The sequence below is a fragment of the Pantherophis guttatus genome, chromosome 1 (genome assembly GCF_059756535.1).
Source record: "Pantherophis guttatus breed Tessera chromosome 1, ASM5975653v1, whole genome shotgun sequence".
NCBI classification, from domain to species: domain Eukaryota; kingdom Metazoa; phylum Chordata; class Lepidosauria; order Squamata; family Colubridae; genus Pantherophis; species Pantherophis guttatus.
Genome location: NC_142063.1, coordinates 129,497,807 through 129,569,895, shown reverse-complemented (window position 1 = coordinate 129,569,895; position 72,089 = coordinate 129,497,807). Strand labels below are relative to the sequence as shown.

At 40.1% G+C, this 72,089-nt stretch overlaps 1 protein-coding gene across 2 annotated transcripts; it reads right to left on the bottom strand.

Moving 5' to 3' along the window:
* Positions 1–49,980: 49,980 nt before the first annotated feature.
* C1QL2 (complement C1q like 2) lies at positions 49,981–62,692 on the bottom strand. Of its 2 annotated transcripts, none has more exons than XM_034423678.3 (3): positions 62,574–62,692; positions 60,055–60,876; positions 49,981–51,059 (listed from the first exon to the last, which is right to left on the bottom strand). In XM_034423678.3, exons 2-3 carry the CDS (start codon positions 60,751–60,753, stop codon positions 50,880–50,882), a joined length of 879 nt encoding a protein of 292 aa, XP_034279569.1. In that variant the 5' UTR covers positions 60,754–60,876; positions 62,574–62,692; the 3' UTR covers positions 49,981–50,879. The 2 variants fall into 2 exon arrangements, with proteins under 2 accessions (XP_034279569.1, XP_034279561.1); XM_034423670.3 differs by lacking the exon at positions 62,574–62,692 and adding an exon at positions 61,327–61,455.
* Positions 62,693–72,089: the final 9,397 nt, after the last annotated feature.

Here is a 72,089-nt window from a genome sequence, read left to right as displayed (position 1 = left end):
TTAAAATAGATTTATTCTCTTGCTATAAATTGGTGAAAACATTTCTGCTTCGCTGACATGGGGATTTTTGGAGTGACTTCAGAGGCTGTACAGAGGGAAATCCAAGTTTACCACAGTTACACTCAAGAAGTCGCTGCCCATCCCTGAGAATTGAACATTTTAGAGGGGTGTGTGTGGGTGTGTGGGTGGGTGTGGGTGTGGGTGTGTGTAAAAACAGATAAGCAACTGCCTCAGCTGTTTGTGCTTCCCTTTCTTCCAGTTCTCTTCATGTGAGAAAATCATGATCTACGTTTTCCAAGAATGTCTACGGAAGCTATAACAGAAGAGTGTGTGTGTGTGTGTGTATTTGTGTGTCAGAGGTGGGTTTCAGCAGCTTCTGACCAGTTCTGGAAAACCGGTAGTGGAAATTTTGAGTAGTTCGGAGAACCGGTAGTAAAAATTCTGACTGGCCCCACCCCCATCTATTCTCTGCCTCCCGAGTCCCAGCTGATCAGGAGGAAATGGGGATTTTGCAGTAACCTTCTCCTGGAGTGGGGTGGGAATGGAGATTTTAAATATCCTTCCCTTGCCACGCCCACCAAGCCACGCCACCAAGCCATGCCACGCTCACCAAGCTACACCCACAGAACCCGTAGTAAAAAAATTTGAAACCCACCACTGGTGTGTGAATGTGAATCACTTACACTTCACCCCTCTTCAATTCTTTGTCACATTTAAGCATAAGTTTGACATGTCAGCATATTAGAGCACAGTTTGTGCAATCACCTGAACCTATTATATTGTTGGATCAGTTCTGAAAAGCAACTTCTTATATATTGAATTGAACCCGACCACTTCTCTTTTTGCTGGTTGATTCATTGAAAGATTGAAGTCAGTTTGTTTAACCACCTTATGGACAGTGGACAAACAAGTGGGGAAATTTACATGAAGTAAATTACATGAAGTAATTTACAAAAGAGAGTGGAGGAGCAGATCACATAAACGTGGGACATAACTCTACAAAGTGAAGGCAGGATCCCATTTTAAAATAAATGTCTTGTTCTTAAAAAGAAGTCTATGGAGCTTATCTTTTCTGCATTCAAATAAGACTTGGGACCAAAATTTTCATTAGCAGTACAGTCATAGCTCTTAATTAGAATTCCAGAAGCATATTAAATGGTATTTGGTTTCTACTTCAATGCATCATTTTTCTGTTAAATAATTGATCACAGCATGGAGATTATGTTTGTGGAATTTAAGAAAGTGATTAGGCCAAAAAACGTTTTGGAAAGGGGGAGGAAAGAGAATTGCATCAAGTATTCTCACCCAACACAAGTATTATGTCAGCATGAGTCAGTGATGAGTGTTTCCACTGGATCTCAAGGATTACCAAAAAGACCAGAAAGGCTGATCCCTCAGGGCTTATTTCTAACATTGTCTCAATATCTCTGAACACTTCTTGAGTAAAAATCAGAACAAATTTAAGATTCACAACCAACTATGGTATGTGAAAGGACAAAGATAAAGGTAAGTGGATTGTCCGTTGAGGGAATGACACTTACAAATCCATAGCAGTTAGACACATTTCAGGACACACAATATCCAGATGCCACTCTTATTGGGGTGACTTTCCTGAATTTGCTATCAAGTGAAAATCAGATCTTCTCCATAGTTCCTAACCATCATGAGCCTTGGGCTCATGAAAGCTGAACACACTGTCTTTTATGGAGAAGATTGTTTCTTGTTTCTTTTCTTTTTTTAATTACCCTGTATAACATTTTAGCCAATTGCTTAAAGAATCAGATTCCAAAATTGGAATCTGACCCAGGGGTAAAATCCAGCAGGTTCTGACAGGTTCTGGAGAACCGGTAGCAGAAATTTTGAGCAGTTCGAAGAACCGGCAGCGGAAATTTTGAGTAGTTCAGAGAACCGGCAAATACCACCTCTGGCTGGCCCCAGAGTGGGGTAGCAATGGAGATTTTGCAGTATCCTTCCCCTGCCACACCCACCAAGCCACGCCCACCAAGCCACACCCACAAAACCAGTAGTAAACAATCTGACCCCTAATTTATTATCATTAGAATTAATAAAGATTTTTCTCTCCCTGCTTATTATGTAATGCACGAAAAGATGGTTGTATTCTAGAATACTTTTAATTCACTCTAATGTTTTGTCACCCTTCTTGTTTAATTTTAGTGCTGTTTTCATTCTGTATTTAATCAATTCTCTCTCTCTCACACACACACACACACACATATCACACTGGTATTATGATAATTGATTTACTCTATATTGTCAGAAGAGAACACAGCCCACGTATTAATTCCATAAACTTTCATACATAAAAAAATAAATATATCCTCAGCCTTCGACTTGAGTCGAAGTATTGTGTGAATAATGCACACAATACTTAATCAGGAGAATATACTGGCTAGGAATTGTTGGAGTTCAGCCCCAAACGAAGGATTTCAGTACTGTACACCAGTCAAGACACATGCTTGCTAACTGACAGAATTGCTTATCAGCTCACCTTTACTTATAATTCATTATGCATTGTGAAGTGAAGGTTTTCTCTGATTAATAAGTACCATGTCTTCCAAATTTTGTAGTGATTTAGGCATTAAGTAAAGATCCCACACTCAGCTGACATTTAACATTTTGATTTGTTTATATTTTAAGTTAATAATGTGCTGTTATGTTTAAAGACAGCATTTAAAATCTTACCATACAGAATCCAGTTCTATGAATACTTATTTAAATAGCTGTGGGCATATCAAACTCAATGTGTTCCCACCTATTACATATGCAGAACCTCCATGGAAAAAGTGAGAACTAAACTTTGAACAGTTTTCAAATTGCACGTACAGTTTACTAGTACTGCATGTTTTAGATAATTTTATAAACTAAAATCTTAAATGCAATATTAAATATCGGTTTGTGCATGACACTCAACCTTCATTAAAAACTTCGGATTTTACTCAAATGTATATTTGTGGGGTGGATGGATGGATTCTGCTCCTCAGAAAAAATATAGTATGGTGTTATTTAGATCAGAATGTCACAATTGTTCATTCTGAACATGAGCCATCAGGCACCACCCTTGCTTGGAAGCATATTGGCAGCTTGACAATTGTAAGCTGTTGCATTTATTTATTTATTTATTTATTTATTTATTTATTTATTTATCTATTTATTTATTTATTTATTTATTTATTTATTTATTTATTTATTTATTTGGCAGCTTGACAATGATATTGCATTTATTTATTTATTTATTTATTTATTTATTTATTTATTTATTTATTTGGCAGCTTGACAATGGTAAGCTGTTGCATTTGTTTGTTTGTTTGTTTGTTTGTTTGTTTGTTTATTTATTTGGCAGCCTGGCAATGGTATTGCATTTAATTAATTAATTAATTAATTAATTAATTAATTAATTTTCAGTTTGTACAGCCACCCATCTCAAACCAGTGATTCTGGATAGCAAACAATCATAAACCTAGGTGAAGTGTGCAGCACACAAATCGAATGAATGAATGAATGAATGAATGAATGAATGAATGAATGAATGATATCACTGATCTGTCATTTCTTAGTTTTCGTACAGTACAGCCAGGACATTCTGTAGTAAATATCACCCTCCCACTTATTCCGTGGACAGGACTATAAAAATGTTGACTTTGGTTTCTTTGGGAAGAAATAATTCCTTCCTTTCCCAGTTTTGGGTTTACCATCATCACAGCCAGGAACGCCTCAGTCACAGACTATTGCAAAAAGTAAACATTGCACAACTGTGCATTTCCAAAATCCAGCCCCACTAACCCTTTGCTGGATGGATCCATTGATGGCATAGATCTTCTCTGTGGGTAGCAATCCTGCATTACGCCTCCCCTTTTATAAGGAATTCAACAATCTTCTTGAGGCAGAGTGGAAGATCCAGGACAGTTGTATATTGTGCATCTTTCCTTAGTCTGGCCCAGTGGTGAAATCCAAATTTTTTTACTACCAGTTCTGTGGGCATGGCTTGGTGGGCGTGGTGTGGTGTGGCTTGGTGGGCGTGGCAGAGGACGGATACTGCAAAATCTCCATTCCCACCCCACTCCAGGGGAAGGATACTGCAAAATCCCTATTCCCTCCACACTTCTGGGGGAAGGATATTGCAAAATCTCCATTCTCACCCCACTCTGCGGCCAGCCAGAGGTAGTATTTACCAGTTCTCCAAAGTACTCAAAATTTCTGCTACCGGTTCTCCAGAACCTGTCAAAACCTGCTGGATTTCACCCCTGGTCTGGCCTAAACGTTTCAGAATCTCCTTGGTGAATGTCCCCATGGCAGCACCGGTTCTGAGGACAATAATAAATAAAATGAGTATAAAAATAATAAACAAAAATGAAAGACATGAAAATGGAGGGTTTGCAACAGAGAATGCATGGGATTACCAACAAGGGACCTCCCAGATTGCTTCAGTCTTTGTCAGAATTTCTATCCTATGAGCTAAATTTGCCTCATCCATCTGGAACATAGAGAATTCAAAGGTTATGAAAAACATGGCCGAGGTTTGGTGCCTTCAAGGCAGAGTTCTGACAGTGTCCACTTCTCAGCCAGAGGCATAGCAGCTTATGTGATCATAAGAGACAACCATGACATACCTGCTCTATTATCCTGTTAGGAAATACTAGTCAAAAGGTAATTCTATAAAGGAAATTGAGCTAATAAAATAAGAGTCTGATTCTATTCATGTGTAGCTCACATATAACTAAGATTTTTGAGGTTTTAGAAAATGATTATTAATTACAACTTTAGCTCCGTCCTCTAGATTAACTCACTGTTCCTTTTTTTCTGTCACAGAGATATTTTACTTCCCTACTTTTAAATCTGAATTTACACCCAGAAATAGTTTTTCAGCACCACCTAGTTGCCAGATATGATATTTTGATGGTGGTTCAATCTCTCTCTCTCTCCCTCCCTCCCTCCCTCCCTCCCTCTCTCTCTCTCTCTCTTTAACTAACAATGACTGAAGATCTAGCCCAGGGGTGTCAAAAGTGATTTCATTGAGCTCGGGGGGGGGGGGGTAGGGGCTGTGTGGCCAGGAGGGGCGTGGCCAGCTCAACATCATTCCTGTTGGGGACACCTGTGGTGGCCCGAGTGCTCTACCAGCGAAAACAGGCTCCTGAGCTCCATTTTTTGTTGCGATGGCTTCCTGCAACCCTCTGCCAGCAAAAACTGAGCTGGGGAGGGCCACTTGTGCTCCATTTTTTGCTGGCAGAGGCACCACAGGCCAGTCCTTTGCTGTTTCTAGGGCAGCCCTGCAGGCCAGATCTAAACACCACGCAGGCCAGATCCGGCCCCTGGGCCTTGAGTTTGACACCCCTGATTTAGCCTGTGTAAAATATGCATTTAATTTTATTTTTATTTTTTTAATTTTGATTTATATGCCGCCCTTCTCCGGGGACTCAGGGCGGCTTACAGTGCGTTAAGCAATAGCCTTCATACTTTTGTATATTTATACAAAGTCAGCTTATTGCCCCCACAAACTGGGTCCTCAATTTACCTACCTTAGAAAGGGTGGAAGGCTGAGTCAACCTTAAGCCTGGTGAGATTCGAACTTACAGTAATTGCAGACAGTTGGTGTTAATCACAATGCTATCACTCTGCTGAGCCACCAGGCATTTTCTTTCTTCTGGCATGGGAGGAAAGAGTCGATCTAGATGCTGTTTCAAAGAACATCTAAGGGATGGCAAATCTTCAGAAAGAAGGACCTGGAAAAAAAAATAGATATTGAAATGTTTTTTTTAAAACAATCACTATCATTGACCTTTTGCATGTATTCTGATGCAAGTTGTTGTCCTGAATTCTGGTAATCTTAATTGAAAGATTTTACTTTTTATTTTTAATGGGAAAATAACTTATTTTAAAGAAAATAAAATATAATAACATAGAGGAAACAGGAAGTTCTTTTAAAGACAAGCATTTGCTAGTAGTAGAAGACTGAACTTTTATGGTCAATGTCTATGGAGATTCTCAGTCATCCAGGTCGTAGTTGTCCCAAAGGTGCTTTTTCAAGAGGCAGCTGGAAAGTCCAGTTGCCTCTTGAAAAAGCACCTTTGGGACAACCATGAGCTGAAGAAGCTTCTTGGATGAGAAGCGAAACATCTTCAAAGAAAAACCAGAAAGTCCAGTTGCCTCTTGAAAAAAGCACCTTTAATCATGATCATGTGAAAATTCAGACGCTTCACAACTCGCTCATGTTTATGACAGTTGCAGTGTCCCATAATCATGTGATCACCTTTTGTGACCTTCTGACAGGCACAGTCAATAGGGAAGTCAGATTCTCTTAACAACCATGTTAACAACTGCCATGATTCACTTAACAACGGTGGCAGGAAAGGTCCTAAAATGGGGCAAAGCTCACTTAACAACTGTCTCACTTAGCAACAGAAATGTTGGGCTCCATTGTGGTCATAAGTAGAGGACTACCTGTGTATGTATTCCTCTTTCCTAGAGGTAAAACCATCTCCTCCTACCTGGTGAGTAACCCACATGGCCCAGCCATCTGAAGTTTCACACTCTCCATGATAAAACACAGAATCACTGTCTTTTCCAATTAGTGTAAAGATCTTTTTCGAAGAGTTCTGATTTTAGCTGGACTATTTATACTTTATTAGTTGCATAATATCTTTGCTTTTAAAAAAAATATATGTTGTTCCTGTTATTTCTATCATCATTTGTGTGATGGCGCTAATTATTTTGAAAGCATCATAGGGACTGTCACTCTGCTCTTGTTGACAGTGAAAGTGAAAAATTAATTTGAACAGAGCAGCTGACGATAACAACTTCAGCCGACTTATGCTGCATTGCCTGATCAAACCGGGCCACTTCCCTGTCATGTCAATGAAGTACCAAAGATCTATATGGTAGATTGTACTTCCTCCTCCCGGTTTCCTGTTTTTTTAAAGATTATTTGACTGAAATAAATGGTTCCATTGTAACCCACTCACAGCCGTCCACGTTTGCAATTCCACAAAAGCAACACATAGAAAATTACAGTAAGAAAATAGTTGCATTTTTTTTTTAAAAAATGAATAAGCAGTCACACTGACAATATAATGTTCCAAAGTAAGCTTTCTCCTATTGTGTGCTCTATTTCTTGTTTAAAAAAATTCCTATTCTAATCTAATGGCTTTTATTGAGAGAGCAGATATAATAATCAGCCATACCAAATTTCAGCTCCTCGCTGTTCCTTCAGCATCACGGTTTTCTAAGATGTATAAGTTCATTGCATCTCAGCCTTTTCAGTCTGGACTTCAACTCCCAGCATTTCTCATCCAGCTTGGGAGAATTTGGGGAGTTGAAGTCCAGATATCATAAAATTGTCAAAGTTGAGAAACACAGGCATAGCCTACAAATGTACATTTGCGGTTACAATCCTTCCTTCCTTCCTTCCTTCCTTCCTTCCTTCCTTCCTTCCTTCCTTCCTTCCTTCCTTCTTTCCCTCCCTCCCTCCCTCCCTCCCTCCAATCCACATTGGTAAGATTACTAAAATCATGCCACAAATGGAGTGTGACAGCATACAAATATTTCTTTATCTAGTCATTGTAGTAACATAGACTCTGGTTAAATTTTGGGCTGAATTGCATCGAGGACCACCTGCAGGCTCATGTCTCCTGATGAATCCTGATTCTCAGTAAGAAGAACGAAGCGTCTGTTCTTCAGCTGATGATCCGTCGGGAAGAGGAATGCCCTGCATGATGCCAGTGACATAATTATTCTACTGTACTGTTTTAAACCGAAGCTTGTTTTTCTTTCCTCATTGCCCCCTAATTCATCTGTGGAGCCTGTTTTGATGCAAGGTTAAACAAATTATCTGAATTCCTGACAGTCCTCTTTCCTGCCATTTCCCCATTAGGCACTTCTGCCAGCGTAGAGGCTGTTTAGTAACAACCATCAAAACTCATTATTGTTGCATTCCGATCTCGCAGCCAAGCTGGCAAAGGCACTGTTTGACTCCCCATAGACTGGCCTGCTCCTGCTGCTGCCACGAGTAGTAATCAAGACAGTAATAATAACTCCAGTCGGCATTTATAACCCGGCCTGTGGGAACTGTGTTTTGCCCCCACTCCACCCTCTTGTCTCCATGGGCAAGGACAGCATGCTTCCAGTACTACCACTGTCTCTTCGCCTGATCCAAGTGTCAGCTAAGCTGGCATTCGGCTTGATTAAAGAATAAGTAGACGCAGCTCTCTTGCCTTTATTAGAAGGAGTCACTTAAACTGATTATTGGGAGCTCCATTTCAAGAGAGACAATAGGGACCGGGGCATGTCTTTTATCCTGTTGATGTTCTGCACTTTCCCAATCAAGCACGTCCATGGTTATAAATCAGCCCATGTGAGATAACTAGATGGCCATCAGCCATTACCTTTTGCACACAACTGTTTTCTGATGACATTGAAATAAGCTAATTTGTTTTGGGGAGAGGGAGGAGGCAGGGGCGACCCAGGAAGGTTTGACGGATTCAAACCCAGAATGGCTCTCCGTCATAATTTGAGCATATCTAGTGATCCTGTGTAATCTGCATCTGAGTCCTAACCCTCATTTTGGGTAAAACATCAAGAAAATGTCTCAACGAGTGATGCATTTTATGATTGTCATTGATGGGTTAAAAAATATGCATTGGGATCTCATCCAAAGACTTCCCTGAATAGAGGAATCTTCTTTTTTTAAAAAAATCAAGTTTTATTGATTTTTTTCTTTCACACACACACATATTTTACAAACAGAATATTGACCATATCGTATCTTATACAACTTATCATATCCAATTTCATTTTACATAGTTACCATTTTTGCCAAAATATTCTTTTTCTATACTTTTTATCTTATCTTAATACTTCTATACTTATTAGATAAACAGCATCACCATCCGCCCTCAAATCCTAGTTTCTTAACATTATTTCAATTAGTTATCTTATCTTATCCATTGTTAATCATATATATTCCCTTTTAACTTTCATATTAATTCGTTCTTCATCCTAATAAATTTGCACATTTTCGGGGTTGCCTTTCTACCATCATCTCCCTTGTTTTACAACAATTCTTCTTCTCCTCTCCTCTCTTTCTCTTCCCTCCCTTCTTCTATCCCTTTCTACTTTCCTCTTTCCTCCTCTCCTACTCCTTCTCTACTTCCCCTTCCTTCCCCCCTCCTCTATTCCTTCCTCCCTTTCTAACCTTCTCTCCTACTCTTATTTCTCCTCCCTTTCTTCCTCTCCTTTTCCCTTTCTTCTATTCCTCTCTTTCCTTCTTCCCAATAGAGGAATCTTCTGATTCCTAGCATTATTCCTGTGCTATATCAAGGTCCACTTGTTGGCAAAGCTGTCTCCATTTGGCTCGATCCAGGGCATGTTCAGGGGTGACAGTCATGCATTTCATGTCTTCCTTGATGCGATCCATCCACTGTTTCCTGGTCCCTGAATAGAGGAAACATTTGGTGGTAAATGTCTCTGGAAATTCTCAGTCTGCTTCTTTATTGCTGCCTGCCTGTTTACAAGAATCTTACCAGACTGACTACAGTCTCTTCGAATGTCTATGGAGATTCTCAGTCATCCAGGTTGTGGTTGTCCCAAAGGTGTTTTTTCAAGAGGCAACTGGACTTTCTGGTTTTCCTTTGAAGACATTTCGCTTCTCATCCAAGAAGCTTCTTCAGAAGAAGTTTCTCAGATGAGAAGCGAAACGTCTTCAAAGAAAAACCAGAAAGTCCAGTTGGTTCTTGAAAAGGCAGCTTTGGGGCATTTGGTGGTAAATGGTTTGACAAAAGACTGTATTTGGGTGTTGAGTCTCAACTGAAGCTGAAGAAAATATAGGATCTACTTCATAGGTCAGGAGAGGGCAACTTCCATTGGCTCAACAGCTAATGCAGTCTCTGTATGGTGCATTGGAGATACCCATTCAGACTGTTATCAGGCCCTGACTGTCCTTCAGTGAAAGGCTAGAAGAATTAACTTCATTCCTTCTGAGGATACTTGTGGCCTCTGGACTGCTCATTTTGTACCCTTGCCAGGAAGGGTGAAAACTAATCTCTGTGACACCAGCTACTGTCAAGAATGAGACAGGCTGATGGGATGTGTCTATCAACAGCCCACCAATGACTGCCCTTTTTGTGAGAGCTTGGAAGAATCACACCAAAAAGTTGATTAATGTTTTTAAGAATGCTAGGTTACTGATGCTCATTTTTTTTTTAAAAAAATATCTAACTGGGAGGCAATGTCTTCCACAGTTTTAATCTCATGAATCTCAATTTCTGCTTAACTCCTATGTACGTAAAGATAAAGCATGGATTTGAAAAAAAAAATGCCACAAGCCTTCATTCAGTGACCTCATTCCAAAGGAGCAAAGCCTCGGAGAGTTGTTATTACGTTAATTCAGAATCTAGCCCATCACTCCCAGGTCCATTTGGGACAGGTTTTTAGGAGTGAATGTGAGGGAACACAGGGCCACATGGTATGTGTATTTATGCATATCAATCAGTCAATAATAAACAGAACTTATTTACAAACTGATGTGGCATAAAGAAAAAAAAGACGATAATTTTACAGAATTGTCCTGATGCTGTACTGGCTAGAATAAATAAGAAAATCTTTTTTTTTCCCCACTCACACAATATTTAAGTTTGACTGCTGTGAAACTGTGTTGTTTTCAAGACCTCAATAGTGCCAGAATAGAAAACAAATCCTATTCATATTATGGTCATCCAGATGCTTATCAGCAATCTGGACAGTAAGTAGCTTGTCTGAAGTCCTCTTTTGTCCAAAGAGTTTGTGTTCTGTTCAGCTCAGGGCTTCCTGATTATTGTTTATTACTATTTGCTAGAAAGCACAGAATATAGAATAAACCCAGATAAAGTATTTGAGATGGGAATTAAATTCAGATTTTTTTATTCAAAAAAATAAATCTCCCCTTAGTCCTTTGCCAGTTTAACTCAAACCCAAACAAGTAGTGTGTAAAGGCATGGATATTTGCATGCGTGCATTTGCAAATTTGCTTACACATACCATAGTCAAGGAAGAAAGAAAGGTATGAAAGCAGGGAGGAGGAGGAGGAGGAGGAGGAGGAGGAGGAGGAGGAGGAGGAGGAGGAGGAGGAGGAGGAGGAGGAGTCATGAAAGAAATGGAGAACACCTGGGTTGTTATCCAATAGCAACTAGAAAAATATTAGGAGACAAAAAAAACACTGAGCAAAGACCTTCATTAAAACAAGGAGGAACTGTGGGGGTGGAAATGTGGTTGCAACCACACTGCCTTTGCACCTTTGTAAGTAGTCTTCCCAGACCAGAAGTTGTGGATGTCTCATCGGAGTTTTCTCCTTTCTTAAATGTCACTGCATCATGCTACTCAACTTCATGGTGCTCTTCTGCCATTCCACCACACTTGAATATGCCATGTACAATTTTTAACAGCTGCAGTATCCTGAATGTTTAAGCATGTCAGTAGATGTGACAGGCTCCTTGCAGAACCAAAGGGAGAAAGAAAATAAGCAGGTATAAAGTTATGCATCTGTCCCCTTCATCAGCATGCATGAAATGCATCATAAAACACTGCCTGCCTCCATGCTAAAGAGGCCAAGCACAGGAGAGGAATTGCTCCAATTAATATTGATAGGAAGCACTTTTGACATGGATAAAGTGCAAATCAACATGACCCATGGGGGAGGTGATTAGAAATGATGATTGTGTCTGAGGTGCAGCATTCATTGTCCTAGGAGTCTCCAACATACCAGTACTACAATAAAAAGTGCCGGATTCTATGACCAGAATATTTCGATTATGTTTCGATAATGTATTCTATATCGGGAAATAGCTGCCTCCGTATACATCCATATCCCCCATTTTGAAGGTCCAGTTCACAGCATGAAATGAAGGATTAGACAGAATAACAGAATAATAGAGTTGGAAGGGACCTTGGAGGTCTTCAAGTCCAACCTCCTGCTTAGGCAGGAAACCCTTCACCACTTCAAACAAATGGTTATCCAATCTCTTCTTAAAATCTTTCAGTGTTGGAGCATTCACAACTTCTGGAGGCAAGTTGTTCCACTGATTAATTGTTGTAACTGTCAGGAAATTTCTCCTTAGTTCTAAATTGCTTCTCTCCTTGTTTAGTTTCCACCCATTGCTTCTTGTCCTGCCCTCAGGTGCTTTGGAGAATAGTTTGACTCCCTCTTCTTTGTGGCAGCCCCTGAGATATTGGAACACTGCTATCATGTCTCCCCTAATCCTTCTGTTCATTAAACTAGACATACCCAGTTCCTGCAACCGTTCTTCATACGTTTTAGCCTCCAGACATCTGCCAATTACACTATATATGTTCAATGTTGTGCAAGTTTCTGATTCTTATGGATGATGTGAACAGTCTACTTATGGTTTCTAGCATTGTAGGCAAAGAAGAGTCTTCTTCTTCTTCCTTAGTGGGGGTCTGCAGATCTACAAAGTGCCTTATTTTGGTGAAGATTCAAAGAAGCCTCCACAAGAAGCATAGTCTCCTTCTACAAGCAGAACAACCATTTGTCTTAATCTTACTGGCTTTACTTACCTTCTTTGACACTTGCTACAATTACAGCAGACTTCTGCACAATTGCAGAGTCTGTTTAGAAGTTTCTTCTGGCTTTGCAAATGCTGAAGGAGGCAAAGAAAAGATTTTAAAGCAATACAGACCACCTATCCTAAAGGCGCTTTTTTCAAAAGGCAACTGGACTTTCTTTGTTTTTCCTTGAAGATGTTTCGCTTCTTATCCAAGAAGTTTCCTCAGTTCCAGAACTAAAGAATTAAAGAAGCTTCTTGGATGAGAAGTGAAATGCCTTCAAGGAAAAACAAAGAAAGTCCAGTTGCCTTTTGAAAAAGCAGTTTGGAACAACAATGACCTGGATGACTGCAAATCTCCATAGACATAGACATCACCTAGCACCTCATCATGTCCAAACTTTGTGTCTTGTTTACAAATAAAGTCCTTTGTGAAAGTCATTCAAAGTAGTTTTGTTCCATAACAATCATTCTCAAATTTTCTTGTGAAAATCAGAAGACTCATCAATGACCTATCAGATCTTGGTACACATTTTTCCCCCAATTTTTCTGTCATCTACTCAGATAATGTTAGGACAGATTATCTGATGCTATCATTTATCTAGTTGGCAGATCAAATTTGGTTCTATCGAGTCATCCATGTGCCAAAGAAGTATAGCATCATTTCATGCTTGTTTTCATAAAACCATCATTTTGCTTCTAAATCCTTCTTTGTAATCTTATAAGCATCTTTTTGTATCTTCTGTGAAGCTATCTGACTACACTGTCTTTGGTCAGCACCTCTTTTATCCCCTTGGATTTCTCTAAACACCAGGGTCTTATCCAATGATTCTTGGCTTTGCATTGTGTGTCCAAAATAGTTAAGCTTTAGCTTCATTATTAGTGCTTCCAGTAAGAAAGCAACCTGACTTTCTTTGTCTACTATTGATTAATTTGTTGTTCTTGCAGTCTAAGTTATTTACAATTTCCTCCAGCCTTACAGTTCAAAGGCCCTCCATTTTTCTTTGTTTATCCTTTCTGATAGTCCAACTTTCATTGCTATATGCTACAACCTGAAAACCGTCACTTTTATTTGCAGTGCAGTATCTCTACACTCAGTATTTTGTCTAGGTTTGTCACTGGCTTTCTCTCACATAACAGATGTCTTTTTTTCCTTCCATCTCTATGAATTTTTGAAGAACACATCTGTTTACTTCTTCTCCACCTATTTGCATTGGATTGGTATTGTTTGGCAATATACTTTTTAAAGAAAATGTTGAGCAGCCAATTAGCTTTTATGCTCTCTTCTTTCTCCTCAGCAAAAGATCCCTTAAGCCTTCAAAATATTACCACCAGCATATTTGAAATGGTGGCTATTTCCCCCAGAAATTTCCATTCCAATATTTTGGAGATTCTCAGTCATCCAGATCATGGTTGCCCCAAAGATACTTTTTCAAAAGGCAACTGGACTTTCTCTGTTTTTCCTTGAAGATGTTTTGCTCCTCATCCAAGAAGCTTCTTCAGTTCTAGTGCAATTCTAGTGCAATTAAGGTGACCCTGGGGATACAAATAAACCTCCACATGGCCTCAATGACTCTCAGAAAGAGTACTAATGACCAGATGACTGCTAAGGAATATAAATCCTTCAATTCTCCACCATTCAGTCAGAACTGAAGAAACTTCTTGGATGAGAAGCAAAATGTCTTCAAGCAAAACAAAACAAAAGTCTAATTGCCTTTTTTTTTTTTTTTAATTTGATTTATATGCCGCCCTTCTCCGGAGACTCAGGGTGGCTTACAATGCGCTAAGCAATAGCCTTCATTCTTTTGTATATTTATACAAAGTCAGCTTATTGCCCCCACAAACTGGGTCCTCAATTTACCTACCTTAGAAAGGATGGAAGGCTGAGTCAACCTTGAGCCTTGGTGAGATTCGAACCTGCAGTAATTGCAGGCAGCTGTTCTTAATAACAGGGTGCTTTAGACCAGTGTACTACCAAGGCTCTTGGTAATTGAAAAAGCACTGTTAGGATTCCTATATGATGTATTCTGCATACAAGTTAAATAAATAAAGCAATATTTCCAATCTTGGTGTACTATTTCCTCAAATTTGAACCATGAAAGTGGTCCATATACAGTCATTTTTTCCTGATCATGACATAAATTTTTCAAAAAGCACATGAGACAGTAGAATATACCTGTTTTTAAGGTTATTCACAATGTGTTGTAGTTTCAAAGTCAAAAGCCTTTGTAGAATTAATAAAGCAAAAAAAAAAACATGACTTTTTTGAATCCTTTGCCTTTTTATAGCCCATTAGTTGTTAACAATGTGATTTCAGATATATTTGCCCCTTCTAAATCCAGCTTGTACTTGTGGCAATTCTTGTTCCATATATCATGAAAGTCTGGATTATAAAAACTTGAGCATTTACCTCACTAACATGAGAAGTGTAAGAATGCTCAGGCTACTGAACAGTAAGTGTAATTCTTCATTAGCCTGTCCATTTGTTAGTACTGCCCTTTCTTGATACTAAAGTGCAAACTGATATTTGATTTTTTTTTCCCCAAGACCTTGGAAACTGTTGTTTTCTGTACCTGTTTACAAACTGTAAGCACCACTTCATGTATATTTTGCAAGGTTTCAAACAATTTGGCAGGTATTTTATTGATACTTGGAACTCCATTATTGGTAGTACTGTATTTATTAGAACCCTAATATAGTTGCATAGACATGTTAGCATTACTGAACTTTCCTTTTGTCTCTGATCACATCAGCAACTGGACCTCCTAAATTCAGTCATATCATAATCCAGTCTCATTGCCAGAGAGTGGAGTGGAGTGAAGTGGAGTGGAGTGGAGTGGAGTGGAATGTATTTTTCTCTTCCACATACAATATATAGATATCCTGTAATGTTGGTCTAGACCACTATCTATAATATAGCTGTGCATTTCTCTCTCATTTATTTTATTTCCACTGAGCAGAATAGAATAGAATAGAATAGAATAGAATAGAATAGAATAGAATAGAATAGAATAGAATAGAATAGAATAGAATTATTGGCCAAGTGTGATTGGGCACACAAGGAAATTGTCTCCGGTTCATAAGCTCTCAAACTTTGTTTAGCTCTTCCCCAGCAGCTTTTTGGATACTTTTGAACTGAGTGCCTCATCTTCCAGTAACATGTTGATCTTGTTGTGATTGTGAATATTCATTTGGCTTTCATGGCAGACCATTGGAGCATGTAGTATTTTCCTTCTCCAATGGATCGTATTTTTTCTCAATCCTCTTATATGATTTGCCCATCATAAGTGACTCTTATGGGAATATTCATTCCCCACAGTATAACTCACAAAGTCATTGGGATGTACAAAACTCTTCACTACTAGTGGTGATAATGACCCAAGAAAGACTCGGTTATATATGATTTGGAAGCAGATTGATAAGCAAGGAAGTGGCATCCATTTACATATCCCATTGGGGGTGATTTGATTGATGAATATAAGTATACCAAATTGGCATGAATTAGGAGTTTTCCTTTACTCAAACTGGCAGTGCAAATTGTAGATGGGCACATTGGCATGGACTATTGTACATCGACACTATGTCACCATCATACTTCAATTCATGGCTTGAGCAGAGCTCTCATCTTATAACTCTGAATTCTAAGAACCAACATTTTTGCATTGTTCCCAAAGCCACAACAGACGCTTAGGAAATGTGTCATACTTTTAGCTGCCTGTGCCTTCTTTTTTAGATACTGGGTCATATTTGCTTTCTCTGCTAGTCAGATGATCAGACATCGTATGTTCAAATGTGCACTACTTTATTTTAAACTTCCTGATAACATTTAATTACAGTTCAGCTCTGTGGTTTTCCTGCCATTAGCAGGGCATATTTTTAAAGAAACATTCTTGAAACCTTATCGCTGTTTGATGAACATTTCATGAGTTCTCAAAATTCAGATATTGTCCCATAGTAGAATAATTTAACACCGCAGTGACTCTTCTGCTCCAAGCCCTCTTTCTCTACTTGTGATATTTTTCAGTGAAACCAAGATTGCAAGTGACCTCAAGAAATAAATTAGAGGAGGAGGGGGAGTAGAAGAAAAAATGTACCACTGAAGCTCAACAAATGATGGCTGAATGTTAAAAACTATTTAAGGACTGAATGAGTGTAAGTGGTCATAGGAAGCCAATGTTGTCTGCAGTGGCCTAGCACAGGGTCTCCAACCTTGGCAACTTTAAGCCTGGAAGACTTCAACTCCCAGAATTCCCCAGCCAGCTTTGCTGGTTCAAAGGTTGGAGAGCTCTGGCTAGCATGACAAACTATTGGGGGAAAATGTTTTCTAGTCACTGGGTCACTCCAATCCGAAGGTCCATATTATCAATATTTTAAAATGGCATTCAAGTTCCAGAATCAATGTTACCATAATGACATACTGTTTGTTCTAGTCATAAAGTATCATCCTGTGCAAAAACAACTGTGATAAATGAAACTCTGAATTTATATACATGGCAGCAGCTTCCAGTGTAGACCAGTTTGGAATTATTTATCTTGTGTCTACTTAAAACCATGCATGGACCAGAATAGTAATACTCAGAATTAAGGTTCTTGCCAGAACTACTTAGGGAATTTATCCACTCCTTTTCTGTACTATTTATCTAATGTTGTCTCTTGCTCGCTATAACTCTACAAGCAAACGGACATGACAATTGAATCAAACAATCAAATACACACCAAACCCAAAGTCCCAAATATTTCAAAGTAAAAGATCCTGGCTAGGAGCAAGAGAAAAAAACAAAACAGTAGCTTCACATTCAAATTAATGCAGCTGCACAGTGAAGTTGGGCAGCATCACAAAGGAATAGACTACCAGTCCTGGAATAACTTGGAAGGATTTGCAAGGCATGAATTACTAATGCAATTGAGTCTGATTTCACTTCCCAGTGATCTCATTTCAGCCCATGTCATTCACACATTTCAGTTCTGCTCTGCAGAGCTTCTGGAAAATGTCAAGCTTGAGGGAACTACTAATGACAAAAACCTATCTGATGAGATCTCTCTCTTAAGTCTTTCCATTCAGGGCCCCCATTCTTGCCTATAAGACATGCAGGTCTATGAGCCAGTTGTATTCATGCTAAGGAAATATCCATTGCATTAATTCTAATAGATATAGATACAGTATCTATTATCTATGTTCTGTGGACTTGAGAGTATTTCTGTTGCTACTACCGTGTTTCCCCGAAAATAAGACCTTGTCTTATATTTTTTTGAACCCCAAAATAAGTGCTTGGCCTTATTTTCAGGGAGATCGTATTATTTTGAGGCACGTGGAGCAAGATGGGGCTCCTCTTGCTGTCTTATCTGATTTCCAGCTCTGCATTTAAATATTTTCAGGGAGAGCTTATTTTCGGGGGAAGGCTTATTTTAGCGCATGCGCTCCAAAGCCTGATTGGGCTTATTATCAGGGGATGTCTTATTTTCGGGGAAACAGGGTAATATTGTTCCTGCCTTATAAATGGGACTGACGTCATGTTTCTCTTGTACCAGTGGTTTAAATAGGAGTATATACTGTAACCCAATCTTGGGCCATATTAAAGATGTAGCATTCACATTTCAATATAGAAATATCACCATCTAATAGATTACAGATTAACAGGATTAGAAGGGATCTTGTAGGTCATCTAGTCCAACTCCCCATTCAAGCAGGAGACCCTAGATCTCTACTGATCCTGCTACCAAATTACACAACATTGGTGATATAACATGATCACATCTGATGTTATAATTTTACAATGTTGGCCAAAGATGTTGCCCTCTATGCTGCCAGTTTTTGACAGTTTTCTGATTCTTATGTAGCCAATGACTCTTTGATGGGCAGATTATTTTTAAGATGCATTAGGCATCACAGCTATCACTTGCTTCCCTTTTTTTAGTACTTGATATTTTTCATCAAGATTGTACATCATTGATCTGTGACAAACAAATCCATAAATTAGTGGCTTCACCTTGCTGGTAAGAGTACACAGATCCTCAAAAACACCGTCCACTTTAGCTAAGCAGGTTTTAGGTGCGCTGTTTGTTTGTTTGTCTCTTTGTTGGTTTGTTTTTAAGTTTTTTTTAAAAATGAATAAATATTCACCAGAATCGGCAGATAAAGAAGAGGAACGCACTTCTTCAAACTGCACAAGACAAGTGAAATCTCTTTTACCCCTTTATTTAAGCTGTAAAAAGACTGGCGTGCTTTTTAATCCTTCCTTATAAATTGCCAGTGAAGGGAAAAGTTGCTCTACAAAGAATCAAGTGCCACAGGTTTTAAATTTTGAATTCTTCTGAAGGAAGCCTAAGAATAAATGTTGCTTGTGGAGAGCACATTTCCTGATAGGAATCCACTCTCAGGGGGATTCATCTTTTCAAGCTCTTTTATATTCCTACTAGCTGGATTAATCTCCTACCAACCCCATCCCTAACATGACCTGGTGTGCTGCTTTACTGCACTCCTGGCATTAACATTTGCTTCCTATTCCCTGGTTATGTGATTTGGAAATGTTCTCTCTAAATCTTCTATTTATTTATTCTGCACTGCCTTGTCTCACCATCAAAGCTGACACCAGGCAGAGCATTAGAAGAACTCAAAGAAATAGTGCAAGATTGGAAGATGTGGAGAAACCTGGCCCGTAGAGAGTCAGACTCGACTTCATGGACATCATCATCATCATCACCTTGTCTAGTTGTGTCTTAAAAAGTGATGACTGGGGAGAGCAGCTGCCTTGTATTCATTAGGTTAGATTCTTTTTCTATCTTGTCCTTGTTTGTCTCTACACCGACAGGCAACAGGTTTTCAAGGTTTCAGGCAAGCATGTCACATCAGTTGTTTTGTGAAGCTTTTACTGAAATTGAAACCTTTTTTTACATAAAGCAGGTGCTCTGTCTGCCATTGAGTTATCTCGATAAAGGAGAATATTTGTAGCTTGGGGTTGAAATGAGGGGTCCCTGGTGCTCTCTGAGCTTGGTTGTTTTCTTGCAGATATTTCATTACCCAGACTAGGTTATCTCATCAGTGCTAATGAGGTTACCTAGTTTGGATAATGAAACATCTGCAAAAAAAGCACCAAGGACTCCCTCATTGAGCTGTCTCATCACCACCACATTGCTGATATACAGCACCTCTTAATGAACTGCTTCTTCCTTAAACTCGGGAAATAGAATTCAGTAACTCAGTCTGAGCAACTGGTTGCCAATGGAAATGAATCCAACTACAACTTACAAAGGATTCTGGGAAGACTTAGTGCGGCCACATGTTTACTGGACCTTGAAAGAGGCGGTGGTGAGGCCTCTCCTCAAGAAGCCTTCCCTGGACCCGGCAGTATTAGCCAACTACCGTCCTGTCTCCAACCCTCGCTTTGTGGCGAAGGTTGTTGAGAGTGTGGTCGCGTGACAGTTTCCACAATTCCTGGAGGAAACGTCTTATCTACATCTGTTCCAGTCGGGTTTCAGGCCCAGGCACAGCATGGAAACAGCATTGGTCATGTTGGTAGATGATCTCTGGAGGGCGTGGGACAAGGGTTGCTCCTCTGTCCTAGCTCTGTTAGATCTCTCAGCGGCTTTTGATACCATCGACCATGGTATCATGCCGCACCGGTTGGAGGAGTTGGGGATGGGGGGCACCGTATTATGGTGGTTCTCCTCCTTTCTCTCAGACCCGTTGCAGTTTGTGTTGGCAGGGGGGCAGAGGTCGACCTCGAGGCCTCTCATTTGTGGAGTGCCTCAGGGGTCGGTCCTCTCGCCCCTTCTGTTCAACATTTATGTGAAGCCGCTGGGTGAGATCATCCATGGCTTTGAGGTGAAGTACCATCAGTACGCTGATGACACCCAGCTGTACATCTCCACCCCAGGCCACCCCAACGATGCTCTTGAAGTGATGTCCCAGTGCCTGGAGGCTGTGCAGATCTGGATGGGGAGGAACAGGTCAAGCTCAACCAGGGCCGGATTTAGATGAAAAGAGGCCCTAGGCTATTCCACTTATGAGGCCCTTTCACCAGTGGTGGGATTCAATTTTTTTAACAACAGGACTGTGGGTGTGGCTTAGTTGGGGTGTGGCTTGGCAATCATGTGACTGGGTGGGCGTGGCTAGCTGGTCACGTGACTGTGTAGGCGTGGGTAGCTCGTCATGTGACCGGGTGGGCGTGGCTATGTGCATAGACTTTTTTCAGAGGGCTGAAAAAAGTCATTTCTGACTGGGCCTCGCACTTTTGACCGGTCCTCACACTTATGACCATCCTCACATTTATGCCCATGCAGCTTTCTTAACAACCATGTCACTCATTTCACAACTGCTTCTCTTCACCATGGTGACAAGATAGGGCAAAAACATAAAATGTGAGGACAGTCATAAGTTTGAGGACTGGTCAAAAGTGTGAGGACCAGTCAAAAATAACTTTTTCAGCCCTCTGAGTAGTCCATATGCACAAAAGGACTACCCAGAGGGCTGAAAAAAGTCATTTCTGACAGGTCCTCGCACTTTTGACCGGTCTTCGCACTTATGACTGGTCAACATTTATGCCCATTGTAGCATTCTTAACAACCATGTCACTCATTTCACAACTGCTTCTCTTCACCATGGTGACAAGATAGGGCAAAAAACGTAAAATGTGAGGACAGTCGTAAGTTCGAGGACTGGTCAAAAGTGCGAGGACCAGTCAGAAATAACTTTTTCAGCCCTCTGAGTAGTCCATATGCATAAAAGGATACAGCATTAGAGAGGGATGAAGGAAGGGAAGGGAAATTAGAGTAGGAGGGAGGGTAAGAGAGGGAGGAAGGGACGAGGAGAAGGAGAAAGGAAGAGGAAGTAGGGAGGAGAAGGAGAGGGGGAGAAAGAGAAAGTAAGAAGGAAAGAAAAGAGAGAGGTGGTAGGTTTGAGGAGAAAGATTGCTGTACAATAAAAATGATGAAAGGGAAGAAAGCCAACCCCAAACAAATATAAAGATATTAAGATAAAGAATGAATTGTTAAACTTTAAAGAATAAAAGAGAACAAATATGAATAAATAGCAATAATTAGAAACACACATACAAACATACAATGTATTTTCTTTGAACAGAGTATTTGGCCGGTTCATAAATTTAAACAGTGTTTAGTCATTTCAATTAAATTTACAATTTCTATATTTCCTTTTTGCCATATTTATTCCTCATCTATTTTTGTAAAAAACCAATATTACCCTTCATCCTCATCTCTAATCTTAATCAAATTCAATTTTTCCCTTCTATTCTATATTATACCCCTTCCCATTGTCATCTATTTTTATATCCATCCTCACATTGGTTAATTATGTAATATTACAGTTGTTTAATATGAATTCAACATTTTAATATAAATCAATTAGTTATATAACTACCTTTTTTGTATATTAATCAATATGAACATGAAAATTCCAATTATTTCCATGCAATCCAATTTCTTCCAAATCAATTAATTATATTTACCAATAATAATAAACCAAATAATTTCCCCCATATATTCCTCCAAACCACAACTTAACCATTTCTGCCTTCAACACAATATACAATTAATAGTATCTCAATTATTACAATTCCCTAGTTAAATAGAGCTTTTTTTCTTTTGTGTTTTAAAATCTCCTCTTTTTCCCTAAATTTCATGTTGTTTGCACCTACCTTTTTTGGTGAGGAAAAAGAAATCTGCCTGCCTAATTTTCAAACGTGCAAAGCCAACAGCCTGCTTTACTTTCTCTTTCATTTTTCAGTATAACTAGGGGGAAAAAAATCTGCACTCTTTCCAAGCAAGCAGCAGAGCTCTGAGCAAAACAGCTGAGAGCAAATCAGCTGGGGGTCGGGAGCCGATCTAAGCAAGGGCTAATTAGCCTATGCTGAAGCTCCGTGGGCCAATAAAATTACAAAAAAACCACCGAACCCTTTGTTAAATTGCTGGCTCCCCCGCCCCTCGCCCACCACTATTTATTGGCAATAAATAGTGGTGCAGAGGGGCGGGGCAAGCCAGCAATTTAACAAAGGGTTTGGCTGCACCACTGGCTCTAGGGCGGCCCTTTGAAGCCCCGCAGCAAGAATTTGAAGTTTTTTTTTCCTCTAGCCATCGGAGGCAGCAATAGATGGGGAGTGGGCGGGGTAAGCGAACGACCGGCGATCCAACAGAGCAGAGAGTGAGGGTGAGTGAAGGCGTGGAAGCTGCTTTCTCCATCCTGCTCTCTTGCGTCCGGTGCCGGTGGGGAAGCACGTGGCAGCCCACGTGTATCCCAGGCAGCGGAACTCAGGCTAGGGAAGGGGTGGGCAATTGTGGCTCTTTTACAACCTGTGGCCTTCAACTCCCAGAATTCCTGAGACAGCCAAGCTGTAAAAGAGCCACAATTGCCTACCCCTGGCTACGGTAGGCTGGCGCCGCGCGGGTGGGAGGCGAGGGGCGGGCGAGCCAGCAATTTAACAAACGGTTCGGGGGCCAATAAATTACAAAAAAACACCGAACCGTTTGTTAAATTGCTGGCTTGCCTGCCCCATTTATTGGAAATAAATAATAGTGCGGAGGGGCGAGTCAAGGGGCGGGGTGAGCCAGCAATTTAACAAAGGGTTCGGCCGAACCCCCTAGAACCCCCAGAATCCCACCACTGTGTAGGCCCCTCTTGATCTTGAGGCCCTAGGCTGAAGCCTAGTTAACCTATAGGAAAATCCGGCCCTGAGCTCAACCCTTCCAAGACTGAGTGGCTGTGGTTCCCAGCATCCCGATATAGTCAGTTGACTCCATCACTGACTATCGGGGGCGAGTCTTTGGCCCCCGCAGAGAGGGCACACAATCTGGGAGTCCTCCTGGATACGCAGCTGTCCTTGGAGGAACATCTGATGGCTGTAGCCAGGGGGACCTTCTGTCAGGTTCGCCTGATCCGCCAGTTGCGGCTCTTTCTTGATCGGGATTCCCTGTGCACAGTCACCCACGCCCTCGTCACCTCGTGCCTGGACTACTGCAATGATCTCTACATGGGGCTCCCCTTGAGGAGCACCCGGAGGCTCCAACTGGTCCAGAATGCGGCCGCGCGGGTAATCACAGGAGCCGCCTGGCGCTCCCACATAACACCGCTCCTACGTGAGCTGCACTGGCTCCCAGTGGTCTTCCGGGTGCGCTTCAAGGTGTTGGTTACCACCTTTAAAGCACTCCATGGCATAGGACCTAGTTATCTGCGAGACCACCTGCTGTTACCGATGACCTCCCATCGACCTGTGCGCTCCCACAGAGAGGGCCTCCTCAGGGTGCCATCAGCCAAACAATGTAGGCTGGTGACCCCCAGGGGGAGGGCCTTCTCTGTGGGGGCACCTACTGTCTGGAATCAGCTGCCCCCAGAGATAAGGAGAATCCAAGACCTCGGTGCCTTCCGCCGTGCCCTTATAACTTTCTTTTTTCAGCAAGCCGGGCTGGTTTAACATATTTTTTAACATATTTTTAAAATATTTTTAATTGGTTTGTTATCTTAAATTGGGCCCAAATTAATATATATCATTTTAATTGTTTTTAGTGTTTATATTGTATGTTTTTATCTGGCTGTACACCACCCTGAGTCCCTTGGGATAAGGTGCGGTATATAAATTCAAAATAAAATAAATAAATAAATAAAAATTTGAGGTGGAAGCCCTAATCTGGTAGCCTGTGACTACATATAAGCATGCATTTTTCAAGACTCCAGAGTTCCAGAGGATTAGGCCAAAGCCCTAACTACTGCAAAGTATCAGTGGCAGTGGTGGGTTGCCCCCGGTTTGGACCGGTTTGGACCGGTTCACAAGAACCGGTAATAAAACCGGCGGGAGGCTCCACCCACTGACCCGGACGTTATCATAGGCGATCTGCGCGGGCACGATGCAAACCAGTAGTAAAGGTAAGTAGAACCCACCCCTGATCAGTGGGCACATTTTTATGAAAACTGCATCAAGAATTTCTCATCTGGAGATAATTAGGAGTTTTGAGTATTAAATCTCAGGAGACAAGGACACTAGTTGAAACATATACAAAAAGAGAGCAGATTGTTTAATGTTTCAGGTCATTTTATAGGCCAAAACAAGCACGCTTGTAAGGGAAAGGAATATTAATGCTGCTTGCAGAGCAAGAGATAAGATACTTATCCTTTTTACAAGTCACTCACTGCCATTGAAAAAGACTAATAGATCAAAATGCAACTAATAAATAAAAGTTCAGATTATTGTCGCTTGGGTGTGCTTGTGGCTGACAAAATCCATTATTTTCCAGCCTAGGTATTATGCTAAAAATCTCAAGAATATTCTATGGTGGTTTGAAAAGATGCATGCTATTAATCCTTTTTAATCCCATTTATCATGTATAGTGAAAACTATAGGCAATAACTTGCAACACTGAAGCTGTGAACTATAAGTCAGGCAAAGCAGCAGCTAACACTGTACTATCAAACCAATTTAATGTACTATCAAACTAATTTATTTTGCATGCTTATTAACTCTGTTAGGCTAGCAAAAGAACTATAAATGATTGACATCCCACATATGTGGAATATTTTTAAACATCAGTGTTGCCGCAATCTGTTAGCTGCATGTATAACAAAGAAGTGAATCTGGGGTAACAGAAATGCAATATATTGTGCAATTGTTCCTTTATAAAACAGTTAATTTTCCTGTTTACTTAGAAAAATACATGTATATAGAGAAAATAAATAATTATAATAGGTGGCATCAAGGAATGCCATTCTATTGATAGAAAGTTTCCTTTGCTCACAGAATGGTGATGCTGACTTTCTAGATAACTTTCAGAAACTGGGAACCTCTCTGCCCTCCTCCTCCTCCTCCTCCTCCTCCTCCTCCTCCTCCTCCTCCTCCTCTTCCTCCTCCTCCTCTTCCTCTTCTTCCTCCTCAGGTTAAACTCTAAACATAGGATTTCACTATGAATTGTATTATGTTGGGGGGAGGTGCACTGAGGGAGCTCAACCAATCTCATTGTACATATGTGCACTGACAATAAAGATTTGAATTGAATTGGATCGCCTGCCTGGGATCCCTCCACAAGGATAGCCATTGCATTGGGTGGGCAATTTAGAGGATTTTGATACAAGGACACAAATTAGTACCAAAAATAGCATCAATCCCTAAATGTGGATAATCAAGTTACACCTCTGTCTGCACAGATGTTTCAATTATTCCACCTGAGAACCTTTTTGATGGCATGCAAGGAACAATCTTTCACAAAATGATACATCAGTCATCATTAGAGACAATTAATATTACAACAGCTTGATCTGAGGGAGAATGTGGTGGTGCTTCTGCTCCCACCAGCTACTCCTAAGCCCCAGTGTATCTTTCCTGCGTTACTGCATTTCTGCCCTCATTACTGTCCACTTTAGAGCCCATACTAGAAACTGGTATTTGTCAATTGCATTAGCCTGCTATTAAATACAAGACAGCTTTTGGTTGGTGGAAAGGTATAACGTATAATACTTTCTATGGGAAATCATCTCAGATAATCTGTACATAAAAAGCATCCACAAAAGAGACCTAAAACAAGATGAAGCAACAACATCAGCAAGTGTCTCAAAGGTGCTTTTTCAAAGAATGCAAATGACCAGCTGTCTGCAAGGAGTATAAATCCTTCCATTCCCCACCGTCCAGTCACATCTGAAGAAGCTTCTTGGATGAGAATCGAAACGTCTTCAAAGAAAAACCAGAAAGTCCAGTTTGCCTCTTGAAAAAAGCACCTTTGGGACAACCATGACCTGGATGACTGAGAATCTCCATAGACAACTTCAGCAAGTATTGCAGGTCCAACTTGCAAAAGGAAAGCTCAAGACCACATTGGTTGGAAACATGCAGACGAGGCCTTCATCTTGCAGGGGATAGACAATGGCTGGAATGATGATGAATTGTGAAGCTATACAAGAACTCTACTTCTTCATCATGAGTGACAACAGGCTCTTCCAAATGGCCACATTAGTGTGCTTTCCACCAGCCCTTATATTAGGCAGTTGTCAATCCCTGTTTTGCCACAGTAACAAAATCAGCAAATGGCATTATCTTTACTGATTTAATGCAGGTCAATTTCTAGAAAGAAATTGGTGGATTAGCCTGACACTGTTTACCTTTTCACAAACTGTCACCTGCCAGCCAGAAAAGCAATCGCCAATGACTCTATTATGACTGTAAGGAAGTGTTTGGCATGATTAATTTAGTTATCTGTGCCATTGTCCAACGAACAGGTGGCAGATATAAAGAGGCACATAGAATAAAACAGTAGGGAGCTCTCTTGATGCACCCATTCATCAAGGACACGTGGCATGTCTGTAGGACAGGTTATTTCCACACATGAAAGTAGCAGTTTTCTGAACAAGCGCTAAACCTATGTTCAGAAGTAGCCCTTCAGACAGGTAGCAGGTGCATAGGATAGCTACAAGGTGAAATGGGAGGAAACAATCAACAACACGCAAGCTTTTGTTCTTGACTATACTCAAGAGAAGGATAATGCTGGCAGCCAGTGATTAAGAAGTCCAGCATCCCCCAGAGATAACAAAAAAGATAGTCTTGGAGAACATATCATTGTGATTGATGCATTGGGCCACCAAACCTGAAATGACATATTTTAATCATTATTTTTAAACTTGAACAACTAAGACCAACATTAAGCAGCCACAGCTAAGGCTTTTGAATGAGTCGTGAGAATGTGCCTAGCAAGAAAAAGTGGTTACCTGGGCATATTCATGCCTCGAAGGAAGAGAGGACAAAATCAGTAGCAATGGTTCCTTCTTTCTCATCATTGAACAGAAATACAATACCCACTTCCTTATTTAGCTGATATTAAGCTTTTAGACTTACTTCTGAGTTAGGTATGCAGGGCATGGTTCTGTTGAAGTGCTAAGCAGATATCTTGACCATATTCATTATGACACAATGTGTAAAGTGTTTTCAGTATTGCTTTTATTTTAAACGCGTTTATTCTCAACATATTTTAACAGATTCAAGAGCATACGAGTTTATAGTTGTAATTATGTGTGTTACGCAAATAGTATTAGTAATAGTATTTTTCAGAGTATAAGACGCACCTTAGTTTTTGGGAAGGAAAATAAGAAAAAAGCTGATTGGTAGGTGGATCAGCCTCCGGAATACCCCCAATCAGCTGTTTCCAGAGGTGAATTTTAGCAACAGGTTTGTTGGTTGTGAGGTCTGTGCCTTGCTTTTCTTTATGCCTCTGAAACTTCTGAAACAGCTTCAGAAAAAAAGCCTTTTTTTCTGAAGCTTCTTTCAGAGGCTTTTATTCTGAAGGACTATCTGTACTCTGTTCAATCTCCAATCTTTGGTATTAGTATGTAGATTAACCTCTTCCTATCTGTTGGTTATTGTGCCATTCTCCAGATTTGTTAACATAGTTTGGTTAGAACCTTTACTGATTCTTCTTTTGTTGCTTGCCATATTATTTTAGATAAAAGCCTTTCAGAGGCTTTTTTTCTGAAGCTTCGTTTCTGAGGCTTTTTTCTGAAGCTTCTTTTAGAGGTTTCTTTCAGCCTCTGAAATCTTTGTTTGCGAGGCTGGGCGGGGCTACATTCGGAGTATAAGACGCACCCAGATATTCACCCTCTTTTTTGGGGGGAAAAGGTACGTCTTATACTCCGAAAAATACGGTAGTTCCAAGAGTAGTTTCAGCTGTTTAAATAGCATTAGAAAAACTGCCTCCCTTCTCCAAGGCAATTATCCTTTGTCTTCAATATTTATTCCAGTAAATGTCATTAATACATACAAAAGTTTCCTACATCTCCTCCTTCTAGTATGTCTCCTTCTCTCTCCCTCCCCAATATCTTCTCTCTCCCTCCCCCATCTATCTTTTCTTGATAGACATGTTCTTCAAAGATCAGCATCAGTACCCTTATCTCTGAATGATACAAGAATACAGAAAGATCTAAACAAGTTTTGTCCGTCCTAGTATTGATTTATATTTTCTCAAATTATAGTGCAGAAATCTTGGGACTATCTCAGCTTCTGTTGTGTTTATGTTGCCCTTGCTTGGATGAAATCACCATAGGTAAGATTCGGATGTAAATTAGATAAAATCTGGCATGAATAGATCGCTGATTGAATCAATATTGATGATGCATGATTGACTTTATAATTTGACCATGACTGGTTTGATGTTAAAAGTAGTCCTTAACTGTAGTGAGGATGGTGACGATGATCTGTTTTTATTTTATTTTACAGAGTTTACAGATTGCACTAGTCTTTGAAAAACATGTAGCAATATCTTCTTTGCCCTGGAAGAATTAATTGGGATTAGTGTCCCTTTCTTATTCTGTGCTGCAGCATTGTATTACAGTGCATGATGTCAATAAGAATGCCTTGCTTTGTCAGATATGGTGGCTTCAGTTATAATTGAGCAGAAAAAAAAGCATTGCAGACTATTGACTTGATTAACACTAATGTTCTTGTAATATTTTTACCCGAGCTAAACCCTCCTCATACAATTTGTTTAATGTGGTACCTAGTAATCTCCTATTGATGCTCAGATCTCTTAAGAACTCCAGTTCCTGGCAAGGTGTAATCTGGAGGGTCTCCAACTTGTGCCCTCCGGATGTATTGTCTTACAAAATCACATCATTCCCAGCCAGTCTTTGGACATACTAGCTGAGAATTATGAGAGGCTATAGACCACTATATATATAAAGCAAAGTATCACATAGGGAATACTGTATTTAAAGAAATTTTTATTCTGTAAAAATGCCCAGTAGTACCCAATAAATAATTGCTGCTCAATTGACCTATAGTTGTCCACAATAGAAATAGGTTTAACTTTATACACTATAAAATAAGATTTAAGTATGTAGTTATCAACTAGGATTATCTAGATCTGTGAAGATCCAAATGAGTGGTTCAGTTTGAAGGAGAAATAATAAAATCACTCCTCCAAATTGAATTTTGAATTTTGATTCAAGGCGTTGAATTGAATTAGATAACTTTGAATCATTTCAGATAAAATATGAAAACAATTCTGGGTCTATAGAATTTACACAATCTCAAATATTGTTGCACATATGCAGTGGGTCTCTGATAATGGCATGATAGTAGATAAGTTTTACCACCCCTGAAAATTCAAATTATCCAACTGAAACTTGATAGTTGATCCTCTAAAAGGGCAATTATCCTGAGAATTTTTTTTACATTTTGCCAAAATAAAGTAGCTGCAAAAATTTTGACCTTATAGCCTTTGACCAAATTATTTATTGAACCAAATCTTGGTTTGAAATGAATGTTCTTGCCTTTTAAACTTGAATCACAAATTCAGATTGATGCATGTCATCATTAAATTTCAAAATTGAATTAGCATTTGACTCATTTGTGTAGTCCTACTACTGGTAACATTCTCTGTTGGGGGACAAACTGTGATATGGAGATAGATAGAGATAGAGATAGAGATAGAGATAGAGATAGAGATAGAGATAGAGATAGAGATAGAGGGAGGGAAGGGGGAGAGAGAGAAAGAGACAGAGAGAATTGATTAAATACAGAATGAAAACAGCACTAAAATTAAACATCTATATTGTGTATGTGTGTGTGTGTGAATGGAGAATCATTGGAGTGTCTCAGCTTGAAACTTTTCATTTGGTATATTAAGTCAAGGATATCTAAGTAGGAATTTGATCAGATATATTGTTAATGTTTCCTTGAAAGAGGTTCCTTAAATCAGAATAGACAAAGTGCTCTAAATAAACAGAGTTTATTTAAATTTGTAACCTAACTACATTTTAACAGAAATATAAATATTTCTTTTTATCTCCTCTCCTCTCCTCTTACCTTATCTTATCTTATCTCAACTTATCTGACCTTATCCAATTTCTCCTAATCTTATCATCTTATCCAATTTTCAGTCCAGTTTTCAATATCGGGTAGGATTTTTCCCTAGCCCTTTGAAATGACAAACCTTTGCCACACCAAACTCGGATCAGACTCCATATCTAGAAAACAAGAAACCAAAATCTTCACAGAGAAGGAGGTTTTGTGGATTAAAATGAAAACAATATAAAGCGTATTTTTGTTAATATGCAGAAGTTATTTCCCCAAACTCCACTGAAGTAGCCTCCTTAGATTGGGTCCAGACTTAATCCTAGTTAAAGTAAGCTGATTTAAAATTAATGAGTCTTAACTCTAATCTATTCTAAGTATGATTTAGATCTGATCCTCGTGTCTTGCTTGTCCCAGCACACAGATGAGTCACCTACAGTTTTGGGAGGATGAGGATTGAGGATAATTTATGACTTCCTCCTCCCAGACTGAACCTGGAAGTGGGAAGGAAAACTGCACCTAAATTTTCTTGCTGCACATCAAAAGTAGATTTTTTTTCTTGTCTGCTGGCATAAATAGGACATGCCAATCTGCCTGTTGCCTGTGTTTTATTCCACACATTCCACACAAATGTTTCTAAGGTGACCAACTTTTTTACAATGAGAAGGAGGACACATATGTATGTGTGCCATGTCGTGTGTAAACAAAGCCACTTGCACGCAGCGCACTCTCTCAAAACAATTCTCCTGTGTGTCTCATAATTGCGTCTCGCCGCACTGTACCGAACCTTGACAAATCATCATATCAAATACAAATATGTCACATCACATGCAACAGATCGGATTGGCATCGATCAAATACGGAGATTTACAAATTAGTCTTCAAATATCGAAAAGGAGGACATGTAGGAGGACACTTTTTGAGAGAGGACAGAACTTATAAAAGAAGGACTGTCCTCCCTAAAGGAGGAAGATTGGTCACCTTAATGTCTCTATTTCAATTGGCTGACATGTGACCTGATGGACATCTGTCCCCACCCATCTTGATGCCTATTTTGAACCAGACTGTTGGGCCACCTGCCATGAAAAATGTAGGGAGGAATCTTACTTTCTTCTGAGTTTCCTTGTTTTCTTCTTTTAACTGGATGGAATCTGGCCAAGGTTCCCTTTCTAGCCCATATTACAGGAAGAACTCTAAATTGGGGTTTTTTCACCAGTCCTTCAAAAGACAAGCTGATAGAAGGAGAAAAAATTGGCCCTTGCTTTCCTGGCATGAATGGCAGAGGGAGAGAGACTCAATGGAATCCACCAATGTGGGGCCTTCTTAACAGCTGTTCTGACAGGACACCTGCCCATCATTGTGGCACAAGTGGAGAGAGAGTTGAAATCCAGAAAAGGTTTTCTTCAACTGACTTCTGTTCCAGGCGGTGTACAAACAGGAGGCAAGCAGGTGAAGGCTGCCATGCAGAAAAGCCCTTACATTTTGATTCAATCCACTGAAATTATTAGAAACTTATTTCAGAGAACTTGCTCCGGAAAGCCATTTCTGCTGATTTTTTCTCCAAAAGGCTGAGTCTGCCTAAGATCGTACCATAGTTTCATCTTGATTAATGGCAAGAACTACTCCTCTATTACAAAAGAAACATTTTCTAAAATTCATTCTACCAGGAAGTACAAACAATGAGTGGTTTGGTTTGGTTTTCATTTCCCAAAATGACTAAAACATACCCACTACGGTGTGCCATTATGTTCGATTTCTAGTTGCTCCGAGATCATCCATCTTCGCTAAGAAAATATTTTGATCTAAATATTAGAAGGCAGGAGAATTTTCCTCTTCCATGCCCCCATCAAACATTGCTCCTGATTAAAATTTGTATCATCAATTAAACCCTTCCCAGGAGTTCATCAGGGAGGAGAAAGAGGAGACTGCCAAGTATGAAATTAAGAAATAACTTCAAACATTAGACACATTTGGACAATGTGTCTGCATAAACTCAGTAACCTTAAAACCTACAGTATGCTTCTGAATGGAGTGGAGGTGGGGGAACAATTGTCCCTCACATTTTTCCCCTTGTCAACAAAGTAAAGGCAGCAGGTAGTTCAATGCAGTGGTGGGGTTCAGAATCTTTTACTACCGGTTCTGTGGGCATGGCTTGGTGGGCATGACTTGGTGGCATGGCTTGGTGGGTGTGGCTTGGTGGGTGTGGCAGGGGAAGGATACTGTAAAATTTCCATTCCCACCCCACTCCAGGGGAAGGATACTGCAAAATCCCAATTCCCACTGCACTCCAGGGGAAAGTTACTACAAAATCTCCATTTCCTCCCGATCAGCTAGGACTCGGGAGGCAGATAATAAATGGGGGCAGGGCCAGTCAGAGGTGGTATTTACCAGTTCTCCAAACTGCTCAAAATTTCCACTACCGGTTCTCCAGAACTGGTCAGAACCTGCTGAATACCACTTCTGGTTCAATGGAAACACACAAGGAGTCTCCCAAAACCAGTACTGTAGGTAGGCAAGAGACAATAATGTTGTTGAAAAAGACCCTTAAATAGGATATTCCAGCTACTGGGAATGTAACTTCATCTTGTAAATTAGTCTTGCAAAAACCCAATATTATTTTGGATAGCAGTAGCAATAGCACTTAGACTTATATCCCGCTTCACAGGGCTTTACAGCCCTTTCTAAGCAGTTTACGGAGTCAGCATATTGCCCCCAACAATCATTTTACTAATCTTGGAAGGATGAAAGGCTGAGTCAACCTTGAGCGGGTGGGACTTGAACTGCTGAATTGCTGGCAATCGATAGTCAGCAGAATTAGCCTGCAATTAGTGCAGTCTAACCACTGTGCCACCATGGCTCTTATTGTATTATTTCAGGTTATCGAATCATAAATATTTCCCAGGGATGAGATTTAAGCAGTTAAATAAATATTAAGGTTAGTAAGATTATAAAAGAAGCTGAAACTACTTCGGTTATCCAAATGGGACCACTATGTTTTCTTCTGTGATGTTGGCAATAGCAATTTACAGTACTTTACATCTCTTGCTTTAAAATGGGCTCTTTATTTCGTTGTGTGAATTCTGTGCCATCCTAAACTAACTTTGTGACATTTTGAGATGGCCTTCCATGTTTTTAACTATAATAGAATTGTGCATTCATACAAAAAGAGAAATGTGCCTTTTGCCTCAAAATGATTTAAAGACACACACTGTACATTGATGTCATATGTCCTCAGGGAAGCCTGAAAGCTTTTTTCAAAAAAAAACAGCCGAATTCTTAAATGTGTCTAGTAAGCTGCTAGGCTAATGCTTTAACTAAAACAGAGACACACAAGGGGATTTTTAAAATATAGAGCTGTCATTCCCAACACAGTTTTGTTTGCATAGTTTTCTTCAGGCAGACATACTAAATGTTAAATACAAATGACTCAGATGGGGCTCCCCCTTTGTGTGTTCTTAGCAACTTCCTAGTTTCCATTTATCTGCTTGATACATATCTGCTTCCACACTCTGACCCCAATCCCAAAATCCTGCTAGATATGAGTTTAAATATTCTCAGTATAAACAGCTGATTACCGAGCAATTACATAAGAACAGATTCATCTACAGCTCTTATATGCATATGGCTGTATCAAATCATTAAAGAAAGCAAGTCTCTCTCTCCCTTGACTTCTTTCCCTTGGGATTTTCAGAAATCCACTTACAGGGTCAGAAAGTCACTTACATAGTATTTATTAATTGACAGCACTGAATATGGAAAAGAATTCAACTAAGGTTGTAGACCAGTGAGTTTGCCAAGTGTGATGGTAGGTGAGAATGACCTTGGGAGATAGGAGGGAGACTAGACAACCATCACACAAAAGGTATCTCAGCCCAAAAAACCAGAAAGAACATGGGGAACCTCTCAGAAAGTGCCCTCCATAGCTTTAGTTATATTTAAGACAGTAGCTGATAACCTGGCGTTGCCTGGGTATTTATTTATCCCAATTCTGCCTTTCAGATGATTATCTACATTAGCAGGCACCTCCCCCAACAACTTGTCCTCTTTGCTTGAAGCTGAGGGCCTAGGTGTTTATTTGGGTTTTTTTAAGAACCAATCCCCCTTACCAGAGGGAGCCCCCTTGTGGAGTACTGTGAAGCCATTACCATGGCAACTCTACTGTGCTGTACAGTAGAAGGCATTTTAAGGCACAACAGGCTGTATCTTAACAGAACTTGAATCCAAAATGCACACTATCACTGTCAAAAATACTGTGATTTGACATTATTGATATAATTCATTCCTTTTCATTTCAGCAGCCTAGGCATTCCAGAGTTATGCTGGAACACACACACACACACACACACACACACACACACACACACACACCAAGGGGCGTTAGGGATGTCTTACCCCCGCAGTATTTTTTTCCAGAGAGTAAGTCATCTGTGTACCAAGTTTGGTTGAAATTGCTAGAGGCATTCCAGAGTTATGCTGGAACATAAACACAGAGAAAGAGAGAGAGGGGGGGGGCATTTACAGGTATATATATATAGATTTATATAGCTGTCCATCTTCTAAACAACTCTGATAGATTTCTGGAAAGCAAAAGTAAAGTAGGGGAGAGATGCATTCACAGACTTGCAAGATTTTGTTATTGTAGTGTTGCAATAAAGGTAATGTACTCATGGTGTCAAGTATGAAACTTTGACAGCTACGTGCCTCTTCTTTTCAACTTGCTATTAAAGTAAGGGTGAGGGTTAGGTAAGGGTTGATAGCTAGTCCAGCAGACAGAGAGGGGATGCTTAGCCACTGTCTGGCCTTGCCATAGATGCAGAAGGAGGTCACCTTCTCAGGCAGCAAATATATTAGAAGAATAGGAAGAGGGAGACCAAATTTAAATCTAATGCAGATCTTTATTTATAAATTCCACTTGCCGGGCACTTTATTGAGCAAATGGATAATACAACTTGAGTGGAGAAAATGTTTGAAGTTCCAAAGAGGTTACTTTTTACCAAGTGAAGTATTTTGTGTAAGAACAAGATATGCAAAAATGCAAGTAATCTAAATGCAGGAACATACTTCTCAAACAGTAACGTAACATTTGAAGTTTCTACTTCAGATTTTCCTTGGAGATTTATTCCAACAGCACCATGGAAGTGACTTTGCTTAGTGGATTTTTCTTTTCTTCCTTAGCATACTATGAGCCCTTTGTTTGCTTAACCTGATGGTAGAAAACAGATTTTCTTTTTTAACTTAAATGTTAAATGTTTGGACATGTGAGTAGAAAAGGAGGAATGTGGATTAGAAACAAAAGGAGTTTGTTCTGACTTATTGATTTGGTATAATATTCCCATACACCTCAACTTAGTCTGATCAGAATTTAACACCAAAACCAAATCCAGATTTTAGGAGAATTTAGTAGAACCTCTTTAAGCTGACATTGAATATATATGTGTAAAATAATAATAACAGTAACAAGAGTTGGAAGGGACTTCGGAGGTCATCTAGTCCAACCCCCTGCTCACGCAGGAGACCTATACTAGGGATTCAAACCGCCAATCTGCCAGCCTTTCTGATCAATAAGATCAGTGTCTTAGCCACTGAGCCACCTAGCCAGGCTATAATTATTATCAGGCACTTAAAGTAAAATATGACTACTACTTCCAGAGGATTAAAAACATATTATTTTCCTGAAATATACTCAAAATACCAACTTCTTTTTTTAAAAAAACTAAAAGCAATATTCTAGTTACTTTTACCTAACTTTCCAAGGAGACGCTTAGAGTGGGTTCTGACCAAGATGACATTGTTGGATTTCGTAATGTTGTGTTCTTATTGGATATTGCACCCAAAATATTGTTCTGCAAATCAGACTGGATTAGAATCCCATTTTACAACTAAGAATCATAAAGAGTTGGCATCGCTTGGGTTTTAGAAGGAAAGATTTTCCTGAACAAAATATTGTTTTTAGCCTTTATTGTCTCTGTTGACTTCTTTACCCACACTGTAAAATTTTTATTTATTTTATTATTTTATTTATTATTGATTGATTGATTTACTAATCTATAAACTTTATATAGCCATCGAATTCACCAACAGCGACTCTGGGTGAAGAACAACAATCAGATAACAAACAGCAAATAAAAACAAAAATATAAAATACAAAAATCCTAATGAATAACTATCAAAAGAGCTGAAAATGCAAACTATAGACCAGGAAGGGTTAAAATAGCCACCTCAACAATGGAACCCTGTGCACATTAGAATGGTTTATTTTGCAGGAAGAATCTGCACACAGAGAGGATACAGCATTTGGACACAAGGATAGCTTTGGTCAAAATGGCCAACTCAATTGGTGGCTGAGAGGTGTTGTGTCTTCCCCAGACTATCACAAAGGGCTCCTGGGCAGAAGGGAACCAAGGGAACCAAGGGATCAATAGTGTATCAGAGTAGCAATAAGCATTTTTGTTGCTTTCCTAGGGGTAAACCCACTTCGTAAGTGGGGCCTGGATGATCAGTTGAAAGGGAGATGCCTGACCAAGATGGTGCAAGCTTCATTCTGACATTGATAATGTGCAGATATATAGATCACTGTCGGGGCAGGGTGCCACCAGAAGCTTGTGTCTTCTCATTGCCTCATCAATCCATCATCCATTTAAGCACTGACACCTTGGCAGCAACTTCACCACCAGCCTTGCATTTGAATTGCAAGGCGCCGGTTCCATCAGGGAATACAGATTGGGGAAAAAAAATCTTAAAATTCAAATGCGGTTAAGTATTGTGAACAGCAATTCCCTCGCAAGGTATCTTCATTGCCCTTTTGGCAAGGGGGAGCAGTCGGGTCTTTTGTTAGAAGTACAAATTGCTCCTTAATACAAAAGGATAAAGCGCCTCCTTAGAATTCCTCCAGGCTCCCTATAATGCTACCGCATGTCAATTTTAATTTTTTTGAAATTTAAAGTGAGGGCTTTGTGCCTAAGCTCCCTCTTGTCACAAGGAGGAGAGGAATAAGTCAGAAAGGATTAGAAAACCTGGTGGGGATTGTGCATCTGTAGCAATTATGCTTCATTTGGATCTCTCAAATCTTCCTTTTCAAGCCGCATTCAGGGGAATGCACAACTGACAAGATAGGAGAGATTCTTAAGCATGTCAGCACATCCTACATTTGGAGGGGAGTATATTCGTTCGTCCCTATAGGAGATAATTGGTTACATAATGTTGAAAGAGAGAAAGAGCCCTGCTGCATACTAAGTTCATACCAAGGGTCTGAGCTACCAATTTGTATAATCTTGAAATTTCCCAGGATTTCTCTTTTTTTAAAAAAAAAAAATCTATCTGACTCCATCAGACGGAACAGTCAAGGAAAGGTTCCAGTGGGATCAGAAACCAATTTTTGGTTCACTTAAGAGTAGATTGGATTTGGATTCAAATGCCGCTCCAAGAGTAGAATGTGGCCAAATTCCCATATGCCTAAGAGAATTATCTGAGGGTTTTCAACCCATTTCTGGAAATACCTTTGCTTGCCAGTTGTTTGCTAGCAGATGTATCGAAGCAAATAAAACAAGTTTCACACACATAACGTATTTTCATATTGAATGTTTGACAACCAAAAAAGTATATCATTCAGAAGATGATGGAGCATTGGGTTTTTTTAGTCTTAGGATGCTTGAATTTTGTCCAATGTTTCTAGAAACAATCTCTCTGGGTATTCTGGGCAATTTACTCCATAGCTTCAATCTCGTAGTTGTGACAATGACCAAACTGAGATCATCATTGCCTTTGTCAAGCAAAAATAAACTATATTTTTCTCTTCCACATACAATATAGATATCCCGTAATGCTAGTCTGGACTACTATTTATAATATAGCTGTGAGTTTCTCTCATGTTCATTTTATTGTCACTGAACTGGAAATAAAAACATATGTTCTACTCAGTTAATATAGATCAATGATTTACCCAACAGGATAAATGATTTATTTCCAGTTAGGAAAGTTGGAAGTGGCTTGACAGTGTCTCCTCCTAAGATGCTGGCCACTTTTATAGTGTCCTTTTACATTTTTGGAAGAAATTTTGCAGGTATTTGAAATAAAAGAAAAACATTCAAATCCTGTTTTACAGAATCAAAAGTGAGGTGTATGCATATATCACAGAGGGTTTTTTTTTTAATCTTCAGTTCTCTGAAGAAAATGAAGAAAGGACATCTCTTTCACAAATTTAAAGACTATACCTTTGCCTGATAAGCCAAATGCAAATGATAGCATGAGAATGAATCCCTTCAATTTGGATTCAACGATATTGCACAGGAATTGTACGAGAAGCTTTCAAGTCACCAGGTGAAACACTAGGTGATGCCCAGATCCACCAACAAAAAGTCTGGCACATCTCCTGGTCATTTTAAAATTGCAAATGTGCTTCCTTGTGGGTCCTTTCTTGTGTAATACTATCCTTGCTACATAGCGATCGTTATCCAGAATGTATTTCTTTTCTGAATTCTGTCTGTTTCCGCTTGATTTCTGCCTTGAGGTTCCACTTCCTTATTTCCATTTCTGACATGAATTAATGGCTTGATGCCATCCCACCTCTGCTGCATCAATTCTGTAGGGAAATATGACACTTCCTTAATGAAGTTGTGAAAAGGAAGCCATCATTTTTGAATGCATCTGTGCATGGCTAATTTGAGAGTTGCATTTCCCACACGGAGACAGGAAACTTTCATTATCACTTGGTTATGTCTCTTTGCCTGAGCATGCAAACCTCTCTTATGGTGAAGGCTGCTTTGAAACTAAATTAGTTACTTCTGTTTGATTCCCTCACTTTAGTCTTTTTGCATTGAGTTCTAAACTCCTCCTCAATCCCTAGTTCAGTTTTCTTCTCCCTTTGGCCCCATGAGTGTGTATGTACAGGTAACAGTTATCCATGGTTAACGGAATCACGTTATTCAGCTGTTGTGGTTTTGAACAATACAGTCATAAGTTATTCACATGGACTTGGTTCAAACAACCTCCTTGACCAAGAAGTGGTTGACTAAAAGATGCTTTAGGATGGAGTGAAACCACAACTGCTTAATGAATGCAAAACCTTTGCTGCTTAATTCTACCCACTGCCTCTTTTTGGAGATTTCTAGTGTTACAAATGGCCTTTTTCACTTGCTGTGGTCACCACCTGCACTCTGCTTGATAGTAATGTATCACACAAGCCGCCTTTGAAAATTTCTCCCTCTCCTCTATGCAGCCTACAAGTGAATGGAGAAAAAAAGAGCTGTAGGATGTATGCCTGGGTTGGATTCTCAACAGGTCCCTAAAATGTGATGCTACAAATTAGTATTTTGGGACAGACAATTTCATTAAAAGTAAGTTTAAAAAACCCTGTTGACATCATTGACATGTCCATGCAGCATTTTTGGTAACAACACAGAAGTGATTTGTCATTACCTTCCAAGTTTTTCTCCTTTAATCTAGCGTTTAGTCCCAAAATCTAAACTATTCTTATATTCACAGCTATTAACCAGATCCAATCGGTTTAATTGTTCAGCCCAAAGATGGTTGGCCACTTGGAATCAGCAGGTGAGGATTCCTTATAAGTTGGCATTAACCATAACTACCTCAACATTATTCCAGGAAAAGGCCGGAAGGAAAAGGCCCAGGAGACATGTGATCAGTGAAAGAAAAGAAGGTGTGATCTAGTTCCGTAGGTTCAGTCTTGGATTTTTGTCCTTATTAATTTAGTAGCCAATTACTTCACTTGAGAAGAACACAACCAACATGTTCCTCTCCCACCCACCCCCACATACACACACACTTTTTACTTCCTCTGGCTTAAATAAGGAGCCTGGTGGCGTAGCAGACTAAACTGCTGCTGTTAAAGTAGCACTTAGCTGCCAGCTGCCTGCAATTACTGCGAGTTCAAATCTCACCAGGCTCAAGGTTGACTCAGCCTTCCATCCTTCCGAGGTAGGTAAAATGAGGACCCGGTTTGTGGGGGCAATAAGCTGACTTTGTATAAAATAGAACACCGCTTAGGGGGGGCCAAAAAGCCCTACTAAGCAGGTATATACAAAAGTATGAAGGCTATTGCTTAACGCATTGTAAGCCGCCCTGAGTCTCCAGAGAAGGGCAGCATATAAATCGAATTAATAAATAAATAATAAATAAATAAATAAATGTGTTTTTATATTCCTCATATGTAAATGATCACAACCCAACCCCATTAAATAAATAATAACTGTGAATAAATGGCCTTGTTCCCAATCCATTATCTAAAACTCATGGAAGCATCTTGTCTACAGTGCAGGGATAAAATGGAATTTGCTTCTATAGTGTTGGTTCCGTACTGGGAATAAGAACATCTATCTGCATTCTGCACATGTTTGAGAAAGAAAAGGAGAAAGAGAAGGCATATCCCTAGTCAATGATGGATTTTCGCATTCAGCTGATGATCAAACTCCTCCTTTATTAGGACTATAAAACTGTTTGGATGACATTATGACCAGTTGTGGTAAGTGAACATACCATCCCCTCCCCAAAGTTGCAAGATCCTAGCTTGGCCAAAGGCCCCATTCACAGAGGACTAGAATTGTTCAGAAGTTGTCGAGAAGTGCAGCTCAGATGCAAAACGGAACAACCCATTTCCCAAAGGTCAAGCCCACTACTTGGAGTAATTATCATTGACTGGAAGAGATTTACAACCGGAATGAATAAGAGAGGGCAGTGTTGTTAATGATAACACATCACATGCACATCGTGTGGACGCCAATTAGTTGTTTCACCCAGGGATCCGCTGATACAGGAGCTGAAATGAATTTGGATCCTGGACTTTCAGAATGCAAAACTCAACAGTTGGACAATTATATATAAAGCATCCAATGTGAATCTACACATTTCTTGCCAATATTTAAATATTTTACTTTGTCTGAATCGGGATGTAATTCTTGTCTGTATTGTGAGTGTGTGTTTCTTCTCCCTCTCCCTCTCCTTCTCCCTCTCCCTCTCCCTCTCCCTCTCTCTGTCTCACTTTCTCTCTCTCTCTCTCTCTCCTTCCCTCCCTCTCTCCCTCTCTCCCTCTCCCTCTTCCTCTTCCTCTCCCTCTCTGTCTCCCTTTCTCTCTCTCTCTCTCTCCTTCCCTCCCTCTCTCCCTCTCCCTCTCTCTCTCCCTTTCACTTTCTCTCTCTCTCCCTTTCACTTTCTCTCTCTCTCCTTCCCTCCCTCTCTCCCTCTCTCCCTCTCCCTCTTCTTCTCCCTCTCTCTGTCTCCCTTTCTCTCTCTCTCTCTCTCCTTCCCTCCCTCTCTCCCTCTCCCTCTTCCTCTTCCTCTTCCTCTCGCTCTCCCTCTCTCTGTCTCTCTCTGTCTCTCTGTCTCTGTCTCTGTCTCTCTCTCTCTCTCTCTCCTTCCCTCCCTCTCTCCCTCTCCCTCTCTCTCTCTCCCTTTCACTTTCTCTCTCTCTCCTTCCCTCCCTCTCTCCCTCTCTCCCTCTCCCTCTTCTGCTCCCTCTCTCTGTCTCCCTTTCTCTCTCTCTCTCTCTCTCTCCTTCCCTCCCTCTCTCCCTCTCCCTCTTCCTCTTCCTCTTCCTCTCTCTCTCCCTCTCTCTGTCTCTCTCTGTCTCTCTGTCTCTCTCTCTCTCTCTCTCTCTCTCTCTCTCTCTGTCTCTCTCTCTCTCTCTCTCTCTCCTTCCCTCCCTCTCTCCCTCTCCCTCTTCCTCTTGCTGCTAATTCCTGATGATTTCAGAAGGGGTTAGGATCTTAACATCCTAGCTATTTTTTTTTTAATATAAAACTGAGCTGGGAAAATGACTGTGGCACTTGGTTAGGAAGTTCTAACCAAAGCTATTATTGAGTCATCTCTTTCATGCCTGATTTCTTTCCTTCTATATTCCTACATCATCAGACAAAGTAGTATAGCAGGTAAACAGCCCTAAAGTAGCACTGCCAGCTCCTGCAGGCAAAATAATGCAGCTGGCCTTGGTCCTTCACACCTTGTGTTCATGCTGGCCATTGGGTCCCTTATGGCAACCTAATCTTGGAGTCTATTTTTCTTTCTTGTCAGAATGTGTATATTTTTAAGTCTCCAGTGGCAGATATGTTTCCTGGGGGATTTTATCCATTGCGGGGGTTTTTTTTAAGACTTTTCCCTCGGTGCTAAAATTACATTAGCCTTCCTTGAGTTCCAGAGTTTTAATGTTCCCCCAACCCTCACATAATGTGGTGGGACAATAACGTTAGAGTTGGGAAAGGTGAATATTGTTTTCAGAAGCCATTTGAAATTTCTCTGGATGGTGTGCACAAAAATGGAAAGATATCTTAATTCCCTCAATATGGATGTTTGGCTGCAAAAGCTGATGTAATTAGCAGAGATGGCTAAATTGACTGCTTTAATTAAAGTAAAGAATACAATTAACCTTGTTTCTAGTTGCAAACTGCTTCTGGACTTTATGCTTGTGGTAGAAAAAAAAATCAAAGAAAAGCTTTGATTTTGGGTTTTGCTGATTAGATAGGACAAATGGCTAGTAAATATAAAAGTTGAGGTTGTATGGTATTGTCTTATTCTACTGCACTAAAAAGAGTCAGAAATCAATGCTATTCTTTTTGTTTCCCCTTTTACCCTACACTTTTTCCTCTTCCCATTTTCCTCCTCACTTTCCATTATTATCAATTGTTTTTAATTTCACATTTTGATAAACTAATAAAACTTGTTTTAAACAAGGAGACTTCTCTGGATGATCCAGAAAGAATGCATTCCTTAAAAATAAAAAATGTATCAGAATTTTTGCCAAAGAGATCAAAAACAAAAGAAAATGGCTATAGGTAGTCCTTGTTTAGCGTCAACAATTGGGTCTAGCAATCCGGCTGTTAAGCAAAATAATTGCTAAGTGAAACACTGACTGTGCTTACTATCTTATTTCAGCTTGCTTTTGCTTTACAGAGCTTTGAAGGTGATAAATGTGAGGATTTATCACAAAATTACTACCATTGTCATAACTGCAAAATGTCACTAAATGAGGCAGTTGCTTAATGAAGAGTCCATGTAAAGGTAAAGGTTCCCCTGCACATGCATGCTAGTTGTTTCCGGCTCTAGGGGGCGGTGCTCATCTCCGTTTCAAAGCTGAAGAGCCAGCACTGTCCGAAGACGTCTCCGTGGTCATGTGGCCAGCATGACTAAACACCAAAGGCGCACGGAACGCTGTTACCTTCCCACCAAAGGTGGTCCCTATTTTTCTACTTGCATTTTTTTTTAAGTGCTTTCAAACTGCTAGGTTGGCAGAAGCTGGGACAAGTAACGGGAGCTCACCCCGTTGAATTTTTTTAAAAAAACCAAAAGGATTTATTTCAAAAAATCACTTGATATGAAAGAAGGGGAGTTGTGCCCAACACATTCCATTCATGTGTAAGGCAACCAATTTCTACAATATGGTCTTGAGCATATACCTACCATTTTCAAGGAGAACATCAAGAGTCGCTTTGAAGCCCAGAGCTTCCTAGAGAATCAGAGGGCTTGTGGCAGGAAATCAAAGGGGTTGTTCAAGTGTGGTTGTGAGAAGAGACTGCCAAAGTTCAAGAAACAGAAGAAAGCAAAATGGGTGCCAGAACAAATCATGGAAATTGCCAGGAAGAGAAGAGAAGACACAGCCAAGAAAGACAAAGCTCTCAGGAAGAATTTCAGAAGGCTATTAGAAGAGACTAGAAGCAGCATTACAATGACAAGATAAAGACCCTCTTTGAAAAAGAAAGAAAGAAAGAAAGAAAGAAAGAAAGAAAGAAAGAAAGAAAGAAAGAAAGAAAGAAAGACAGACACTGAAGATGGAAACTGGCATGCAAAAACAAACAAAATATTCCGAATATCTCTAAACTTAGGATGCCAATGGACAGGTAATAATGAATTCAAAGAAGATCAAAGAAAGATGAAAGGAGCATATTGAAAGTCTATACAATAAGGATGACAACATCTAAGATAATTTAGAATAATTTCCTTCTCACAAGGATGCCTACAACTAAGAGATTATGTTAGACCAGCATTCAGGTCAGAGGACTACAGAATTTAATGGGATATACTGTATCTATAGAAATAGGGCAAAAGGAATGTGTGGAGTTTCTAACCAAACTATGTCAATAAATTTGAAGAATGACATGATAGTCAAGAGTGGGGGGGAGGCAAATCAACCTAATATCCATACCCCAAAAAAGAGACTTTATCAGAATATGCAAATGATTATACAATATTGTTTAATTTCACATGCTAAAATAATAATGTTTAGGATTATCTAATGTAGATTAGAGCCCTGCATGGAGAGGAAGATACCAGATCTTCCATCTGGGTTTAGAAAAGGGGAAGGCACAAGTTATATTATTGCTGATCCATGCTGGATAATTGAGAAAAGCAAAGTATAATGAGTTGTGGTGGTGCAGTGGTTAGAGTGCAGTACTGCAAGCTACTTCTGCTGACTGCTGGCTGCAGTTCAGCAGTTCAAATCTCACCAGGCTCAAGGTTGACTCAGCCTTCCATCCTTCTGAGGTGGGTAAAATGAGGACCCAAATTGTTGGGGGCAATAGGCTGACTCTATAAACAGTTTAGAGAGGACTGTAAAGCATTGTAAAGCGGTATATAAGTCTAAGTGCTATTGCTATGAATCCAAAGAAGTCAGTAAGCGCTTCACTGATATGGAAAGGACTTTCACTGTGTCAATAATGTCAAACTGTGGAATGTCCTTGGGAAAATGAGAATCCTAGAACATCTCACTGTCCTCATGCAAATCTTAGGTATAAATTAAGAAGCCACCGTCCAGATAGAACACAGCAAAGCACACTGTCTGCAGATCAGCAAAGGAATTCAATATATCTGCTTAGAATAAATGGAGGAAAGTTGGATTTTAAGAAGTTGAATGTGGTTTTAAAACTGGAGGTAAAACATCAATAACCTGCACTATGCCGATGATATTATAGTGATTGCTGAAAATACAGGTGATTTACAAGGTCCAGCAATGAAAAATGAAGTGAATATTAAATATAAGCAAAGCCAACTAATAATAACAGATACAACCACTGACTATGCAATTGATAATGAAGTTGTTAAAGTGATGTCTACTTCTGCCTTTTAGGACCAACGGTATTTCCCCAAAAATAAGACCCTGTCTTATATTTTTTTGAACCTCAAAATAAGTGCTTGGCCTTATTTTCAGGGAGATCTTATTATTTTGGGGCGCATGGAGCAAGATGGGGCTCCGCTTGCCATCTTATCTGATTTCCAGCTCTGAGTTTAAATATTTTCGGAGAGGACTTATTTTCAGGGGGGAGGCTTATTTCAGCGCATGTGCTCAAAAGCCTGATTGGGCTTATTATCAGGGGATGTCTTATTTTCAGGGTAACAGGGTATCACTTATACTGTAAAAGAATATAGTAAGCCATCAAGAAATACACAACAGATTAGGGCACTAACTTCTGAAAAAAAAGAGTTGGTGACAAAAAGAGATGGCCTATGAGACAACAAAAAAATCTAATAGAATACTTAGGACTTTATCAGACAATTTCAAAACAATTACAATAAATGTTGGAAAGAAATAAAACAAGATGTTGAAATGTAGAAAAACTGAAAACTTTCTAAGCTGGGATTTATTGTGACAATAAAAATGAATATATTACCTTAAACAGAATGAATATATAAAAATCAATCAACCTATCAATTCAGCAATCTCACTCAAGGGACCAGCAATCAGGTTCAATTTATCATAGTTTGATCACATTACAGAAATATTAACTCTCTTGAGAAATCCATTAGTCTGGTAATAGCAATAGCGCTTAGACTTGTATACCACTTCTTAGTGCTTTTACAGCCCTCTCTAAGTGGTTTACAGAGTCAGCACATTGCCGCCAAATAATCTGGGTCCTCATTTTACTGGCCTTGGAAGAAAGGAAGGCTGAGTCAACCTTGAGCCAGTCAAGGTTCAAACTCCTGCAGTGGAAGACAGAGTAAGCCTGCAATACTGCATTCTAACCACTGCGCCACCATGGTTGAAGGAAAGTAGAAGGAAAGAGGAAAAGGTGATTAACAACAAGGTGGATGAGTAGGTGGATTTGTAGAAGCAATGGGTACTCTTGAAAGAACTGAAGAACCAGGTTGAGGAAAGGTTATTTGTTATGTGATTGCTAAGTTTGAATGCCAACCTGATGAGATATAAAAATCAGATTACCTACCCTTGTTCTAGATCCTTTAAGGACATTATTCCATATATTTATACATTTACATATACATACAGACTGTAGTAATGAATACATGAAAGTTTAACAGGCGCTTGCAAAACTCAAGTGAAAAAAAATGGCGCTAATATTAAATATAAGCAAAGCTTTGGTAAAGAACAGAATTGATTCTCTTCCTTAGTTAATGAAAAAAGGAAACAAACCCACTTTAACTTTCATTTTTTCCATAGGAAATGGAAAGCTTGGAAGAATGCTGAGATAAAATGTTAAAAACTAAATCAAGTAAGGAAAATCCCCCCAAAAAAGTTAAGATCAGCACCTCTGCTCTTGTAACACACCCTATGTAAGAAATGAATCTGTTTTCTAAGGTAATTAATTATACGAAACCATAATTAACCAAACAGCTCTTGTTCCTAATACACCCTAAGCCATACACAGATTCAGAAGGTTGGACCATCCATAAATAGTTACACAATGCTACTTTGAGGTAGGCAGAATGAGGATCAAGGAAACCAAGTACTAATCTCAATTCAAGCAGGTTTTTTTTTTTTCCTGCATGTTGGGTCTTTTATTTCTCTTTACCTTTATCCACTTCACAAAGCTACTATGGAGCCAAAAAAAAATACAACTGCTGCTGTGTCCCAATAAATGTCTCATATATATTTATATATAAATATAACATTTTTGCATATAGTGGAAGAAAACACTAGGAATACTATTGTTCAATGGATTCAGCTTCTGAGTGGCCTTTAAGAGCAGTATCATACGGAGTGCATTGCAATAGTACACAGTTAATTAAAGTGTGCATGATTATAAGTAACGACACCAAATCCAGAAGAATTAGAAGCACATAACCACTTGGTTTTGTCAGGGCTGAGTTTAATCCTTTCCATCCTGATCCCAAAGTCCCCAAGACTTTGGAGACCCAGCCTTGATAGCATTACCAACAGAGTGGCCTTGCCCCATCTTTAAAACAATGTAAACTGATGGAACTAAGGAAATATCCCTTCTCCGTTGCAGTACCTGCCCTCTAGAATTGTGTTTCTCCAACCACAAAAAAAGTTAGAGTACCCTGCTGTCCTTTAAAGCAGGGGTCTCCAACCTTGGCAATTTTTAAGACTTGTGGACTTCAACTCCCAGAATTCCTCAGCCAGTTGGTTGAGGAATTCTGGGAGTTCAAGTCCACAAGTTGTTGCCAAGGTTGGAGACCCCTGCTTTAAAGGGGCCCTGAAGTCCTGACTCTTTCTCCAGGTGATGGGAGAGAAATATAAGCCTTCTAAGGAAATTATATGAATGAGTTGGCTATGTTGATCCCGAGATTATTAACCTCTTTTTTTTTTTTACCTGCGTGTGCTTTTATTGTGTTTTTATTGTGTGAACGACTAAAGAATCATTATGAGTTGGGTGGCCTTATCAGTGGTGGGTTTCAAAAATGTTTACTACCGGTTCTGTGGGTGTGGCTTGGTATGGCTTGGTGGGCGTGGCTTGGTGGGTGTGACAGGGGAAGGTTACTGCAAAATCCCCATTTCCTCCCAATCAGCTGGGACTTGAGAGGCAGAGAATAGATGGGGGCGGGGCCAGTCAGAATTTTTACTACCGGTTCTCTGAACTACTCAAAATTTCCGCTACGGGTTCTCCAGAACTGGTCAGAACCTGCTGAAACCCACCTCTGGGCCTTATAAATCAGTAAACTAAGATCTGCTAGGAAAGCATGGGTGGGCCTGATGTTTGAGGTCCTCCTCAGCAGAATCGGATGGAAGATTCTGAAATGCAACCAGTTTACCAAGGGAAATAATGTAGTTATTTAATGCCAGTTAAAATGACCTAAAATTACCACTACAGGGTAGTCCTTGACGTACAACTGTTCATTTAGTTACGATGGCTCTGGGAAAAAAGTGGCTTATGACTGTTTTTCATACTTACGACCATTGCAGCATCCCCTTGGGCACATAGTCAAAACTCAGACGCTTGGCAACAGGCAAGTATTTATGATGGTTGCAGTGTCCCGGGATCATGGAATCACCTTCTACGACCTTTTGACATACAAAGTCAGATTCCTTTAACAACCAAGTGATTCACGTAACAACTGTGGCAAGAAAGGTTGTAAAATGGGAAGAAAACTCACTTAGCAACTGACTCACTTGGCAACCTAAATTCAGGGTTCAATTATGGTCAAGGATTTCCTGTACGGTACTACTCTTTTCTTTTTTTTCTTTTCTTTTCTTTTCTTTTTTTTGCTTTAATTTATATGCCGCCCTTCTCCGGAGACTCAGCGCGGCTTACAATGCGTTAAGCAATAGCCTTCATACTTTTGTATATTTATACAAAGTCAGTTTATTGCCCCCACAATCTGGGTCCTCATTTCAACCACCTTTGAAAGGATGGAAGGCTGAGTCAACCTTGAGCCTGGTGAGATTTGAACTTGCAGTAATTGCAAGCAGCAGAGGTTAATCTGTTAATAACAGTGCTTTAGTCCACTGTACTACAGGCTCTTCTATTTCAAGTCAGACCTTGTTTGTAGCTTGACGAGCAGACGCAGCCCAATGTGAAACAATGTGAAGTGAGGCAAAGAGTGCAACACTTTTACTTGGCTTTGTAGAAGAATTGGCCACACCACTTCATGAAGCAACTTCCAACTTTACCCCAAACACCATTGCCTCTGACGATCCCAGCTGAGTTGCCTGATCGGCAGAGGCTTTATTTAAAAGCCTCTGCTGATCAGGCAACTCAGCTGGGATCGTCAGAGCTTTTTGAAAGCATCTTTTTACCACCTCTTCACCGAAGAGGCTGTAGAAAAATATGGTTTTAAAAGTTTTTTTAAAAAAATTGGCCATGCCCACCCAGTCACATTAACCGCCCCCACCAAGCCACGCCCACAGAACCAGTAGTAACAAATTTTAGATTTCACCACTGTCTTTGATGCTTTGGGTCACACTACCAAATATGTATGCTATACAGTATACCAGTGGCCCCCAAGCTTTTGGGCATCAGGGACCAGTTCTGTGGAGAGAGGTTTTTCCATGGACCAGAGGGAGCGTGGTTTCGTGTGCTGTCTGCACCCCGCAGATGGGGCTTTGCTTGTTTGCATGGCCCAATTTCTGGCATGCCGCGCATGGTGCCACTCCAAGGACCGGGGGTTGGGGACCCCTGCTTTATAAAATTAAGGAAGCCTCGTTCCCCCTCTCCCGGCCATTCCTCTTTCCCTTCTACAACCCCACTATAGGAACACAGCAGAAAACCCTTCTCCAAAAAGATAATTTAATATGAGATTTCCTTTTTTTTTTTTCTTCATTCACGTAGAGACAGAAGATTAAACGTTGTTAACGTCATCACCCACACAAGTTTTGCATTGCACATGGGTGGATGACATAAACAATATATAAACATAAACATAAACATAAACATAATATATGTTATGTTTATATATATATAAACATATATAAACATATATACACATACATGTTCATACATATATAAAACCAAAGTGATTATGCTCACATTCCCTATATACAAAGCAGTCTAGAAACAGGAATTCTCTCCTATTCTCCAAGTAACAAAGACAAATAATAAAGTGCAAGGATTCACCCACTTTTTCTACTTTGCCTATTGTGATTTTTGCCTTGGATTCTTTCAAACGTACGTAATGTGCTAGATTGGTTTCAAGCAGAGGACTGCAATACGCAGTGATTAAAGGGGGGGTTCAGAGGTCAATCGCTTCTGAGCCACTTGTTTAATCAGAGAAGGCCTTATAACCCGATAGCAAAGCATTTGCTATGAAGCTGGAGGCTTAATCACTAAAATCTTTCCAGTAGGAGTAATGTCAGGCTTCTTGTGAATTTGGAGAGCTACATTTGAAACTTCTTGACAGGCTGATGGCCCAGACACTCCGGTTTCTGTGCGGTGCTATTTTTATAATTTAATCCATCAGCAAAAATCAGATACTGTTGAATCCCAGACTGATTTTGAAGCAAGGCTACTCACTTAAAAGGGGGTTATACAGTTTCATGACTGAATGGGTATTGGCAAAGATGCTTCTCAGACTCTCTACCTAGATCGAAGGACCATATATAAATAAGCTTTACAACCAGGGTTTTAGACTGTCCTTCTCACCACCGTGGGATTCTACGCGCACGTTTTAAATCTATGTTCCATAAGTGGACCAATCCGTGGTGCTGATTACCCTATGAATCCTTACTGACCGACTCGTCTCATCTCTTTTAGTGAGCAACAGAATACAGAGAAACACACACCAGTGGCTAGAAGGATGTCACTGTCTCTCTTTCAAATGGCAATCAAGGTACAATACAGCTTGCAATGTGACATGACCTGAAGAGCAGACCCCCAAGAGAAGGCATGGCGGGGACAAGGCAATGGATCATAGCTCGGATGCCTGGCTGTCAATCAGGATACAAAAGAAAGCCAGAGAAAGTGCTGTATTTATTGTTGTTGCCTCCGTGGGCTTTGCCTCCATCCAGTTTGACGTAGACTTCGTCTCCCGAGTCCAGGTGGAGCACTACACTGTTGCTGGCGTAGTCATAATTCTGGTCCGCATCCTGAGCAATGGCGCTGGCACGCACCTGCAAAGCACAACATGCCAAGAAGGAAGAGGGGTTCAGATCTCTGTCCTGTAAATCCCCCAAATCAGGGGTGGGCAAATGTGGCCCTTTTACAACCTGTGGACTTCAACTCCCAGAATTCCTGAGACAGCCAAGGTGGCTCAGGAATTCTGGGAGTTGAAGTCCACAGGTCATAAAGGGGTCATATTTGCCCACCCCTGCCCCAAACCATCATTGCACAGCCCCTCTTTTCTCTGTCACCAGGATTTTTATTTATAATAAAACCATAATAAAATCACCATAACATGGAGCCATAGAATTGCAATGGGATCGATGTTAGGGTTTGATATCTAAGGGAGCTCAGCTAACTATCTAACTGCTTCTGGTATGGCTGTGGTGAGATCATCCTAGGTGCCTTGAAATTTCCTGAGGGGACATTCTTGAACTATATGTGTTGTAGCTTCTTCCACTCCACCCCAGTGGCATTGCAGGCTCTCGAGCATTCCCCACTTAAAGGGCTTTGCCTTTCTAGCATGTCCTGTCCTGATTCTGTTCAGGTGGCTCCATGTCTTTTGGGGAGACTGCATTCCTGGAAGTGGTTTTGTTGGATTTGTGTGATCTGTTTGGTTGTGGCTATTGAAAGTTGTCCATCTTAATCACCCAAAGGTGCTTTTTCAAGTGGCAACTGGACTTCCTGGTTTTTCTTTGAAGGCATTTCGCTTCTCATCCAAGAAGTTTCTTCAGCTCCAGGAAGTCCAGTTGCCTCTTGAAAAAGCACCTTTGGGACAACCATGACCTGGATGACTGAGAATCTCCACAGACATTTAGCAGTGCACTTTTGGATGAACACCCTTCAAATGGTGTGGTAGTATGGAAGCATTTTAATCACCATTTCTTCATCTAGATTGTAAGACTGTGGTGTATTATTCTAAGTTGGTTTCCTAGATTTAAGCCTGGTGAGCGATAGAGAGTCTAATATTTTATGTATTAGAAGAGCTCTAGGAGCCAATGGCATATTTATTTTGCCATGGGCTCCTAGAGATGCCATTGGGATATCACTCGTTATATGCAAGTCCTGTTAAGTAAGCCCAGGGGTTCTTTTCTCCAGATGCCAATGATCAATAAGGCAGTGATATGTCCCAGCATGTCAAATTTAAAGGAAGCTCAAACAAAGCCTAAAGTGTTTGAACAACCCCCCCCCCCCAATGATTCCTAAGTTGAAAAAGAAGACAAAGTTCCAGAGCTACCCGTTTGCATCAAATTGCTTTATTCTGATCCTCCCTTGATATTAATCTCTACCTTTGTCTCCTGCTCACATCTATTTCATTTCCATCACAGCCTCCCCCCTCCTTTGACTCCTTTTTATTTTCCAGCCAACCGTTTCTTAAGTTTTGCTCCTTGTTCATTCCTATTAATAATCATCTCCATCATGCATACATATTCTTTTTTTTTCTCTTAATCAGCCTTCTGAAAAAGAACACCAAATGTGACAGTAGAAGACACACAATTTAACCTCTTCTCAGGGAAGATTTTTTTTTTCCACTTGTCCTTTTGCAACCCATCCTGGCTTTTTGTTAAAGTCTTCAATGACAAGAGATTCTCTAATTTCTCCAAGCCTTTTCTGTCTCACCTCCTTTCCCAAGATAGCTTTTTAAATCCCCTTTCCTACCTGTCTGCCTCTCCTCTTTCAGCACCATCATTTCTATCTACTACTCCATTATCTTTGGACTTTCCATCAGCTTTCCCAATTTTATCACTCAGTTAATCTGGTTTATTTTATTCTGGTAAGGTTTATTTTAAAGTTTTCTTGCCACTTTATCCAATCATCCTATTTTTGACAAAACCATAATAATGCAAAAGATGATACCCCACTTTTATGTACCTTTATGTACAACTTAGTTGTAGCTTTCACTCCTCTGAGCAAAGTTGGAGACAGATGTGCTTAGCTTTGTTTTGCTAATTCCAGGGCAACTCCTTAGTTAGCCTTTTGCTTCTTTAGTTTAAACTCTTACATTTCTTTTACAATTATACAAAATTCCAATACCATTGTAGCAGTAATAGGGTGAAAACACTTATCTTTTTAGCCTTTTCTATAACCAGCTTAATTGTGCATGAAATCAGTTGTTGGACTCCACATCCAATTGCTTTTTCTTGATCTTCTCTCTTGTGCCTTTTATTCTCCTCCTTTCTTTATAACGAGCTTCATCATTACTTTTCAGTCCCCCAAATTTCATTCTCTTCACCTCCCCGAGTGCATGTAAGCACACACCCACCATAACTAATCAATGGCTCAAGCCATTATGTGATGAATTATCTTTCCTCCCCCAAAAATTAATGCAATCTGCACCCCTAATTTCCATCATCCTGCAAAACCTAATCTAATTTAGTCTTCCTAATGCTAAAAGAAGCTATCATGAAAGTGTCATAGCACGTATCTGAATGGATTCACATAATAATCTCCAGAGGAGTCACATTTCTGTTGGGGCTAACCACATCTATATAGGACTCTGTGTTACCTAACACTTTGTGTGTGAGAGAGGGGGGGAGGGGAGAGAGAAAAGGAAAAATATGTGCCTTGATTTGTAGCAATTGCCTGGACAGGTCTATCTTGTTGTTGTTTTGACATTTTTGGAAGTTCTTGCCTTCTTCCTAGGGCTAAAACTGACTAGAACACCCAGTCTCCAAGTTTCTAGCCTAATGTCTTTAACCACTGTCCCAAACTGACTCTACTAATCATGGTCAGAAACAACTATAATTTATTAGTTGAATACAGCAGGGATTTTCCTTTTGCCTCCAGGCAACAGACAAACAGTGTATGCACAAACCTGAGTGTGAGATTTTGAGAATGAGTTTTATTTATTGGTTACACCACAATCTACACATACTCCCTACCCCGTGGGCTTTAGGGAGCTATCCATGGTACTGGAAAATAATTTGTGGGGACCTGCCAGCAAAACAAGTAAAGCCATAGAATAAACTACAGGTGTAGAGGTTTCTAGGAAAAGACTGAAAATGGTGGGAATATCTTTTTTCCTCATCCTCTATACTGAAAGGATTTGTGGGTTAAAAAAACAAGATGATGGCATTTTTCCATTTTTGGGTCAAAGAAACATGTGTACACACATGCAAAAATGTGTGTGTATTCTGTGGGTCTAATCTGTGTATACATACATGCAACACACACATACAAACAAACACACTCCATATCAAAATCTTACAGATAATAATCCAGGATATGATACTACACAAAAGGAGAAGATAGCGGCCATGGGAGAAAGAAATCTTATGACAATAAAAGTCAGATTGGTAAAGTTCATCAAGAAGCACTAAAATTGTTACAATCAGCATTTTTAGGGTCTCCCATGACTAAGAGATAATGTTTTATTTTTAAAAATATAAAACAGAGACTATTATGACAACATTAGCAGAGCCCTACTGGACTATGTAAGAGACCATTCAACTAGTGCAACAATATTTTTATTCTTTGTTCATAATCTTAGCAACTACAGTGGAGAGGTATATTGCTCTCATACTATTTATCCAAATGGGCATGATGGTTGATATTTATTGATATCTGTATGCACCCTGATTTCACTGTAATTCCATTACAAAACTTGTGGCCATCAACACACAAATCCAGAAATTAATGTTTAAACCCACAAAAATATTAAAAATGTTCTAGGAAATCAATTCTTGGTAGGCCAAAAGAAGATACTGGCTGAGCTCAGGCTTTCAACTGAAGTGACAGTCCCTGGCATGGAGAGAAAATAATTACTTCCCTTTCCGCCTATAGCATACAATAATATAGAGAATGTCTTCCCCTTCCTCCCAAGTCTATGCTTTCTTTCCTTCAGTTCTATTCTGGAGTCCAAAAATTGGATTCAGGATAGAAAACTCATTAAAGAAAAGCCTGGCCTTGAATGATGAACTCCAGGCCAACATCATCATCATCATCATCATCATCATCATCATCATCATCATCATCATCATGCAATTAGAGCTTGACAAAGTCAAATTTAGTGTTTCTATCACAGAAAGGAATCCCAGAGAAAAAGAGAAGTAAACCTAAAATTCTAATAATCGGTAATAGTGATTCCCTGTCTAATTTGGCTAGTGGCTATGTAATGTACAGAGCACAAGTTTATATAGTTGCATCACATGATAAAGGGTTACTTTACTTTATATCTAGATGTGTTTTTGTTTAACCAAAGCCGTATCAAACATTTGTATTTAATAAATAAGCAAATAAATACAATTTCAATTTACTGGAGAAATATATGGGGCCTTTTCTAAAAAGAGCAACATTGGACTTCTGGGGAAGAAATGGTGAACTGAAAATGGCTCCTTTACAAATGAGCTGAAAACTCGTTATGGAAGAGCCAACAAGCAGACCAAGCTCTTTGAAAGTCCTGTTCAAACAAGAAGATGACTTGGATCACTCACAATTCTACAGACAGTTCCTCCTCATGAGGACATTGTGGGACAGAAGCTGTAGGTGCTCTTAAGAAGTTGTGGGTTTTTAAGAACACATTGGACAACTATTTGTCTGAAATGGTGTAGGGTTTCCTGCTTGAGCAAGGGTTGGACTAGAAGACCTCCAAGTTCTTTTCCAACTCTGATATTCTTTTATTCTGACAGATGTCTCCCATGGTTTTAGAGCTCTTGGAGACAACAGAACACCATCTCCACCCAAATTGTGGTCAGAGTCTTAATGGACCCTGGGTTACATATTTCCTTTCTAATCATTTTTGGAATTGATTATTCATTGTTTTTCATATATTAGGAATCTTTGTAACGACAAGTTTTCATAACACTAGGTGAATTTCTTTCAGTCCTTAGTGAAAGCTTTAAATGCAAGTTTCAGGACTTTAAAAAAAAAAACAGCATGAGTGTGATTAAAACTTTGATTTTTGGAAAGTGAAGAACTGACTAAGGATCCAGATGGATTTGGAAGGATTTCTTTTGAAATTAAATATAACAATGTATATTGCATCCAATTTTCCACAATGTAAAAAAGATGTTGAGACTCTAGAAAGAGTGCAGAGAAGAGCAACAAAGATGATTAGGGGACTCAAGGATAAAACATATAAAGAACGGTTGCTGGAACTGGATATGTCTAGTCTTATGAAAAGAAGGACTAGGGGAGACATGATAGCAGTGTTCCTATATCTCAGGGGCTGCCAAAAAGAAGAGGGAGTCAAACTATTCTCCAAAACACCTGAGGATAGAACAAGAAGCAATGGGTGGAAACTAATCAAGGAGAGAAGCAACTTAGAACTAAGGAGAAATTTCCTTACAGTTAGAACAATTAATCAGTGGAACAACTTGCCTCCAGAAGTTGTGAATGTTTCAACACTGGACGTTTTAAAGAAGAGATTAGATAATCATTTGTCTGAAGTGGTGTAGGGTTTCCTGCCTAAGCAGGGGGTTGGACTAGAAGACCTCCAAGGTCCCTTCCAACTGTTATTCTATTCTATTCTAATCCTTCCTATGGGGAATTGCTGTTGTTTTCAATTCTAACACACACACAAAAGAATGGACATTGAAGGTTGGAACTGAAGATTACATTTAAAGGAAAAGAACACTTAAATTTGATTTACTAATGCCCAGCAAAACAAGATTATTTAACATTGGAGGATATTTGTGAACAATGGAACAAAAAGTTCATTTTAAGAGTGTCTGCCACTATAGATAGATTATAATGGAAGATGATATGGAAGAACTATTTTTGAAGGTAGATTTAAAAATGACAGACTACAAGAAATATATGAAAAGTTTCTACACAGGATAAGCAAATGAAACAAACTAATGTCATAGTAATTAAAAGGGAGATATACAAATAACAAACCAAAAGGATAACTTTTCCATATTGGATTTACCAAAAAGACTTGTTAAATTTTTAAAGAATTTTATGAGATGTATAAAGAAAAAAATTAAAAGAAATAAAATTCAAGGATATTATTTGAAGTTATTAAATATTATGTTCTTTAAAATTAAAAGGAAGGAATTATAGTTGGTTTATTTGCTCAAGGTTAAAATAGATATGTTGGTCTCTCTGGTACTCTTCAGTCGTCTTTTGCTGACATCAGAACTGAACAAAAAAGCTTTAAGGGTTTGTTTATGAGATATTGGAGAAGAGATAATTTGTGGTATTTTAAGAGAAGGTGGTAAGTTGTTAACATTGTTTATACTGTGATGAAGGGGGAATAATTTCTTTATATATTTATTTTCTTTTTCTTCACTATATATTCCTATTTTTTTCTTTTAATTCTATTTTTTTCTGCACTTCCTAATTTTTCTTTTTAATTCTTTTTGTTTTTCAGTTTGCATCTTTAGTTGTAATTATTGTACATGATAAAAGCGACAGAATCAGCCTGTCTCTCCACACATTATTCACCTGCACTCTTCTACAAACAGTAGTAAATGAGCCATCCATCACACTCTCTCAATTCAGCATTCTCACAGGGTTGCTGTAATGGAAGTAAAATGGAGAAACCTGTGTACTATAAGTTGCCTTGAATTACAAGAGAAAAGGCAGAATATTAAACAAATAGGGATTTGCCAACATCCCAAGATGTGGGTTTTTTTCACAACTAGGGACATGGCATAATAGAGCCATAGACATAATCATAGTTATCTTTTCAGGAACCATAAATATTACTATGTTTACATTACCATATTACTCCTAAATGTTACTACTAGAATAAGATATATCCATTAATGAATGGCTATATTTGGGGGGCAAATGTAACATCTGCTCCAGACTTTGCTGATTCTTAACTGGATATATAACTGCCTGTTAGATAAAAAAAATTGTATCTCAGGTGGCATCACGAAATATCTCACCTCCCTTCCAATCCCCACTCCCCAATCCTGCTCTCTTGCTTGTTATTGCATGCATGTCATGGATAATAAATCATAAAGTCATTGATCAAACATCCCTAAGTCTTAAGTGCCACATATTGGTAGAAAGGATTCTCTGCTAAAGGTTTTTTCCCTTCCCTGATATGAGTATGACTGCATCCCTAACTTAGTGGTAAGACCTGAACGAGCAAAGGTCTCTGTGAAAGAGCCTAAATGACTTTTTCCACTGATGAGTTCAACTGTTTTCCCTCCAGTCTCCAGTCAGCAGAAATGACATCAGCTTCAGGGTTTCAGTTGTCAGTTCCTATCCTCTATTAATGTCTCTGACTTCTCTCCAAGGTAAAGTGTGACAAAGCCTTACAGATTTTGCATATCTCGATCCTATCCTTGGACAGTGTTTGCAATGGGGGAAAGAGTACTTCATCATCGATTTGGTTAAGCCTGATTCATCATTGGGCTACAGACAAGATGAAGGCAGTGACTGCAGAATACTTCAGGGGGATAAAAGATGTTTGCCAGGGTGCGTTTGCGCCTCAGTTAGGTGCAAACAGAGAACAATCTTTTTCTCTAAATTCACAAATCTAAATGGCAGAAGTGGAAAGAGAGAGATGTGTTAATTATAATGCCATTATTTTAAAAAAAATCCTATGGTATAATGTTGGAAGAAACTTCAAATCTTTCCTAGTCCAAATCCTGATGAAGTAAGAAAGCCACTAGTACTACAATGCTCCCTCCCCCCTGCTTAAATCCCCTTAAATCTTTCTAAAATGAAGTCTCCTGGATAGGAAGGAAGTTCCTGGATAGTAAGTTAGGCACTTGCTCTCCTTGAACTGAAATTGTCCTGCCAGGTACCATCCCTCATTCCATTGGAAGGAGATCCTGACATTTAAAGATAAGAAAGGAAACTTGGCCTTCAAAAATGACATTTAGAACAGGAAGAAGGGACTAAATTATTCACCTGAAGGAAGAACAGCTGCATAGACACACACACCGTAAAAATGATTTCCTGAAAATCTAACTACATGTGACATTTAACACACAAGTACAGCCTAACAAACATTCCCCTTTCTTTTCCCTTGAGAAAAAAAGACATTATGCGGAGAGGGAAACTTGGCAATTACTAAAAAAGAATTTCAAAGGGTTTTTTTTATTTTATTTTTAACCTGGAATTACCTAGCATGGATTGTCACAAGACTCTCCAAAATTCCTGAGTTCTGGAACTCCAGTCTTTCTTTAGTCGTATGGATAATGGTCCTTAGATCCCACACCATGTTGTACATGTCAGTTCAGCCAGGGGCAAAGCTGTACAAAGTCAGTGAGCTGCAACCAGTTTTAAAATCTAAGAAAGGATGCTTTGGTCTCGGTAGACCTTATTAGCAAAAGATAATTCTCAGCTTAAAATGGAAGAGGAGAGCACACAGTACTTTAAAAAGGCATTTGTGGGGATAAAACTGCAAGACTGTGGGAGCATCTGTAAATAAAGTCACCTGTAGTTCAGAAAGGTAAATGAAGAAAGAAAGTTGGTCTTTCTTTTTCAATTGCCTTAATCTTCAAATTATGGGAAGCAACATTGTGAACGCTTAAGATCTGGGTTCACCTTTTAGTTCATTGGTGATTTGGGAGCTTCTTGAGTCAAAATCTCCCCATCAACAATGGCCAAATGTTCTACTTTTGGAATCCCATGGAGATCCCTTTAGACCAAGAGTCCTCGCAGCCTTTTCACAGATGCAAGCTAGCTTTTCAAGTATTGCAGGTTTCTTTTCTTTAATGTATTTGGGATGGGAAATGAGATTGAAAATAAGTTCTTCTGTGCTGTGTACCAAGAAGCTCCAAAGTGGATTTCATATTTCCACGTGGCTGAATTCCCCCCCCCCTTTTTTTTTTCCAAGTCAATAAATGCCCGATCTAAGGTTCAAGCTAGAGCAGGGGTCTCTCCAACCTTGACAACTTGAAGACGTGTGGACTTCAACTCCCAGAATTCCTCAGCCAGCAAAGCAATTCTGGGAATTGAAGTCCACACGTCTTCAAAGTTGCCAAGGTTGGAGATCCCTGGGCTAGAGCATCTGTCCTCGCATGCCTCCCTTTCAGCACGTGGTAACTCCACCCCGGAGCCACGCCCCAGCCCAACAGGTCTGCCTAGGGTCGCACCCACCTGGCCGTTCTTGCAGAGGTCTGCCCACATGCTGGTGCCGTCCCCGCCGCGCATGAGGATGTGGTAGGTGAAGAAGTAGATGCCGCGCACCTGGCAGGTGAACTTCCCCGTGCTGGGCTCGTAGTGGTTCCCCAAGTTGGTCACCACGTCGTCGAATTTGAGCACCTCGTAGCCCTCGTGGGGGCTCTTCAGGCCCACGTAGAAGGCGATCCTGGGGCCGCTGAAGACAGCGCTCAGGGCACCCGTTATCTCGCCTCCCGGCGGCGGGCTGCTACTGCCACTCACGCCCGACCCGGCTACTCCGACTGTAGTCGCTGCTCCGGGCGGTCCGATTCGGGACATCGATAGGCCCGGCAGTCCCGGCTTCCCCGAATCCCCCCTCTCTCCAGGGGGACCCCTCGGACCCGGAGGGCCCGGTTCCCCAGGAGGCCCCCTTGGCCCCGGCTTGCCCGGGCGCCCAGGATCGCCCTTGGGTCCCTGGAAGAAGGGCGGCAGGGGAGACGGCGGGTGGGCGCTCAGCTCCTGCAGGGCCTCCAGAGCGGCGGTGCTCCCGGGACGGCCGGAGGGTCCGGCGGCCACGCTGCTGGCGCTGTAGGGGTCGCAGATCATGCGGCAGGTGCCCATCATCTCGTAGTGAGCGCGGGTGGCGGAGGGCGCCTGCAGCAGGATGGGGATGGCGATGAGCAGGATGAGGCCCATGGCCAGGGCGAGCCCGACGGCGGCGACCAGACGCTTCCTCCTCTGCCAGAACCGGCCCACGAGCGCCAACAGGTCTTCCTCGTCAGGCGAGGGAATGGTGACTTCTTTGGACGGCGATTCTGCCTGCGGGGTGGGGAGAGGCAGAGAAAAGAAAAGCGGTCAGGGCCGGGCGAGAGAACTCTTACTTTCCAGCCCGGCTGCTCTTCATTCGACTCCCTGTAGAGCGGCAGAAGGAAAAACGAAAGAGGCGGCGGCGGTGCCGTCCATCCCTCCGGATGAGAGGAGAGCCCGGACGGGCTGACATAAAAACAGCCGAGCCGAAGCCAGCTCCCTCTTCCCCCCCCCACCCCTCCTCCTCCTCCTCCTCCTCCTCCTCCTCTTCCTCTTCCTCCTCCTCCTCCTCCTCCTCTTCCTCTCCTCCTCCTCCTCCTCCTCCTCCTCTTCCTCTCCTCCTCCTCCTCCTCCTCCTCCTCTGCCTCTCCTCCTCCTCCTCTTCTTCCTCTCCTCCTCTTCCTCTTCCTCCCCTCCTCCTCCTCCTCCTCCTCCTTCCCCGGGGTTGCGGATCCAACTCACACAGGCGCTCCCCGGACCGGTCCCAGATCCAAGCGCGCCGCGCTCCAGTTCCAGCGGACTGGCCAGCTCTCCGGCAGGCAAAGCGGCGGAACGACGCTCCAGCTCGGCCGGTTCTTTAGATCCTCCTCCCTCTCCCCCACCCCCCTCCGCCACTTTGCACGGCAGCCAGAACACCACGTTCCTCCCCTCCCCTCCGCTTCTACAAGGAGCCAACCGAAAAGAGCCCCCTTGCCTCCTCCGCCTCGCTTTGCGCTCCTCCGGGATCCCCCAGAAGTTCCCTCTACCCCCGGGAGAGGCTTCGTCCTCCCTTGACCGACGGCGAGTCGCTCATTGTCGAGTGCTTAGCGCAGCTGACGCGCCTTTCCCGTCTCTCTCCCCCATTTCGCGCCTGCCTGTCAGAGCTGGCCCAGCCACCTTCGCGGGGCACGACTCCAGTCCCGGGGAGTCCCATGGGATGGGATGGAGGGCAGACACTCCAGAGGCGCTCCCGTCAGCCTTCCCTCGCCAAGAGAACGGGAGCGCCCGGGCTGCTTGTGGGAAAGGCTCCTTCCTTCTTTCTTCTTCCTTCCTTCCTTCCTTCCTTCCTTCCTTCCTTCCTTCCTTCCTTCCTTCCTTCCTTCCTTCCTTCCTTCCTTCCTTCCTTCCTTCCTTCGCCAGTCCGAGAACTTTGGGCTTTTTCTTCTCTTTCTCTGACCTCTCTGTTAAACTACCCCCCCCCCAACTTGCATCACCTCAACCGGTTCGCTCTCTTCCTGGCGCTCTCCCGTTCCCTCTTTCTCCGGGTACCAGATAGACGGGCGGGACTTGCAAGGAGCGCATCGTCCTAAGGTTGCTTTTCTCTGAACGTCTCTCCTGGATCTCGAGGCAGATTTGCTGGGGGGGGGGGCTGTACTGGGGAGCTACGAACCTGCCCTTTGTGCCCGCGCAACGTCTCTTCTTCGCTCTACCGACTTCGACGGAGCTTATTTCCGCCTAAACCCGAGTTTACTGGCTTATTTTAGCCTCGCCTGTTGCGCAAAAACGCAGCCGGTGTGGTCAGTCTGAAGCTAGGAGCGTCGCGCCAACCCAAGAAATTGATTAATCCCCCCCCAAGCCCCCGTAGAAGCCTAACGAGGAACACCGCCTATAATCCCACACGGCTTTACCTGTAACGAAGCTTCTCTGAATCCATTGCGGCATGCGTCTGTTAAAAAAAAAAAATCGCACCCCGAGTTAAAACCAAGCGCCAAAACAATTTCAGGACTTACCAGGACTGCAGTGCCTCTGACACACGGGGACCAAGAGAGTTGAGGGAGCTCCTTAGCCAAATCTTTCTCTCCATACACCTCTGGAATAACTAATGGTCTCTCCGCATGTTTAGCAGGCCACCCCCTCAGCAGAGCAACAAGGACCAGCGTGTTTTTGTTGTGGCATGGCTTGCTCTAGGCAAAAGCCAACTTTGTGCCACAAGTGAGAAGCATGCAGCTCTTTGGGGATCTGATAGGTAGATAGATAGATAGATAGATAGATAGATAGATAGATAGATAGATAGATAGATAGATAGATAGATAGATAGATAGATAGAGATAGATAGATAAATAGATGATAGATAGATAGATGATAGATAGATAGATAGATAGATAGATAGATAGATAGATAGATAGATAGATAGATAGATAGATAGATAGATAGATAGATAGATAGATAGATAGATAGATAAACAATATCAGGAGAAGGAAATAATAAGGATCATTTGATGGTGGAGAAGCTTAGTGCTGAAGGAAGAAGAGTATGTCCCTGTTCATTCCTCCACCCCTTGTTGCTTTGGGGAATTAAATTTATTTGCTCTCTGTATCATTGCTTCCCTCCTCCCATATGTGATTAATCAGCAGCAGGCAGTTTCATTTTGCAGCATATTTTTTACAGCTGCTGCAGCAGCAGCAGTTCAACTTATAATGCAATGCAATGACAGCAATTGCTGCCAAGGATCCTCCTGGCCGTCGGGTCGGTACTCTAAAGGTCTGGTTACAATCACTTGACTTCTCTACGTGGGTGAAACAGTTTAGATCCGAGGTGTGTCAAAGTGTTCTCTGGAATTCACAGGGGCAACTTCACAGGGGCAAATAGCCTCTTGCGGCTGTGCTGAAATTGTCATGTGAAGAAGAAGTGGCCTCATAGCATGTTTCTCCATATAATTGCATGCATCCAGTCATACAATCCTATTCCAGTGCAAATAAGTTGTATAGAAAAGTTTCATGTCTCCTCCAGCTTTATTTTTACCTTTTTTTATGATTTATCACTTTGTTGCTTGTACGGTATGTACACTGAGAGTTTATACATCTTGTGTGTCTAATCACACTTGTCCAGTAAAGAAAATTCTAGTCTAGTCTAGTCCAGTCCAGTCCAGTCCACTATGCTACACTACACTCTATTCTATTCCAGACTCTGTGGACCTATCTCTTCCTTATTAATATCATAGGATGTGGAATAATGTATACATTACTTTTAATCTAATTTTAATTTTAAAAGTTATGGGGAAAATAAAAGGAGGTGTGCTGAATACGTTTGCTGCCTTGAGTTACTTTTAAAAATAATGAAGTTGGGATACAAACAAGCAAAATTACATGCAAAGTGTAACATAAGAATCCACCACTTGTTCCATTCTCTTGAAGAAAGCTGTTTTACATCTGATCCTCAGGAATTTACTAGCTTTCCAACAGGAAGAGGAACCACATGGACAAGGGATGTCCTATCACTTGGAAATATGGGAACTTAATGATTTAGTAGTTAAATTATTCAAGTTCTTCATTTTATTTTAGGTATTTATGTGACCAGCTCTTTCACTGGAAAAGTGCCCAGAATAACTTGTAAAATCATAAAGTCAGTCTCTGCTCTTGGCTTACTATCTAAGAAAACATGATTCAAAAGGGGGGGGGAGGAGAGATGGGTAGGGAAAAGAAAATAAGAAAACCAGTGGGTAATTTTATATAGGAATTATAAAATATTTGTAGTATTATGTGAGTCTGAGAATACCTTTCTAACAACACACAATCAATCCTTTTATCACAATAGCTGGAACAGAGACAAATCCATGGGAGACAACCTACAGCAGCCAAGAACTAGCCAAGATTGACCCTGCTGAGATTCCAAGAACACACAAGTTTGGACCTTGAAAATGTCAAAGTCCTGTGTCAAATGTCCAGTTGTGTCTGATGTTAGGAGGTGCTGAGCCTAAATCTGGAACTTTGTTAACTTTCACCTGAAAGGTTTGTTAGCCTTTCATCTCCGTTATTAAACTTCCCTCTTTTTATTATGTTATAAGGATAAACTATTAATTAGATTAGCATTGTATATGCTGGGTTTTTTTGGCTTTGCCAACATATTTAATATGTAAGGGCATTTAATACGACATATTTAATATTCAGAGAGCAGAGGAATCGAAACCTATTGAGTGAAGTGACCCTGATTCACAGAAACTGACTAGGCATGACAAGGCACAACCAGGCAGCAATGAGCAAACACCAGCATTTTTTCCCCGGCTTTGCTCCTTTGTATATTCAATCATAGCCAGTGCCTTGCAAAACAATTCTCCTGGGTATTTTCTCTACAATATCAAGGACTGAATATAAATGTCTCATCTGTCATTGCACACACCTCTCTCCAGGACTATAGTCTCCCTGGCTTTCCCTCGTCTCCAGGACAAGGGAACTCTTGGCTGTAGCATTTTCCAGTTGGAAAAAAATATGGTCGGGAGATTCAAAGAGACTTCAGGGAGATCCCAGCAGTAGCCTTCTTAGCGACCTCCCATTATTCTATACAGAGAAATGCAAGCGAAAGGTTCAAGCACCTGGAGAGGAAAACAGCACAGAAGCCTCTTTCTCAAGGGAAGAAACATCTGAAAAGTGGTGATTTCCACAGTATTAAACAGCCTTGAGTTGAAGATGAAGTTTACCTGATATGGTAAGAATACAGCTTACGTTCCTAATCAACAGTCAGCCAGAGAGAGGCACCCAGAAAGGCCTCCCTCCACCTTTTAATTAATTTGTAATATTCTTTTAATCATTCTTGTTCCTTGTAAGTTTTAACTTTTATATACTGTTTTTATGTTTTAATATCTTATTGTACACCACTCAGAGTGAGGGAGATGGGTGATTCCAATATGATAGCTAAATAGCTAGATAGCTAGATAACTAGATAGATAGATAGATAGATAGATAGATAGATAGATAGATAGATAGATAGATGATAGATTAGATAGATAGATAGATAGTTGATAGATAGATAGATGATAGATTAGATAGATAGATAGATAGTTGATAGATAGATAGATAGATAGATAGATAGATAGATAGATAGATAGATAGTTGATAGATAGATAGATGATAGATTAGATAGATAGATAGATAGTTGATAGATAGATGATAGATTAGATAGATAGATAGATAGTTGATAGATAGATAGATAGATAGATAGATAGATAGATAGATAGATAGATAGGCAGGCAGATCCGGAGAGATAGACAGACACACACAGAGAGAGACAGAGAGAGACAGAGAGACAGATAGAGAGATAGAGATAGATAATGATAATGATAGTACATAAATGATATATAGATAGATAAATAGAGGGAGGGAGGGAGGGAGGAATGAAGGGATGGATTAGCTAAATTGCCTGCATTTAAGATTTGTCAGGTTTCATGCCTTTAAAAAATCAAAACAGAATTCTAAATTAAGAGTAGCATTAAGAGGCATTCAAGTCTTTGAATCTCCTAGTTGATGATGAAGTTTCACAATTTCCTGTTTGTCTAAGAACTGGAAATCTTCAGTCAGATATACCCAGTGGTGGGATTCAGCCAGTTCGTACCACTTCGGGAGAACCGGTTGTTAACTTTCTGAGCAGTTTGGCAAACTGGTTGTTGGAAGAAATCATTAGGGCAGAGAACCGGTTGTTAAATTACTTGAATCCCACCACTGGATATACCTGTTCATCGATTAACTCCACCATCAACACAAACCAGATCAGATGACAAAAAGACATCTAATAATTTCGTAGCTGAATCAATTGTCATTTCCAAATGTATATAGCAATATTGCATTGTGATACAATGGGTACATTAAGTCATTTCATCACAAGTCATAGCATCTTCTGGTATCAAGAGTCATGGTGGTGCAGTGGTTAGAATGCAGTATCGCAAGCTAATTCTGCCAACTGCCAGCAGTTCGAATCCTTCTGAGGTCGATAAAATGAGGCAATACAGAGGCAATATGCTGACTCTGTAAACTGCTTAGAGAGGGCTAAACAGCATTATGAAGCGGTATATAAGTGTAAGTGTTATTGCTATCAACTTGTCATCATTGTGCTGATAAAACTGTAATGAAGACAAGCTTTAGATCATCTTATTGATGACTGGACTATGCTACAAAGTCACAAAAAAGCTTGTCTAGTCAGGAAGAGCGCTATTAAATCAAAGTCTTTGAATGCTCAAATTCTAGGTGCAATCATGACATTTTGAAACAAGATTCCTCACATTCTGCTTAAACAACATTTAGTCAAATCTCTTTTTGATGTGTCTGCCTGAGCTGCCTATGACCCACTCTTAGACAATCCTGAAAAATGGAAACAATTGATTTGCCAGATGTGAAGGGAGCAGGGGATGATGGATGGTGATGATGGGAGCACAGTTCCATTTGTCCCCATTTTTGTGCTGAAAAGAAATCAATCTGCTAATTGTTTTGATTTTTTTTTAACGATTCTAAAGGATTCCTTCTAATCAAAGGAAAGCAAAATGCCTGAAGTTTAGAGCTGGATATAAACAGCATCCAAATCCATATTTAGTTCAAGCAGAACCCTGATACAATAGAAGTTCCTTGAAAAAATAGCAGTTTCTTTTCTTATTTCTGTTAAGAGTTTCTTGCTTTGATTATCCCAATAATTTGCTGTATGAAAGTTAGCTTATATTCTGTAAAGGCATAATGTCCCCAACCCCACTTTTTATGGGTATCTGTGAACAAAAACACATTGTCTTTATTTTCCTAGTAGCACAAAAAGACTTGTTTGCAAAGGGGTTCTGGGTTCCTATTATGTCATCCTGTCCGTGTTTCCTTGGCCAATATGAAAAATTATATTCCAAGGGTTTGCTTCCAAATAATCATACATAAAATTACATTCTTCCTGAATTCCCAGGCTACAATCAGAGCACAGACAAAACCATAAAATACCAAGAAGTCCTTCTCACAGAAAATCTGCCACGACAAAGGATTGCATTAATAACAGAATGCAGTCAAAAGATCAAGGTAACAATTAAGCGGAGATGCAAAAGAAGATTTTGGGATCCTCTGAGGGCCAGAGCACACTGCATGATTTTGGAGAGAGTGTCATGGGTATTGTTAAAAAGTGGCTGCCATGGGAAAGGGCTCACAGAAAAATCTGTGCCATGGTGGCCCTTAAAAAAAGAAGGCAAGTTGTGAAGTTCATTTCCAAGAATTTAAGGAGAAGACAGAGGTGGGGTTTGAAGTCCGAAGCAATATCATCTATTTTGCATGCTTCCTACTTTGATTTTACAAAATGCTAACTGAGAAGAGAGTATAACAGAGTGACGACATTGGAAGGGATCTTGGAGCAGGAGAATCTGAGAAGAAAAGCGAGTTGACCAAGAAAATGAACATCTGGCAAAGTGATGTCTGAGCTTCAAATGTTAAAAACCAAATGCCACTTCTACAAAACATAACCCAAGAATCCCTTTCATATATATAAGGATAGCCATATCACTCCACCAGTTGGACAGAAAATATCCTCTAAAAAATCAGGATGAAGCTTTACAAGTTAGACAAAGTGGTCACATTACAACTACAGGTAGTCTTTGACTTACAACAGTTCATGTAGTGACCATTCGAAGTTACGACGGCACTGAAGAAAAAGTGGTTTATGACTTTTTTCACACTGATGACCGTTGCAGCATCCCCCCATGGTCACGTGATCAAATTCAGATGCTTGGCAACTGACTCATATTGATGTTGCAATATGCAGTTGATAGTTGCAACCTTCTGACAAGCAAAGTCAATGGGGAAACCCAATTCACTTAACCACCGTGATACTAACTTATCAATCACAGTGGTTCGCTTAACAAATGTGGCAAGAAAGGTGATTAAAAGGGGACAAAACTCACTTAACAAAATGTTTCATTTAGCATCAGAAATTTTGGGCTCAATTGCGGTCGTACGTGGAGGATTGCCTTGTATAGCAGCACTTTTGTTACCCGCTGGATTTAAATCAACAATGTTTGGAAACCAAAAAAACTTTCATTTTAGGGCTGCATTAGTAAGGCAATCATACTTTCTTTGGGGCCTGGATGACCCAGGTGAGAAACTGATTCAGTCATTTGGGAGTACCGAAAAAACATCATAAATCTCTCAGGTTTACTTTTTTGTTGTTGTTGTTGTAACCTTGAATGTGTCTAAGAGTTGGCACTCAGACCTTGCCAGAGCCTGAAATCTGTACAGAACCATATTGCAGGCCAGACATTGGATGATCCTGAGGATTAATGATGTGCAGGCTGGAACACACCTCTTCGCTCTCAAAATAATGTCCCTGGGTATTCATTGATGAATCGGTGCTGAATTGAGAGGCCAGCCAGCTGCGGATGAAAGGCCCTCTCTTGTGTCCTCTACCAGTTGCACGTGGAAGCTACATATGGCATCTTAAAAGATTTGTGCTTGCTTCTGCTCTTACTCATAGTTGGCTGTAGCATATTTTTGGGGAAGGGAAGGATCACTTGCTACCATCCTTGGTAATGCAAAAAAGAAAGGCAACGGTGATTGGGCAGCAATAGGATTTGGGAGAGCTATAGAGGATACTGAAGGACATATTTACTTGATTGATTGATTGATTGATTGATTGGACATTTAGTGACCGTTCAAAGTTACAATGGCACTGAAAAAGTGATTTATGACCATTTTTCAGACTTACGACCATTGTACCATCTGGAAGGAAGGAAGGAAGGAAGGAAGGAAGGAAGGAAGGAAGGAAGGAAGGAAGGAAGGAAGGAAGGAAGGGTCTGCCCATAGAAAGATATAGAAAGGGAGAATCAAACACACTCAGGAGATGAACTGTCCCAAATTCTGCTTCTTAAACACTCACAAACATTTTTTTAGCAAGATCATCTCTGCGCATGGAAATTGTCGGAAGTGATTTTCAAGATGGCTCAAGCTGCTAAAAACAGTCAAGCACATCAATCCTTTTGTTACATTAGTTTTGTCTCTTCTGCTTATATCACCTCAGCCATCTGTCTTTGGATCAATTAGGAAGTGGAGTTTCTGTTCAAACGTGTACAAAATAAGTGAATCTTGCTTTATAGAACCTCAACAGAAATACATATATAAGTAATCAAATTGCTGCCCCCCCCCAAAAAAACCACCTTTTTTTTCTACATTTCTCTAAATAAAGAGGGAGGGAGGGAGGGAGGCAGTGGGAAAAGAAAAAAAAGAAAAAGAAAAATCCTCACAATTAATCTCACACATGGCATCATTTAAAAGTATGAAATGACTAATTGCTCCCATGCTGGCCAACATCCTCTAAATGTCTGTGAGTTGGGGAATGAGCTTATTCTGAGGTGAGCACCACTGAATTCAATTAACACTCCTTTTGGGCAATGTTGCAAAACTCATACCTTGAACATTATTGCAAGTTAGGAATCTAGTCTGTCCAACGCTATTTAAAATAAATAAATTTTCTCCCACTTGCTCTCAAGTTGGTTTTGTAGTAATTTTCCTGTAGATTACCAGCTTTGATTGCAAGTACCGTTTTTTAAACTGCTTTGTTGATCAGCCCTTACTAAGCTTTATTTCATTTTTGTCATGGAATCTGTTGCTGCTTACATCACCTTGTATATTAGAGGGGCTCTCTATTCTCTTCAGGTTTATCCCAGCCTCCTTAAGAGGTGCCTTTAATCTTCTCTTTCCTAAACACAGATGCCCTGTCATTTGTTCAAACCTGTTTGGAATAATTAAGTTCCTGTATCATTTGACTCATCCTCACCTACAGCTTCTGTATTGCACTTTCTAATTTCTATAATAAGGTGACCCCATGTTATCAATAATATTCCACAAGGGTCTCTGTTCATTTTATAGGGGTTTGGTTGTTGTTTTGGTTCAGCTTTTGCTTTTTTTAAAAAAAAACCTTTAAGTCATTGTTGAATCTTGGCAACTACCTGGTCCATGTAGTTTTCTTGGCAAGAGTTTCTCCTGACAGAAAAAGATGGGCCAAGATGGCCTCCTTCCTACGGCTGAGAGAAAATAATGGGCGCAAGATCACCACCTAACTTTGTGCTCAAGGGAGGACTAGAACTCACAGTCTCTGAGTTTCTCTCTTTTTTGTGTTTGTAATGTAAATTTTATGAAGAATTTCGATTACAATTGTAAAAACTAATATGAACTAAACTTAGAAAAAGAAAAGAGAATAAGATGATTAAAAGTAGAAGAAATAAGAAAAGGAAGAATATAATAAAGAAAAAGAAAAGAAATATGTTAAGAAGTGATTACCCTAACTCTTTCCCCCCAAAAGATTACAAACTGATTACAATCTTTTCATCCTATATTCCATCCCTTATCTATAAGCAATCCATAAATGTAAGTCAATATAAATAAATCAATATAAATCAATATTTCAATCCTGATGCCCGCAAAAAAATCCATAAAGGGTTGCTAGAATTTCTATCAAAACAATATTTTATTTTAAACTAACTCCCAGTTTTTAGCCTTGTGCCTTAACCACTACACCACACTGATCCTTGATCTTATGTACAATGAGAATACATTTTCAGGGCATGAACAATTGTTTTTCAAGAGACACCAATGCTAAATGAACAGATAATAAGAATTATCTCAGAAAATCTAGGGAAATGTTTTTTTTTCTTCTAAGAACTGCTCTTAGGATAGTTTTAATTAATAGTCAAGAGAATGTTTAATAGTCAGGCAAACTGCCAAATTTTGGTATTGTACATCAGATAAAAATAAAGAAATATTTTCATAAAAACTATATAGTTTTTTTTAAAAAAAATCTAATAATTCATTTATATAGTAGAGGAAATGGAAAGTTTTCACGTGATTATATTTCTTTGATTCTGTTTATATTATATTATATTTTATTATATTTTATTATATTTTATTATATTATATTATATTATATTATATTATATTATATTATATTATATTATATTATATTATATTATATTATATTATATTATATTATATTATATTTATAATATAATATATAACATAATATAACACTTGGCCAATTATGAATTCTATTCCATTCTATATTCATATTTATGAACCTGATGGCCTCAATATTTATTGAACTATAATATCTATCATTCCCAGTGTATCCAGTTGTTATACAAAATATCTGGCATGTACTAGGGTTAATAAAGGCTGCATTATAACATGCGAACATTTTGTAAATATAACTTCTGTTCTGCACCTTTACAATCTCTGCACTGTGACTGAACCGATCAAATGGAGAAATGGAGGCAATCATTTTGAAATCCCCAGCCACCTTCATTTCTATATTTGTTTGTCTGTTTGTCAGCTGAAGGAAACAGGAAGTATGGTCATGATATAATGGCGTCACCAGACACAGTGAGGGTCCACTTTCTCATTGTGAGGCATATCAAAGTATCATTAGGTATATTTTGCTCATCACAATGTTTCTCAACTGTAACAACTTGAAAAATGAGTTGGCTTCAACTACCAGAACGAGGGCTGGAGCCACAATCTATCGGCCACAGT

Coding starts and splice junctions, on each gene's coding strand:
- C1QL2 (XM_034423678.3), bottom strand. CDS start 60,753: ATGGGCCTCATCCTGCTCATCGCCATCCCCATCCTGCTGCAGGCGCCC. Junction 51,060..60,054: donor ACCTCTGCAAGAACGGCCAG/GTGGGTGCGACC, acceptor TGTGCTTTGCAG/GTGCGTGCCAGCGCCATTGC.